General features: G+C 36.1%; 5 protein-coding genes across 10 annotated transcripts; 3 read left to right on the top strand and 2 right to left on the bottom strand.

Annotated features, from left to right (window-relative positions):
- The first annotated feature begins 414 nt into the window (after positions 1-414).
- LOC147868175 (uncharacterized) lies at positions 415-13,245 on the top strand. 5 transcript variants are annotated; one of them, XM_087316073.1, is made up of 16 exons: positions 415-617; positions 725-818; positions 905-1,103; positions 2,667-2,979; positions 3,155-3,280; positions 5,816-5,994; positions 6,110-6,206; positions 6,295-6,455; positions 6,643-6,874; positions 7,598-7,807; positions 10,552-10,698; positions 10,813-10,943; positions 11,265-11,324; positions 11,412-11,526; positions 12,318-12,438; positions 12,837-13,245. In XM_087316073.1, the coding sequence occupies exons 1-16, from the start codon at positions 468-470 to the stop codon at positions 12,965-12,967; spliced, it is 2,466 nt and encodes an 821-aa protein (XP_087172199.1). In that variant the 5' UTR covers positions 415-467; the 3' UTR covers positions 12,968-13,245. The 5 variants fall into 5 exon arrangements, 4 of the variants coding, with proteins under 4 accessions (XP_087172199.1, XP_087172191.1, XP_087172215.1 ...); XM_087316065.1 differs by having other exon boundaries at positions 10,810-10,943; XM_087316089.1 differs by lacking the exon at positions 11,265-11,324 and having other exon boundaries at positions 10,810-10,943.
- An 11,161-nt stretch (positions 13,246-24,406) lies between these two features.
- LOC147868174 (uncharacterized) lies at positions 24,407-32,554 on the top strand. The gene is made up of 9 exons (XM_087316041.1): positions 24,407-24,804; positions 26,884-27,093; positions 27,188-27,441; positions 27,680-27,950; positions 28,033-28,116; positions 28,765-28,896; positions 29,067-31,078; positions 31,240-31,330; positions 31,733-32,554. The coding sequence occupies exons 1-9, from the start codon at positions 24,463-24,465 to the stop codon at positions 32,135-32,137; spliced, it is 3,801 nt and encodes a 1,266-aa protein (XP_087172167.1). The 5' UTR covers positions 24,407-24,462; the 3' UTR covers positions 32,138-32,554.
- A 1,278-nt stretch (positions 32,555-33,832) lies between these two features.
- Positions 33,833-39,675, bottom strand: LOC147868173 (BRAP2 RING ZnF UBP domain-containing protein 2-like). Its single transcript, XM_087316054.1, has 12 exons — positions 39,327-39,675; positions 36,910-37,025; positions 36,720-36,828; positions 36,515-36,629; positions 35,662-35,759; positions 35,469-35,575; positions 35,134-35,386; positions 34,909-34,962; positions 34,686-34,829; positions 34,437-34,501; positions 34,247-34,301; positions 33,833-34,028 (listed from the first exon to the last, which is right to left on the bottom strand). The coding sequence occupies exons 1-12, from the start codon at positions 39,636-39,638 to the stop codon at positions 33,873-33,875; spliced, it is 1,584 nt and encodes a 527-aa protein (XP_087172180.1). The 5' UTR covers positions 39,639-39,675; the 3' UTR covers positions 33,833-33,872.
- A 4,425-nt stretch (positions 39,676-44,100) lies between these two features.
- LOC147868172 (putative polyol transporter 1) lies at positions 44,101-49,436 on the top strand. Its single transcript, XM_087316019.1, has 3 exons — positions 44,101-44,426; positions 47,817-49,308; positions 49,340-49,436. The coding sequence occupies exons 1-2, from the start codon at positions 44,330-44,332 to the stop codon at positions 49,283-49,285; spliced, it is 1,566 nt and encodes a 521-aa protein (XP_087172145.1). The 5' UTR covers positions 44,101-44,329; the 3' UTR covers positions 49,286-49,308; positions 49,340-49,436.
- Positions 49,437-49,618: 182 nt separating this feature from the next.
- Positions 49,619-54,225, bottom strand: LOC147868171 (uncharacterized). Of its 2 annotated transcripts, XM_087316021.1 has the most exons (9): positions 54,056-54,223; positions 52,318-52,398; positions 51,786-51,835; positions 51,577-51,654; positions 50,990-51,047; positions 50,860-50,909; positions 50,645-50,753; positions 50,464-50,525; positions 49,619-49,926 (listed from the first exon to the last, which is right to left on the bottom strand). In XM_087316021.1, exons 1-9 carry the CDS (start codon positions 54,185-54,187, stop codon positions 49,890-49,892), a joined length of 657 nt encoding a protein of 218 aa, XP_087172147.1. In that variant the 5' UTR covers positions 54,188-54,223; the 3' UTR covers positions 49,619-49,889. The 2 variants fall into 2 exon arrangements, with proteins under 2 accessions (XP_087172147.1, XP_087172154.1); XM_087316028.1 differs by lacking the exon at positions 52,318-52,398 and having other exon boundaries at positions 54,056-54,225.
- Between the last annotated feature and the right edge of the window lie 1,731 nt (positions 54,226-55,956).

The raw sequence follows: 55,956 nt of genomic DNA, 5'->3' as shown, positions 1-55,956 counted from the left end.
TAAACACAGGTATGTATCATTGCCTATGTTCCTCCTCATGCACTGGATTTTGTAAGTTCTCTCTTTATCATACACTGCTTTGTCGACGCTCCTTCGCATTCACTGGATTTAGTAAATTCGGTCCTCTCCATGGGCTTGGTCCCATCCTGTAGATTGTGATTGGTCTCCCATGGATGCTAAAAATATATTGATCTACGTATTTAACTTCTCCTCAACAACCATACATAGTGTTGTAGAACAAATGACATTGTTTCTTTGAAAAACAGGGATTTTGTTATCTTGTGTGCGAAAAAAATCCATCATATTTGATAAACTAAGCAGTTTTGCAAACATCCTCAAACGAGTTGTCGTGATTCACTATGTTTTGTTCTCATTATTTTAAAACTAATACTCTATAAGTCATGCACAGGTTGGTATGGCTGGATAGGGACGAGTAATTTCTGTAGCTTTTCAATCTTGTGGATGTCATGACGAGACACTCATCAAGGTATTTGAACACCGATGAGTCTGCAAGCTTGAATTGGCTCGAACAGTCTAACATTTTTGATACCTCCCAGAGTGGAGAGTATGAGGGTAATCACGGAGAGGTAGCGGATGATGAGTCCAAAGGAAGTCAGGTTAAAAAATACTGTCATTGTATTCTATGATCCTGAAAAATCATGGTTAGTCTTGACAAATATCCTTTCTCACTGAGATGAAGATGTATTTCTCTATACATTTTCAGGGTGGTGCTTCGCAGAGTCACAATTTTCCTTCTACTATTTTCCTACCATATTCAGAGCAGACTTCTCCATCTGAACATGGTTTTGGAGATAAATGTTTGTACATCTAGCCTTACATTTTTTCATTCTTAAACCTATAGAGTACTGAAAAAATATCTCAAAATGAAATTGATTGTCTCTAGCATTCCTGGATGATGAGGAGAGGCGAATACTTTTGGCTATCAGTGTGGAGGTTGAAGACGGACACTTAGATTACATTGAAATACGAGATGGTGATTGTGCGGAGTCTGCAGCCACTAAGTTTTGTGAAACTCATTTGTTACCAGAAAAATATGTTGCCCCACTTACTGAGCATATTGTCGAAGAGGTGCACAGGATAAGGTAAAACTCTACTCTCTCTTAATTTTGTTTGAAATGGTTTCCTCTTTCTGCTATGAAAATGTGAAGAGGTGCATATTCAGCATGAGTAGATCATATGTATAGATATGGATACGTATTCAAATGTCAGATATTCTCACCGAGACAAATTGGTTGCAATTGTGCATTAAATGTAGATGTTTAAAAAGCTATTTGTCGTTTTTATATGCATACTTATTGGTTGATTAATTAGAATATAAGTTTTTTCTGCGATATTCATATTGTGATTGCCTATCTCTTAAACCAATGCATATGCTGGTTTAAACAAAGTGCGTGGATATATATATCTCATGTAGACTCTCATACAAAGCTATATGAAAGGGATCTTATCATTTTGTCTTACTCTTTTTTACATGGTTGAGCGTCATGTCACTCTATGCGAGAAATCCATGCATTGATTTACATATAAAACTTATAGAGATTATATATTCATGTCAAAAAATAATGTCATTGTATTCAATGATCCTGAAACTCATGCATTGATTTACGTATATTTACTTTTTCTTGCCTCTCTCATAGAAACATTATATCATTTTGATTTCTTTTTCCTTATAGTTGAATAGTTTCTAGTGTTTCTCCTCTTTGTGTCTGTACTTTATTTGATTTCTTGGTTATGATAAGCTTTCATGTACATAATATATATGTATGTATGTATGTATGTAACTATGTGTAGTGTGTGTAGTGTGTGCACGAGCATTGTTTAGGCCCTGAAACTGCCCTAGGAAATTCAACGGGAATATGATGATAAAAGCCCAAATAGTAAAATTTAGATTAATTTCACCATCGAAATATTCATTAAAAAAACAAAGGATCTCCTTAAGATATTGGACGTTTTATGACTCAATCATACATTCAGGAATCTAGATTGGTCTTGAACAGTGAATTTGAGACCCTGTTGGCCAAACCAGCAGATGATTGGCCCTTTTTGTTTTACTTTTTTTTATTGATAGTTCATAGAAGATGATATAATACAGTAGAAGACTATAATACAATAGAAGACGACATAATACTGCAGAAGACAATATAGTATGAAATGAGTAGTTGTGATGCAAAAATGAGATGAATCTTGTTTGTGTGCTGTATTTTCTGAATGAGCAATCCTCCATGAATCATAGTTCATGAAACTTTGAGTAATTTCTGACATACGTGTGTGCCTGCTTTAAAAATGGGGCGTTTCAAGGGTGAGAAGTTGGTATTAAATTTGATGTTGGATTTGATTTTCATTTATCACAATAGATTTGTGTCAAGAAACAATATCTAAGACACTGATATCAGGATGGATGATGGTATTCCGTTGTTAACCATGAAGATATGGGACTATATTGATTTTAGTGTATGGTGGGCATGTGAGGTTTAAGAGGACGTTTACATATTACTGATTTTACTTGAAACTTTCTGAATCAGAGCCTTAAATACACACACACACACACACACACACACACACACATACATATAGATATATAAAACATCGCAAATCTGTAGTATGACTATAACCCAGTTTTGGTGTATCGATGGATATTCAAACAGTAAAGTCGACAAGAGTATCCGGTTTGCATCTCAGGATGGGATGGTGTATACAGATGAAGCAGCTTCAATGCAGGCCCAACAAAACACAGATAAAAATTGGGTTTCTCACACTGATGCTGAATATGTCACTGACACTGATAAAGGCCAAGAAGATGATAAAGACCACCTTAATCAAGAGAACCATGAAAGGAAGGTCAGTAGATCACTTTCAGAAAGTTTACTTTCACCCACTTTTACGAGCCGAGCAAAAAGTCAGAACAGTCATCAAGTAGACATGGAGCCACGTAAAACTAAGCAGCTCTCAGATCAAGCAGTAAGTGTGGCTAAACATTTTATTGAACGATTATAGATTGTTATTTGTTAAGGAAGTGCATAAAACTAAAAAGCTCTGTAAGCAAGCAGTATGTTTGGCTACACATATTGAAAGATCATAGCTTGTGTTTATAGACATTAGTTGTCATTGCATTGCCTTCACTTTTGTGAGCCAGAGAGCCGTCCATAAACGATTATATGGAGAGTTTTTGAGGCAGAAGCAAAGGATTGAAGAAGAAAAAAGATGGTGCCAAGAGCAGTATAAGCAGAGGATTGAGCGGAACAAGCCAGTTTATTCAAAGGTACATTTTTAGGTAAAAGTGTGTTTTCTTTTTTTATCTATGCGACAAGCAGCTTCCATGATTGCATTATTCTAATTGGACTAGATAATTAATGTTCTCTCAAAGAATGGGCAACTTTTAAGATGTGAACTCATTCTCGAGTGTATAAGCCATTTTGGTCTCTTAGTAGGTGTTAATATTTCTTTCTTTCTTTCTGAAGGAACTCCTTGATAAAGGTCTTTTCATTTTATAAGTGAAACTAATTGTAGATCTATCACAACAGCTATCAGCTGTTGGATCCATTAATGTCTATTGGGCTATTCCTATCTCATATGGACAAGTCTATTGCTTTATTCATTCATATCCATATTTTTTACTCTTTTTGTGTCTCTTCTTAAGCAAAGAAAAACTGTATTTGCCGAGTTTCTTTAACATTGTTTATATTTACTTTAAATTTACAATCTGCCTATCATCAGAGATCAAGGGAATCTATACAATTGTGAAAGATAACCAAAAAGTTAAGTTTCTCACTGATGAGCAAACTGTTAGGAATCGACCGGCCACAACTGGTTTCACGTTCATATTCGTGTGCAGAAACCAAGAACTAGTACACAGACAAGTAAAATGTGAAGACACAGAGACACCGATATTTTACATGGAAAATCCGAAATGGGAAAAACCACGGGGGTCCACAAACCCCGAGAAAACAGATCACTATAGTGGAGAGGAAATACAAATACGGAACTCGGAGGCAGCGACCTCAAGTTCTCCTTCATTTGACAGACGGGTACAGAGTTACACTTTCACTATCTCACTCACGGTTACAGAGGAAACTACCTCGTTCTAACTTTTCAATAATGATCAACTACCCTCTAACTATAAGATTTGCTCTAGTTGCTTATAAACCAAAGCAAATTTCTGGCTATTTACAAGTATAGCCCCTAGGAGGCATTTTTGACTATTTACAATTCCGAAACGATTTCGGTTTTCGATTTCGATTTCGGTTTCAGTTTCGGCCCTTCTCTTCCCATCCGAAACTATTTTGGTTTTCGGTTTTCAATTTCAATTTCGGTTTCAGTCCTTCTCTTTCCATCCAGAGAGGGACATGTTTCCCAACACAAACTTGATCATGACAAACAAAGATTAAATGACAGTGAATACCTGCTTTATTCAAGTCTACTCAATAGTTTTTAACTGGTCATTCAAGAGGGGGTATTTTCACGAGTAGTGTCCTCATGAATTTTGTGTTTGCAGTTCCTCTTCATGTGGGAACTTTATTTAGTTCACTTTTTGAGTTCATTCATACAAATTTCCAATTTCCTTTTTGTGTGGGAACTTTATTTAGTTCACTTTTTGAGTTCATTCATACAAAATTTCCATTTCCTTTTTGTGTGGGAACTTTATTTAGTTCACTTTTTGAGTTCATTCATACAAAATTTTCGTTTAAATCTGGTTTTGAATCACTTTCTGATGAGATATTTTTGAGAGAAAAATATGTTCTTTCAATATGTAGGGATTTTGATGGGAATGTAAATACAAGGATATGTTTTATCTAGGAATTTATTAGTATTGCCTGGAAATATTGATTGGATTTGGCAGCCATTAACCACAATAGAAAGAAGAAATTGGACATAGTATTCATCTTTAGTTATTTATTTGAAGCCTTGGCATATCTTTGCATGATTCTTTGTACTTGATCAATACCATTTGTCCTCGGTAGATTGGTATCATCATGGTTTGATTGCTAATATGGATTGCCAATTGCTTGATGGATAACCAGGGCAACTGAGGAAATATTATTTATTAATTTAATTTTAAACTTATGTATTTTTGTTCTGCAAGATGTATCACCATTTTCAGATGTATTTTTAGATCCATCACTCATGCTACAATTCAGTAAATGGCTACACAACCACAACATTCGAAAGGAGTTGCGATATACCACATCTAGATGGACCATGGCCCCATCACTCTTATTATCAGCAAATGAAGGCCATTATCATCCAACACTGACGGTGCTTCCCTTTCTTCAGAAACCTCCCCATCTTGGATTGGTTCATGTTGGAAACCTTTTGAAGCCAGAAATTTCAGTTCATCCAGGCTCAGATTGTTAAGTCCTAGGCTAACGAGATTATCCTGTACCCTAGGCAGTTTTACTAATTAAGATCTCAACAATGGGACAGCAGTTTAGGATGTAAACTCTTGTTCGATTATAATTCATCTTCCTTTCTTTGCTGAGCTTTCAGATCAATAAAGAAACAAGAAATATAATTTCTACCCTTGTGAAAATTTTGAGAACCCTAAATATTGCTACATTGAATATTGTTGGGATGACTATCCACATCATTCCGCAATTTAGCATGAATATGAAGACAATGGAGGTCATCATTGAGCTATGTTGGAAAACATCATGGTTTTATCCCATTTCCTTTTAGAGTAGGGGATGCTATCTAACTTGTCATTCTGATAAGATTATGGATACATAAAATATGGATTTCAACAATAGCCCATATGGAAGCCCAAAATATTCTTCTTATTCACTACTTTCTTCTTCAGAAAACTAGAAGAATTATGAAACTTAGGGGAAGAGCAGCAAAGCAATTTCGGAATTATGGAGAGTTGCTTTACCGAGAAGGCCTTAATAAAGAAGAAGAAAAACAAAAGCTAATACAGAAAAAGCTGCAAGAAGATGAAGATAAAGAAATGAGCTCCCTTACTCTGAAACCTGAAATAAGGTAGTTGGAAAGACATGATGTCAGTGGTATTATGAATTTAACACGATACGCTTTTTGTGTGAATTCCAGTCATTTTTGCCATATACTGCTTTTTACTCTAGTTTTCTTTGTCTAGCAAATTAGCAAAACAACTCAAACGGAATGAAGGACCAGTTTGGGATAGGCTTTTGAATGAGAAACCACGACACGATCTTCAAGAGTTACGGCAAGAGGTTGATAAACTATTCCAAATGTATATATAAATGTTTGTATGATTTGTTTTGGCTGTCATTCTAATGCACAATCAACATGTTTAATCAGGTTTGGGAGGCAAAATTTATGGAATGTACGTTCAGACCACGTGTGAATCAACGACCTCCAGAGGAAGATGATCTAACATATTCCCGTTTCGATCAGCTGTTCTGGGATGCAGAGAATCGCCGAAGGCGTCAAGCTGAATATGACCAGTGGTATCCAGAAGGGTTGGCCTATGGCTCTTTTATAACACACATTTCTCTACCCTTTTCTTGTTTCATGCATATTACATGTACAAATACACGGAGTGGAAAATTTTGAGGGTTGAATGCTAAGGCAATGATCTTTTTTCTTTTTTTTGCAATGACATACAATTTTTTCTTATGGAAGCTAACCTCTACTTAACGATCACAGAGTCACATTTCGTCCCATCATCAATGGATACAGTAAAGGTCCTGGGCTAATTGATGACCATGGGAAGTATAATCAAGGAAATGTTTTTGAAAGACTTATCCAATATGCAGCAAGACTAACTGAGAAAAAGAAAAATATGCTGAAGTCTCAAGAAAGGGGCTTAAAAGGTTTGGACACATCAACTGGGCAGCAATTGTTTAGACCAAAGATAGGTCGAAAACCATATGCTGAGGCAAGAATCTTGGCCTACCAATCTAAAGCTTTTGAATTGAGATTTAGACAGAGGAAATTTATTTTTAACTTTACCTGTAAGTGATGTAGTTCTACACTATAACATAGAATAATTCATTATATGTACTAAACATGAAACGCATTATACCATGTGTGGGTTGGGAACATTTCATCAGGTAAAACAGATCTCACCTTGTCATGACATTGAAAAAATCACAGTAGAACTATGATGTAGATAGTTGCAAAACTAAATGTGAACTGCGCAGTACACAGTCACTCATGAGACGAATCTAAATTTACTACGTGATATGATAGGCAGTATCTTCATCAGTACAAAAACTGAAAGTATGGAGTAATGTATTCTTAGAATATTATTCTCTCATAGAAAACTATTTTTATAAACTGAAGTGTGATCTGCCGTTAATAAATTTCTTATGTATCCTATATAAACCTGAGGAATGAAGTTAAAGCTCATATAAAGAAGAACGTATCATTCTGTGTATAGTAAGTGAAAAGGATTTGAAAGATCAAGTAGTGATTTTGGTTTCCCCACTGGCAAATATATTCAAATTTCTTTAATTCAATTTATGTTCGTCATGGCTGCTTTAGACATTGTAGAGTATGAAGTCATATTTTCAGTTTATGAAGAATTATATAATTGGAAAGATTAGAAATTTTATGTGTCTCCTTGTATTTGTGTATTTGATCTGGATTATTCATGCAGAGAAATACTTCAGCGTTGCCAATTGGTGAATTCTTATATCGGCAGAAGTTTGAAATTGAGAACAAGAAAAAGAAAATTGCAGCCAAGGACCGGAGAGAAAGACAGGAATTGGCTAGAGGGCATTATGTGGGTCCAAGATCCCAGCAATTACTTAACCGTGCAAAGCAGCGGAAGTTTCACAAAGTATTTCAATACCTTGACAAAGATAAGGTTTGTTTAAGCTCATGGAGACTTTTAACTGGAAAAGGAAACTCTTGAAATTGCATAGTGTCTCTTTTGAATACTGGCAAAGAATTTTTGGAGAAGCTGGTTAATAAATAGTGCAAAGGTACTACTTCTAGACAGTCAGAGTCTTTAAGAGCAGGAAATCCATAAATTTGACATTGCTGTTGGATTTGGTGAAGATGTTTAAAACAATTGGTATTTTCAGACAGAGGTGGCAGATAGTATTAGGAGAAATAACATTATCTTTCCTGCCTTAGCTCATTATCAAATGGCAAACATTTTTCTGTTTGTTCAGGATCCTTAAGTTGGTTGTACCAACAAGTAATCTTTGATGCTCTGAACCCTGTGTAGCTGAAAGGTCAGCCAAAATATCCTCATGGAAATCTCAACTTAGTACTTCTGTTGTACACACTTTCTAGATATGTCCTTTGTTCTGGGTGGCCTTGGAAAAGCAGGGGTGGAGGCCTAAGCAATTGCATCCACTGTGGGATCATCCAGGAATTGCAAAACACAGACGATGTAATTGGAATTGTCCTCTCACACAGAATATTATGAGACTGATAATACTGCTGATAGGCAGCAGGTTTAGAAAAATATGAGGTGGAGATCTGACCTGTAGATATGGGAATATGCGTCATAATATTAAATTAGATGGCGTCATGTTGAAAGCCAATGACCTAGAGTGACTGCCAAAGGTGAAGAAGGATCTATGGATGTTCGAGATTCCATGCTGATATACTGCCAACTGCATCTTACACCACCCCATTTCTATCCTGCACCTGTGATACCAGTAGAGAAATCCTGTGTCAAATTCTAACCCTTTGTAGCAGCATTCCATTAAGATTATTTCTATTAGGTTTGAATTCTCTACCACAGAGGTTAGTGGATAGACCAAATTTATGTGCACACATGATCTGTAATCGATTTTAACATTTTTTGAAGGCTGTTTTTATGGTTTCCTATATCTGTTCTTGGCCATCTTTCATTATGCGCTGATTTCCTCCAATTTAGCCTTCAACTATACCCAGATTATATTCAACGGGCAAAATTGTTTGTATAATAATAGATTGATCATCTCATTGAAACTGACCTACACTGATTTGTCATCACCCTGCGGCAGCAAATGCTATTGGGTAGAGGTGGACTAGTTTTCACAATATTTAAGACTTGTATGGTTGGTTTTGTTTAAAGAACTTCATTTATTGGTGGTTCCTATCTGTTGAGGACAATGCCTGCAGGAGGATATTTAGGGCTGATACGATTTATGGAGGCTAAATCTCATCTGAGAAATTGCTGTTTGCAGGTTTTTTCCTTTGGGAAAAATCTTCTATTCACCCACAACTCTAGGCAACTCTGTTACCTCATTTACTGAATTAATCGGGTTGGAGGGTTGGAGTGAAGATTTTCCTTTTTATCAAAATACACCATCAAGCTATCAGTTGTGCTTTTATATTTCCCATCCTTGCATTTAGATCCAAGGATCAGTAATGTCCAGGGACAGTCTTCAAATGGATTTATTCAATCTGTTCCAAATATACTAATTTGATGCAATATGCAATTAATTCACAAAGTATCTTTCTTTTGCATCCTTTATAGTAATTATATGATATAGTTATTTCATATAGTTGTGCATGGCACTTACCATATAGACTGAACAACATACCCATCATGCATCTTGTGCAGCCTAAACCCTATAAAATATGTTTTCAATATTTTATAGCTTTCCGTTCGAAAATTCCTCTGTTTCTGGGAAATCTTTGTCGAGTGTTTGTTCAGCTCATTTTAAGGACTACTGATTTCATCACCTTAACAAAGTAGGTTGAAATTTTGGAAGCTTTATCAAATAATTGAGCTCTTTAGTCCAAGTGACTTAGTTTCATTACCAAAACAAAGTGTTTTTCTCTTGCAACGATAAGAAATGATTCCACAAACTGGATCTTTGCGTTGCAATGTAGTTTCATTTTGTTTTGGCAATATCATCAGCTTTTTAGGAAAAGGGAAAGCAACAAGTCTTATCATGTAGATAGTCCAAGATACGTGAAGCGCCGTCATATATGCCAGGAGAGAATTAGTGGTCTCCTGATGCCAGGACTTTCGCATTTCTTCTGAAAATAGCAGTGAAAGGAAAATCTCGAAAAAACCTCACTTGTCAAAATCATGTCTAACTAATAATATTAATGAAAGTACACTTGAAAAAAACAGTAAAGAGTTTTTGAAGATTTGACTTGGTGTGCTGACTGGATTCCTTTGGCAGATTTGCTTTGTTTTAACATGTATTTTATAAGAAATTTGTTTTCTCCTACATTATGTAATGGTAAGGCTTATTGTAATTTCTACCTAATATTTTCTGTAGCTTTTGATGGTCTGTATTTTAGCCAATGAAGCTCAACTTTAACATCCTGTTGGAAACTAAAATATTTAAATATTTCTTTATATTCATATATTTAAGTTTTCAAATCTATAGATAAGGAAACCATAATAATGTATTTATTATGACTTAGGATGGTATGGTTTCTCTATCATAGAACCTATGTTGATAAACCTTCAGATTTATACCACTAATTAGTTTTCTAATCTCCTTTCAAGCTTCTCAAATCATCTAGATTTAAATCTCTGTATACTTCTCTTCACTTTAAGACGTAACTTCTCATCCATTTTGTCTCATAGTCATGTTGGTTCTTAAAAAACGCTAATCAATATATCTTACATTCTTTTTTTCTGATTTCTAGGATGGATTTATTGACATTGATCCAACAGAACTCAAGCAGCTACCAGAGGAGGTAGTTGCTGATGCTTTTGACTTGAGAAACTTGGAGAATTTGGATAAGAAGCACATCTCTTTCCAAGAGTTTCTGGATTTGTTGAGTCATATCCAGGTTAGAAATTGATTCTGCTTCCTGCAATATAAGATACTTCAGAAAATAATGCCAAACTTTTTTATTTTATATCTGGCATTTTCTTTTCAAATTATATATTTTCTTTTGTAGAAGGAGAAAAAGGGATCGTCATATTTGGACACACGAAGCACAAAGAAAACACAGCATGATGTCGAGAATTTTTCTTTTGAGTTCAAGATGGATCAGAACTCTCGTGACCTGGCAAACAAGAAAAGAAGATTCAGGTACTTGTCTCTGTTGCAATGTAAACTATAGAGGGGGAAACAGTTCTTGTTTTTTTTCCTACCGTGGCATTCTATTGTATTATAGTTTCCTTAGATGTTTTTGTCTCAAGTACTCATGACACATTGTACCCATGGAGCTTTTCCCATCAATACATCACATGTTTTTTCTTCACGAATCATTATACCAGTATACCAGTGAGGATTGGCACTTCATGCCATTCATCTTTGTTTTGTAGTTGTTGTTTCATTTCCTATCCCTAATTGCACAAATTTATGCTATTAGAGGTTCATTCATCTGCTCATATATCGTCTGTATTATAGATGGCCTATTGAGTTTTTTCTAGCTGAAATTGGGTTCTCATTGATGAATTTGTACATAATGTAAGCTTGAAGATCGAATATATATATATTATGTGTTATTTGCTGTAGTTCAAAGAATCAGTGGTATAAAATGATTTTAACGGACAGAGCAAAGTGGCAAACAAAAGTGGAAAATCTCCGGAAAGAAAAAGAAAAGGCAGAACTCGCAGAATGCACGTTCAGGCCATCTATTCAGCCCTTTACCCCAAGATCTCATATAGTGGTGAGATAATCTCGTGTCTGTGTGTGTGTTGGGGGAGGGGGGGGGGGGGAGGGGGGGGTGCATGCATCCATGAGTGAATGGAGATTATGTTATGTTGAATAATGTAATGTATTTTTTTATTCGATACACCATCTTTATAGAAACTTATCAATTGTCCTGCTGTAATAAGATACATAAATTCATTTTTTTTGAATTCGTTACACCATCTTTACGTTAAGGGGTGAACATTGTCATGCGATATGAAGACAATCCAGAAATCCATGCTTTCTGTTGGGTATGATCAGTGGTGTACAACTTCCATTCAATAGGAGTTGAAATTTTCCCTTATAAAAATCAATGTCTATGCCATTTGGCTTCTTAAAAGACCTTAATATAATATTTTATTTCAACCCTCTGAATCATCCCTCGAGTCTAGGATTGAGCCACATAGATTGGCCACACACTGTTCATTTTATGATTGTCATGTTTCCATGCATCTGATCTGTGATCTTAAAGACCATTTTATAATGGTATGTTCTGTCCACCTATTTAGGAAAACATCCATATGTAGCCCAATTAGGATGTGCACAAACAGAGAACTGGAGTGTCTTGTGCAGTATGCAAAATGTTAGTCTCCTTCTAATCCATCATAATCTAGCACTTTCAGATTGCAATACACAAAACTCATTGCTAGGCCTTCCATGTGTAACCGTGTCTTTTTTGTATGTCTTTTTGTATGTTCTTTTTCTGTCTTTTTAACAAGTAAAAATGTTTGATAGTGTGATGCAAATAGGTCCTTTTGTTTTTGACAGCTTTCTGATTCACACATGGAAAGCATTAGCAACAGGGACGAATCTCCGAATCTGAATGGCGAAAAAGATCTTAGAGAAGTTCATGCTTTTATCTTCCGAGAAGTGGCGATTCAGAAATCTGGTAAAGTTGAGCGTGATTTATACCATAATAATATCGCTAATCAAAACCCCACATAGTTTTGAAAGAAATGCTTTCAGTATGATTTCATCGAGACCATGATTTAGTTGAATGTGATGGTATAATATAGTTCAACGGTTGTGATCAAAAAAATCTTCGACATCTAGGTATCCCTTTCTTATATTTTTTAATAGAGAATTATTTTAGAAGTGATGCCAAACTCAACCATGTGTCCCCGATAAATGCCATAATTTCCATAATCATATTAATGTTTGCATATTAAAAATTAAGGTTAGCAAGACTTGAATTTTACATGCTCATAATTTTTGCTTCTAAGAAAAAAAAATCAAGGTTTCTATTTCTATTTCGTCAAAAATGGTTCATTTTTAACTTGCATACAGATTTGTTACAAGAATCTGGTGGGGCGACTTCTTTGGCATTGCACGAATCTTTCCACAATGTTGGCAAGTTTTCCGAACAAAGTAATGGGACACGTGAACTTGAGTTAGTTGCAAATGGGGAGACATTATAGTGTATATAGGATCTACATGTGTATGGGTATGTAATGCTTCCATTCAGTTTTGGCTAGGTTTGTGAATATTGGGGATGGTGGACACCTTTGATTTGTCATGCCTTAGGGTGTAGTACTCAATTTTTCTTCGATTCATGGAGTGTAACTCTCCACCATGTATCATTCTTGGATCTCGATATAATGATATGGTGAATTGATTCGGAACTATATCCATTTGTGTGATGTGTGTGGTCGCAAAATTTGATGTTTTGATTCAACTAAGAGAGTGTGGTTGCAAATTTTGGTGTATTGATTCAACTAAGAGTACAAATGTATTGTGTGGCAAGAAAAGTAGACTGCAACATTATTTACAACAAAGGTAAAGGTATTGTGCTTCTACGCGTGCCTAATACCTAACCTCTTGAAAGTTTAGGCAGGCAATCATGTTGTGTTAAGGTGTCGGCATGGAGTTTGAAGGAGCATGTTTTGCAATATATGAGATTATGTGGCTGTATAGGCTTTTTTTTAAAGTATGGATCTAGATTGATGGGGGATGCTACTATCTAAAGTATCATAATCAAGGCCAATTGATGATATGCAAAATTATATAGGAAAGTTGTTGGGTCATTTAAATGTCCATTTTGTTGAACTACAAAGGTTGTTAGTCACAATATTCACTCTCTAGGTATGCACGTGGCTCTAGAATTTTACTGTAACACCCCTTTATGTTGTGCATGATGAAACAAAAAAGTTGTCCTTTGTGGATATGTTTCATCCATCTTGGATTGGACATTTTCAATAGTGTCAATTGCCATATTCTCATTTGTAACATCTTTGTCGTGTAATCTAAAACATTTGTATACGTATGAATCTATCTTATCCCACATTCTCAACCAATATTCAAAGCTCTCATATTAGTTATGATACAGGACAAGTGTAAAATCTTTTTAACAAGTGTTTTGATTCTTGAACTAGTGAGAATACACAATTACGTACTAAATATATAAAATAATGTTACTTTGAAGTGGGACTTCTAACTACCTAGAGAAATAAAATGAGGTAAATAGACCAAAAGAGCTAGAGAGATGAGAAACCATTTTAGAGACAGAAAACTTTCAGCGATCAAATTATTTATCGACATGCAAATTGTTTTAGTGTGAGACTTAGTGAATACATTCAAAAGAGAATGATAAATGAAATGTGTTAACACATACTTAGAATTTCTTGATGACCAATTGGCTCTCCCAATAGTGTGCGCGACAATAGAAAACACATAGGTTCGTGATGAGGATATATTGTCCTATAACAAAACCCACATCCCGTTGTGAACTAGTATGGTGTGAGGGTGAAAGTTTGAAACCTCGTTTGGCATGCATTAAAGAGCAAGACAAAATGGTTGCCTTAAAATTCTTTCATAAAGATGACATAAAGGAAAGTCTAATTCACCCTAATCAATGGTTAGTTATGTTGTATATAGGAGGGAAACGGAAGCAACAAGAAGATGTGAGGAGATAGCCCCTTTGTTCTTTCTTTCTCTCTCCTTGGTGGAAAACACTACAATTGTAGCACAACTCTTTGGTGTCCCTGTTACATGACTAGCGAACATGTTGAAACACCAATAAGCAAGACAAACACTCCACCAAGGAAACAATTTTGACTTGTACGAATAAACAAAACTCCCTTCAACTTTCATAAACATGCGTTAATTCCATGTCTACATTAAAAACAAAAACGGTGCACATATCCTAATTATGGCATAATCCCTAATATCTCAAAAATAGGAAAATGGACTCCATCACTGATTTCGTGTCGACATGTGTGAATTCTACATACACCCATTACCAAATAGAAAGGTTACAAAACTTGCCCAAATTGGAGAAATGTAACCCCAAACCTAATGAGGAATCAGACATTGTACAAAACGATGAATGTGATCTTCCACTTGGACAAATCAAAAGAAACTACTCTTTGTTGCTAGTCTATGTCTATTTAGATGTAATCCCAAAGGCAAACCCCCAATCAAAATAGTCTCCAAATAAACACCTTTGTTAGAAGTGATAATTTAGATGCTAACTACATTTCAAGATCTTCCGCATAATCCAAGTTACATATTTTCTATTCATGTTCGAGCTTAGGTGATAGTAATAGAATAGCTCAACAAATCAATGTCCAATATATTAGTAATCACTTGTAGAAAAGGTAAACAAAACTTGTGAATGTCAATCAACCCACGATTCCTCTGTTGTTGTTTGTATATGTAAAGAACTTACATCCATGTTATATTATTTAATTACTTCCAAATAAACCCATAATTGGGTGGGATGTGTAATAATTTTCACGCTTCAACAAACTCCAAAATTATCTAAGGTCAAGCCTCAACTCTCTCTCTCTAGTATTATGTATCGAGCATATATGTATAACTTTATAAGATATGCAACGTAGAGGTGAGAGTACTACAAGAAATGAAAGCGACAAGTGAATGTGTATGACCCTATTTTGCGTGGTAAATTTCAAGTGGAAACCTTCCATCGAGAGAAGGAACTTGGTTAACCACCTCTTTAAGACTTATACGCGGTGATTAGCACTTATATGGTCAATTATAATCCTTCTTCTCAACTATATCAATTGTTTCTATATTTCTACAAATGTCTTGGTTAACCACCACTTTAACACTTATATGCAATGATTAACACTAATATGGTTAATTATGATTATTTCTTCACTATTATATCAATTGTTTGAGCATTCATTATGTTGCATTTGTGCCCCTTTCCTCTTATGAGCATTTTTTTCCCTTGAAACTTTCCTCTTATGAGCATTTTTTTCCCTTGAAACTTTCCTCTTATGAGCATTTGGGGATACGATGAGTAATTATGGCTACTTGAGGTAATTTGGTGTTTCAACTTTCATATATACCAAAACAGCTTATTGATCTTTTTAAGAATTTTCTTCAATTACTTAAAAAAACACCAAACTTTAATATGTCATAATCGCAATGAGTAATATTGTGATTAGCATTGTAATGAGAGTGATTAACCATGAACTTACTATCATTTGCATTGTAATTAGTGTTAATGTAGTAAGTGTACTAAATTTGAATGAGTTCCAATGATTCAAAGATTTGCTTGGAAGTTTTTCAATATGTTTTTAAAATATCAACTATTTAACATGAAGGGTTTTATTGGATAGGTCATGGAGAGAAAAAAACATTGTCTTACAAATTTGCATTCTTGAAAATATCATCTTCTAATTAAGAAACTTTTCAAAAGAAAACATGCATAAATTAGAGAGAGAAGTTTTATTATCCTTAGTCTTTAGATGTGAAGCATGGCATATGGGACGAAAGTGAAGCAATGTTTTCATGCATTGTATGTGTATTTAGTAATACATTATTTTCACCATTTTATTTTATGAACATTGCAATTGAGAGTGTCACCATGACTAAGAGAGTATGGCATATAGGTATAGGTCATGGCAAAAAATGTGGGAAAGTAACCTTAAATGTGATTAACGATGGAGCATTGTGGTAGAGTGTGATGCTTGGACTCATAAAGTTGTTTGGTGTAGACCATGCGCAATTGATGAGTGTCATGACTTGTCACCAATGCACTGAAACCTTGTGTCAACCCAAAGGTAATACGAGCTAACTTGTATGGAGTTGCTTCGTAGTATGTACGGTTGGCAATGAAGGAGATAGGTTGTCGCATGGATGAATGGATGCAAAGACTAGCTACTTACGAGTTCATATTGTGGTGTGCATGTGCATGTGTTTATGTGCATCTCACAATATGACTCTTTTTTAAAAGATTGTGATATTTTACTCCTCAAATGAGGCACGCCTAAAAATGTCAAGCGTGAGTTTGTGCGTGAGACATATTGATAAATGATCTTCATGGGGCTTATGGGATAAACTTTCTCCATGTACCTTCATACCCAAAAAAGGACAACAAAATGCATTAAAGTATGGTTGGGTATACACGTGACACCATGTGTGAAGGATACATGTGACACCATGTGCATGCAATTCCTACATTTAGGATGGGATCTCAAGTCAACGCCACAAAAATTGTGTGTTTTGAAAACATATATTTAAATCATTTTTCGAGGAGAACATTGCCTCCATACATGCATGTAAAAGGTGCTAATCAAACTTTTGTAGGAAATTTAGAGTTATTTAATAAACAATTATAATAAGAAATTTAAGAGTTGATATATGAAGAGTTGCATTGAACATTTGTAAGTGACAAGTCATTTCGTATAACAAATTTGAGGTTGTTTTCATCGATATTGCAACAAGTCTTGAGAACCCAAAGGTGTGTCAAATCACAATGAGCAAATCATGATTCATATCCATTCATCAGCAAACTCATCATGAATGTACAATAACAACAAGCCACTTACATTTGTTGAGACAATACCAACATTTCAAAAAAAGGTTGGTTGATGGAAGAATGTGTGAATCATTTGTTTAATATTACAAGAGAGGGGATGCAAATTCAGTGATTTAGAGGTAGTTATTTGAATTTCATACATTGTGCCAATTTGGAGAAAAGACAATAAGTGGAATTTCAAATAAAAACATGTGATGGATTTTTGTAACAAATGGCCAGCACTTCGTCTTCTTTCTAAGCACATATATTTATGCACAAATTCTTATGCTTTTTACGAGGTAAAACATAGATTGTTCATTTTGGGGAAATGTGGTGCATATGTTATGGGTCTAAAATAGTGAATATATAAACTTTGATGGATAAGAACTACACCTTTGGAAAGTACATGTGGTGGGTGCAAGATAGAGATGATGTGGTGAACGATTGACAGAAACAAATGAAGTGGAGAAGTGTGTTGAATGACGTTGTATCAAATCATCATAAAGCTATGAGCATTCAACATGTAGGATGTATCCTATCTTTATCATAGGTCTAATACTTCTCGTATGATGGACACTTTTACTTCATAATGTTCTATCGTGCACTAAATATGATGTTATGAATATTAATATGAAATACTTCCATGGTGAAAACCAAGGATGATCACATTTTATCTTGCACACAATAGGTGCTGCAAATCACATCGTCATTTTTTAGCACTTTCTCCTTGCTAATGGTAGTGGCCACCACAAGCCTATTGTTTGAACCTTCCTTCAAGTTGAACTATTAATGCTTTAAATCGCGATAAAGATAAATTTATCCCCGTTTCATGTAAGGAACATACACATGATCATTTTTGGAACTTTGGCAATAATGATAATTTACATTTGGGATGGATTATGTTGCGACATGTTTCATCTATCGACTATTTTTGTGATAAAGTTAGTGGGCTAATTATTGATTGGATATACATTAGGACGACAATAGTTCCAGGATGTGAATTGTAATTTTAGAATGTCAAACATGCATATTTTAGTAAAATAGGACATTATGTTAGTGGTCATTATTTTGTCGTGGTGGACTATGGACGACTACAAAGTTGGCAAGCTTAAGTGTGGTATCACCATGCATGGGCAGATCTAGGCCCTCGTATACAAACAACATAGGAATGGTTACATACCAGATATTGGGGCGGGAAAATCCTACTGCATCACTCTTGTGGGTTTACTATGTGTTGGTGGTTTTGTGGAATTTATTAGAGAACAACCATTACTTTATGAGGAGAAAGCAGTGATTGCACGCCACAAGACTTGTCACTTGTATAATATTTGCAAGGATAATTTCATTGTGTTGTTGCTATAATGTGGCACGACATCTATCTCCATTGAAATTAAGTAATACTTGAGAGTTAAGCAATTGTGTAAGGCCTTGAGTATTTGGAGTTATTGCATCATTGAGGGGACATATTTGGTTAGGTCGTATTGCATATGAAAGGGGCTTCTATGTACTCTCAATTCCATCATAAGCATTAGCTCCTTCCTCATCAACGACCATCATATTTGATTGCAATCTACCACTATCAAAAACCTCGCTTGCAACCAATTAGATATATGGTTTCTTGATGCCACGACACATGTATATGACCTTCAATTTCAAAAGGGCTGGAAAAGGGCATACAATTCAAAACTAGTTATTATCATAGTGCATATGCATGTCACATGCATATGCCCTTAGCAGAGAAAATGTAAAGAGGGTATTGTGAAAGACATATGGACGATTAAGTAGCATGTTTACAACAATACCCAATCAAAGATTGCATACATGAACAAAACAATCTCGTGAACAAAATGAATGGTTACTTTTAACATCTCCAAACTGACTCATGAGATATTGTAAAGAGTGGACTAAAGTCTACAAGCACTAAAATAAATGGAAGAATATATCAATTTGATAGATTAGTTGATGTGGAAAGTTATCATACTTTGTCATGTTCCGTAATCTTAACCATTTAAGCTTACACGGTCAATTATGGCAAATAACAATGGTATTTAAAACTATGCCAAAGAGACTTAAATTAATTTTTCCAAATAGATGTCTAGCATTTTATCGAACACAACATTAGAATGACTATTGAATTTCCCAATTATAGAATGCACTTTTCCTATTAGTTTTTTTTCTAAGTTTGCATTTTGGTTTTTTCTTGAAATATTGGTCACAAAAGCATCATTTTGCAAAAGTGGGATACCTAAGTTCAGAACTTTGTAATGGTGATTATATTTGTTGAGATGCGTTGGGGGAAGGGGGGATTGGTTGGTGTTGCTTGTTGGGACATCATAATTTAAGCTCCCATGCATGGACCTACCATAACCTTTATTTCATTTAATAATGTAACATGAACATCATTTTTAATGTGATTGTTGGTCAGTGGCCAAGGAGCTTCCACATTGTCATCTACATAAATGCATCCTCCATGCTTGATAACATCTCATATTGTAGCACAATGATGTTATTAGAAATTAGATATGGTTCTTCTATCCCATTGGGTATCTTGTTAATTACTTTGTTTTTTTTTCCAAAAAAGATACCACATTAGTATTAGAAAACGCCATAAGGCTAAACATATAAGATATACCACAAATCCCGTATTTAAAAAAAAATTCTAACCATAGACTTAAATAAATACTTTGGTGTTGAGTAAAACCACTCCACCTTATCAACAAGTCGTCTAAAAAATATGTATACCTATGTCCCAGATGGCATGAAACTCCAAACGCTTAGGCTCCGCTTGGTGAGTATTACCTTTTATACTATCCAACAACCCTATGAGTTTATGCACAATCTTTATCCAAATTCCCGAAATTATTTGGGCATGTTTTTCAGTCACATTTTGAAATACCTTCAAACATCGAGCCTTCCAAATATACCAATTTGTAATACTACTTACCAATTGCCATATTTGAGGTTTATCAATTTGTATTTGTGGATTCAAAGGGATCAATTTTTTTTCCATCAAACCATGTCTCATCACAAAAGCATCTGCAACCTCCTCCTGTTCATATACAATAGGTTTATCATGTACCACCGCCCATAATATTGCACCCCATGTATACACTACTCTAGGATATACTAGAGTTAATAATTTTATGATTCGTTTCCATATGTCCAGAGCAAAACCACAACTCCACAAACAATGTTTAGCAGTCTCTATTACATTTGTATAGAAAGGGCACATCTTGTCTACCATAGTATGAACCATACGCACCATACGTGCATTCGCATTCGCGCAAGGAAAACACCCTCAAAGAATGATAAATACCATACGTTTGGATTAACTATTTATTATGAGGTAAATAAGCCTAAAAAATAAATAAAAAACATTTAAAAATTGAGAAAAAAACAAAAAAAAATCACAAGAATGTTTGAATAACATTCGCATTCGTTTTCCAACGTAGGAAAATGAATGTTATGCTAGACGAACACGAATTTTACGTATTATGTCTACATTTCCTTTTTGCCATCCATTAACTGGTATAACATTATGAACCAACAACCATTGAAAACAAGCAATTTTCCTACTAATCTTTATACCCCATAGCCATTTCCAAAATTGTTTGTGATGTTGTGGAGAATGTTCATTTCGTCTCCAAACAACATTTGCAATGGGTTCTTTCCATGATCTAGCACCTAATATTTTCCTACCAATCTTCACAGAATATTGAAAGAAAGGCATGTGTTTTGATGTTAATTACTTTGTTATTATGATGGTCATACTCTTAACACCGTTTGGCTCTCCAGTATACTAGCATAACTCATAATTAGTACAAGTAATACAACATATGAATGGGACCAAATACATCATGTGACTAGCATATTAAATTTCTCGTTTTCTACTTCAACAATTGATGTGCATCTCTGTTGTAAATTGGGGTTTGAGATTGTCAAAAGAAATTACCATCATCGTGTGCTATGAATGTCGAATAACATGTCGAACCACACCTTAACAAAGCAACAAAGTTCTCTAAATGCTTAAGTTCTTGAAAGCAATGTCTCATAGAGAGTGAGAGAAGTATGTAATGTCTTACAGAATTACACCTCTAAGTTTTTATCCACTTTCATGATGGTTTTGTAAAGTGCCATCGGGTTTCGTGAGAATGTATATGCATTAAATATACCATATGGTCATTGTGCCAAATATACTCAGATTAGATCTTAAAAGTCCACCAATAAATAAAGGTTAACTAAGTCGTACTAGAAATATCATGAAAATGAGGCTAATAATATTAAAGGTACATCCTCATTAAAACTTACTTGCAATATAGATGTAGCATACTAGCATATGTCAAGCACGAATTAACATTTTGGCTTGTTATTCCCGATACAACACCAAATTAAAAAAATCTTGGAGTTATCAATGATCAAACTTTGATCTACAACAAATACCAAAACATACCTTTTGTTCCAAACATAATATGATATTGTTGTTAACAAATTGTAAGCATATGCATCATTGGTTATTCATATGAAACATATGGTAGAGAAAACTTTTGAAATCTAAATATGTAGATATAAAGCTAACTCCTCAATGAAACTCCCATATGACCACAAGCGAGAGGATTCTTTAGGACGCGTTAACGTTCACATGCATTCTTTGCTTGGGTTGGATTCACACTATATGATATCTAATTATTTATGATTATCACAATGAGAAAATACATGCATTCATGATATTGTTGTTGATGTAAGTAGTTACGAGCATCACATCACGTTAACACCACAAGTTGAATGCTAGGAAGTGAGAGTAGAAGCCAAAACTCGATCCCATGAAAATATGTTGCAATATTCTTTAAAAATCATGTGCCATTCATTTTCAGGAGGACAAACATCATCCAACATCTACCTTCAAGATGATTGGAAAACAATATTAGAAAATGTTTATAAAATGCAACCTTGCCAATATATACCTAAAATTACAAATTTAGGACAATATGCATAAAGACGTGATTTTTTGGAATCAAAATACTCTTCGTTTTTTCTTGAAAATGCTCGCGTTTGGAAGCTTTGACAACTCATCTTGTGTTAGGGATTATAAATGAAAATATAAGTGAAGAAGATGATTTCAATCAAGCCTTCTCTAAATAAGCTTTACGCACAATATTCGTAAGTGTATATGCACAAAACATATACAATGACATTACAATAATAAGTACAAGAATAGAGGTGTGGCAACAACAATCATCATATGGACTTTTGTTGATTGCTCACAACTAGACAATTGAACCACAAGAGGAATTGCACAAGATTTCATCGTTGATGTTTTGAAATGTTTAATAAAAATTGATTCTCACATAGGCAAAAGATATCTAGGACTTTATAATGTCAATAAACTCCATAAGTAAACATGAGATGTTTGAGGGTTACGTATACATACTCTCCATAAAAGCATACATGATTGTTCTCTCATTGCCTTGTTAACTCATATTGGTTTCCATTAAAACCATACATGCGTGGAGATGATCACATGCAAAATGAGATTTTGCATGTTGTTTACTGCGCGAATATGGCTAACCATTTCCTTGTCTAGATGGACACTTGATCAATGTGGAGGCGACGTAGAGGATTACCTATATGTGATTGATACATGAAGTGAATGTGTGATGCACTGGAACATACAAGTTACAACAATAGAGATTTAATTGAAATAATCAGCAAGGTTTACTTGACCCAACCGAGGGTTGTTGGCGATATTCATTTGACGGATTGATCGGTGTGAGTGTGAAATGAATGGTAATAAATGGGTTATATGTGGGCAGGATGTATAGCATGTATGCGAACGATGGCACATGCAAGATGGGTTGGTAAAATCATAATGAGTTTAGTTGTGTGTTCTCATGAACCCAATGATGATGAGAATCAGGAGGAATGTATGAGAAGATTTGCAAGTCGATCAACTCAAATTAAAAATATAAAAACAGACTTTTGATTTTGTTTAGCAAAGAAAAATAAATAAATAAATATATAAAACATAAAAAAGTAAAGCAGAAGCAAAAAGAAAAGAAAAAACAGCCACTTTATTTAGTTGAAATATTCTTTTGCATTAAAAAAGATCTGATTTGCTGATAATTTAAGGTGGATGAGGATTTAAAAAATAACAAACAGTCAAATTTGATAAAAAAGAAGGGGCAAAAGATGAAAAGGAAAAGGAAAAAGAAGGAAGGAAAAAGAAAGAGGAGGAGGAGGAGGAAGAAGAAGAAGAAGAAGAAGAATGTGTGTGTGTGTGTAATGTATGGATATGTATGTATATGTATATCATATATGTATGGTATGTATGTATGTATATGTCCGATCTCCTTTCCCTTCATTTAATCCTTCCCCCAATCATACATATGTACAAACCACATACATACACATACATACCACATATATATACATACATACCATACCATACCATACATAATAGGTAGATAAGATAGCTTTCCCTTCCCTTCCCTTGTCCCTGTTTGTTATTGCTTTTCTTGCTTTTCTACGCCCCTACTCCGTTGCTTTTTGCGTTTCGAGGAGGAGAGAGAAAGCGCGCCTAGAGAGAGGAGATAGAGAGAGAGAGCGATGGTGGGGGACCACGAGAGAAACAGGGCGTCTCCTCTCTCTCTCTCTCTCTCTCCTGTTCCTGTTTAATGCTCGGATCCTCTCTCTCTCTCTCTCTCTCTCTCTCTCTCTGTCTTTCCTGCTTTCTGCTTGTGATGATCCTCTCTTCCTTCTTCTGCTGCAAAGTTTCCTTCTTCTGAAATCTTGAACTTTACCCTTCTCCTCCTCCTCCTCCTCCTCTCTCTCTCTCTCTCTCTCTCTCTCTCTCTCTCTCTCTCTCCTGCGTTCTTTCTTTCTTTTGACAGTGTATTCTTTCTTTTTTCCTTTCTTTCCTTTGCCCTAAATTCTCCTCCCCCAAACAGGTCCAAAGGAAAGTGAGTACAGACAGATCTCTTTCTCACCCTGCTCGAAAGGCTCCCAAGCAGCAGTCACAACAAACACATACACACACAGAGGAAAGCACAGACGCAAACGGATACAGGCAGACACAGAAAGACCAGGGAACAAACGTAGAGGAAAACAGAGACAAACAGAGCGAAAGAAAGAAAAAAAACAGAGTCTTCCATGTTTTCTCCTCAGAAGATGGGATGGCCTGGTTGGTCCCCAGCCTCCTCAGAGAGGAAGGACAAAGAGAAAGACAAAGAAAGAGAAAGAGAGAGAGAGAAGGCGAATCTTTCCACACCGGAGCCTCTTTCTCTTGTTCCTCCCCCTTTCAGCCCCGTGAAAGGTCTGGTCGAGAATAGGACCACGCAGAGCCTGATGGCCATGGTTTCCTCCCCCGCCGACAATGACAACGAACCCGAGATCTGGCGGAGATTCAGAGAAGCTGGGGCGCTTGACGAAATGTCGATTGAGAAAAAAGATCGTGCAGCCCTCATATCCCGACTCTCTGTCTTAGAAACTGAGGTTAGTTCTCCCTTCTCATTCAATTTGTAATGGATCTTAACTCCTTAGGCTAGCCTATGTTCGTTTATGTCTGGTTGGGTTCTCCATCTCTTCGAAGAAAACAAATATGACTTAGTGACATCCAATTGGATGCAAAGCTTTTCAGTTTTTCGTTGTGATTGTTGCTGTAAGACTGTAGGCGGTGTAAGATGTGAAACTAAAGCCTTGCACCAGTTTCTTCTGTGAAGAACAATGATTTAGAGACCATTTTTGATTTAACTTCAATTTTTCGTTTTTGTTGTAAGGTTCAACATTTCGATTCTAATCAACAAGCAAATCCATTCCTTACGTTAGTTTTATTCAGTTAACATATTAATCAATGTTGTGAGGCAATGTTTTCTTTGCTAATTGGTCTCAAATCACCTTTCCCTGCATGCAACCAGAGGAAGTTCTGAGGAACACACTACAATGTGTATATGAATTTAATGGAAAACCTACGAAACTGGCACTGTTCACTTGGCAAGTTGAACTATGGATCAGTGTTTTTTGTGAATGCGTGCACCTCTTTCCTGGAAATTTGGTAGCATCATTTGAATTTTTCACACTGGGTTGATGTTTCTTGGATCACATGTGAATAGGGTGATTGTAAAGTTCAGAGGATACTACTGTGAGATTTCCCTTGATGTCGAAGCAATAGGTTGGTTCATTCTCTTTCACAGCAAGTAATATGCATTGCAAGTTAGCACGAACTACTGTTGCATCTGCTCCTCCAAATTTATTTGATTCGTAACAGGGCCGTAGATATTTCAGAGTCCATAGAAATGGCTCTCTTGAATAAGACTCTCAAGCTAGAGGATCCCTTACAGAATCCTATGTTTCTCAGACTCATTGCTCATATAAATTCTGTATATCCGGATGATTGGTTAAAAGGTCAATTGTAGCTAGGAATCGGCAATGGTTTGGTTTAGGCTTTACCAGTTTGGCTTTGATAAGCCAAACCAGTTAAGTCTAAACTGTTTTGGGGTTCTCAAACCTGAACCAAACCAAACCAAAATGATCCCTAAACCGGTTTGGGACAAAAAAAGCTTTAGAGGTGTGAAGAAACCCAAAAAACAGAACTAACTCTTCCTCCTACTCTTCTTCTCCTCCTCATAACTCCCACCCCCTCGGCCTTACCACTGATGAGTCGGAATTCAACTCCAAGTCCCACCTCCACGACTCCCTGGCGGTAGACTACTACGATTGGTCTGCTGACATCCACGAATCCCTTGCCTCCCACCACCCGAACCATGAGCCCCGAGGCTATGACGACCGCAAACAATGTCATAGCCTCCAAAGTTGACATGCTCCCCCACCCCCACCCCCATCCTCCTCATCTTCCTTTGTAGATTGCTACCGCCTGACCCTTGAGCACCTCCAATATAGTGAGCTCACAATGAGAGGATTGATGTAACCCTTCCCGGACCTCGATATGGCCATTCTCGATTGCGTGCCCTAGGTCCTGGTTCCAACTTGGAGAGAATTGGAACTAAGTTTTCACCTATATGTACAGAAAGAATGTATATAACAGCAAGGGGGTCCTTGTCATCGTTCACTAGGCAGGCTCCCTCTCCCTCTCTCCCTCCCTCCCTCGCTCAAGTCTGTGTGGAGACTCGTCACTCAAGTCGTTGCCTATGGCTTCCTGTCAATCTCTCGCTCAAGGTCTAACTTCTAACTTCTAACTGTCTAATTTCTAACTTTCTAAACCCTAATTATTAAATCACATAAAAGGCTTGAGCCGGTCTGGCAAGGCTCAGGCCAAGCCGAGCCGAGCTCAAACCGGTTACGTAGGCTCAGGCCTAAACCGAGTCGCTAAGCCACTAAACCATTTTAAACTGGTTTAGCTAAACAGTTTAGGCTTGAGCCGAGCTGTTGCCGATCCCTAATTGTAGATGGAGATTGTGAAGAGAATACTATGTTTGCATATTAATCGAGGGGTTCTCCATATTTCCCATAGAAGACCATTGGTCAGCAGTAGTTTAAGGCTTGCTGTTTAACTGTTGACCTTTTAAGGCTTGGAGAAAATCTGGATTGATATCTTAATGGTTTTTGGTGTCACAGCTTTATGACTATCAGTATAACATGGGACTTCTACTCATGGAGCGCAAGGAGTGGAATTTAAAAACTGAGAAGCTGAAGGCAGCAGCTCAGGAGGCTGAAGAAAATTGGAGGAAAGACTTGTCATTGCACATTCAAGCGGTTGCAGACTCTGAGAAACGAGAAGAGGGTTTAAAGAAAGCTCTTGCCATTGAAAAGCAATGTGTTTCTGATGTAAGCACTGTTACATTCTCATCTGGCCTCGTGTTTATTCTGTTGACATTTTGGATTATATATGTTTAATATATGTGGCAAATAAATAATGCAGCTGGAAAAAGCGTTGAAAGATATGAGGGCCGAATTGGCAGAGATGAAGGTCTCTTCAGAGAATAAGTTGAGTCAGGCGAGAGATATGGTTGCAGGGACAGAAGAGAAGACTTTACTTGCAGAATCAAAATTGCATGCAGCTGAGGCAGCACAGGCAGAGGCGAGAAGGCAAAATGGAGTTGCTGAGAGGAAGCTACAGGAAGTTGAAGCTCGAGAAGATGCCTTAAGGAGAGAGCGCATGGCCATACGCGCAGAGTAAGTAGTCGGTCTCTATTTTTAGTTTGGGAGGTTTGACCAAAATATCCCTCTGTGTTCAGAGAGAGAATGAGAGAAAAACGTGGAAAGAGAGAGGCTATTATGCAGGACCATTAGTGGTGTTTTGGGGAATTCGTAAAACAAGGGGGGTATTCAGTTAATTTCCCTTTTGAGTAAATTGAGTGTTGGGTGACTCTATACTATGAACGACTACATAAACTCTGTACACGATATTCAGGCAGGATGCGCATGAAGCAGAGCTCAACCGACAGAGGGCAACCTTACTTGATTGGGAGAAGAAACTCCAGGAAGGCCAAGATAGGTTGCTCATTGGTGAGAAGCTTCTCAATCAGAGAGAGGAGTTTGTCAACCAGAAAGACGAATCTTTTAAGAAGATAGATATGGATCTTCAAGATGCCAAAAAGCAGCTTGAGAAAGAAAAGTTGTCATTACAACAGGCTGAAACTGATTTAAGCGCTAAGCTTTCAAGCTTGACAATGAGGGAAGAGGTGATTCACATCTGATATATTTATTCCAGTATCAAACAAGGTTATCAACCTATTTATTTCTTTGTTCTTTTTTTGTGATTAGACTGCTATCAAGAGGGAGATCATAATTACTAAAAGGGAGCAAGAACTCCTGCTACTTCAGGAAAAGATTTCTAACAGAGAACGAGTAAGTCCATGTAGCTTTAACTTCTTCACCTTAACTTTCAACATGTTGGATTTTTTCTTCTCTCTAATGTCTCTAAAGACCTACCATTCTAGAAGCTACAGCAACCAACCTATCAAACCAAGATTTACTGAATCATATGTTGTGAACAATAGAATAATTGTGTGCTAGTTATATATTAAGTTGAGATTGGACATCAGTACCATGTATACCTAAGGGTTAGGGCTCTCTGTTGTGGCCACAAAAAGTCAGTATGGGCTGAAGGATAATAGCAGAGGATGTAAGTTGAAATTGTTTTATAAGATCGTAGCACTTGGTGAAGTAAGCATGCTATCTTAATAGGCAAATGATCCTTTTGCTTCTTTCATTATATATCTGGAGACTTGATGTACTATGGCCATCTTGGCACTACCCGAAGCACTGCTGTGAGAAATTGTAATTCAAAATCCTATTAAGATTAGTGGTGATAACAGTTATCCTATGTTTGAGGTAACTTCTCTTGGAAAAAAGGAAAACGGCCAATTAAGTGATCAAGAATTAAGAATATATGTTGATACCATCTTTGAGGAGCGTTTTCTGTTAATGTGTTCAAAATTCACGAACACAGTATTTGTCTTATCTTTATATGTAACACACTCTTCTTATTACCAGCTCCTTGAGCAACGTGAAGAGAATGTCAAGCAAACAGAAGCTCTTGTTTCAAGTGAAAGAGAAAGGGTCGAAGCTTTGGAGAACGCTCTGATTCTGAAAGAGGAAGCGTTGCCTCAACAACAAAAGGATCTGGTATTTTCTTCATCTTGGATTACTACACATTTGACCATACATGCATAAGCTAAATAGCATCTGGGAATCTATGGTGATGAACCTGCTCAAAATATATGCTAGAAAGTTCCTGGGGATTCTGAATTCACTCAATCATAATGGAAACTTTCTGATTGTCCTATCTTATGCAGATCGATTTGCAAAAGGCAGTGGATGAAGAAAAATTGAACCTTGTGGCTTTAAAAGAAGAGTGCAATGTATCTATGGAAGAGCTTGAGAGGCAGAAAGAGTTGTTTGCAAAGGAACATGCAGATCTTGATCAAAGAAAGGCAGCACTTCAGGAGCTAGAGAATGAGTTTCGGGTGAAAGAAGAGAAGCTCATGAAAAAAGAGCAGCAGTTGGAAAAGAAAGCAGAGAAGCAGAAGGAGAAAGATAAGGACCTAGAAGTGAGGACGAAGGCACTTAAAGACAGAGAACGTGTTTTAAAAGCTGAGGAGAAACAGCTTGAGGATGGGAAGAAGTTGTATGAGGAGGAGAAGGAAAGTTTGAACCAAGTTTTGTTGGAGATACAGAATGCAAAGACCCTTATGGAAGCAGAGAAACAGAAACTTGCTGCGGAAGAAGAGAAGCTGAGAGTGACAGAGGAGGAGAGGGAAGATCTACTTAAACTGCAGAAGTGCCTGAAGGAGGAAATTGATGATTGCAGGGCACAGAAGAAGTCCTTGGCATTGGAGGCAGAGGAATTGAAGAGGGAGAAAGAAAGGTTTGAGAAGGAGTGGGATATTCTTGATGAGAAGCGTGAGGAAGTGAACAAGGAGCTTTCCAAGACTGATGAAGAGGCACGGCGAGTTGCCAAATGGTTGCGTGATGAAGAATCAAGATTAAAAGAAGAGAAACAGAGTTTGAGGGAACAGATTCAAAGAGATTCTGAGGCTCTTCGTCTTGAGAAAGAAGATTTCACCCAAACCATGGAGAATGAGAGGGTTCAATGGTTTTCTTCAATAGAGAAAGAAAGGGAGATTCTTGTGAAGGACCTGAATTTAAAGAGAGAGGAGCTGGAAAGCAGCATTGAGAAGCGTGCAATGGAGGTTGAAAGGCAACGGAAGGAACTTGAAGTGAAGATGAAGAAAGAATCAGAGCGGGAGAAAGAGAAAATAGAGGAGATAAGGGCATTGGCTGAGAGAAAAATGGAGGAAGTCGAGCAAGAGAAAGTCAAGCTTGAGAAAGAAAGGGAAGAGGTTTCAAAGCTTCGGGAGGAGTGTGGTAGAGAGTGGTTGGAAATCAAGAAAGATATTGAAGAGTTGCAGGTGCAAAGGGAAAAACTCAAAGATCAGAGGGAGTCTTTGATCAAAGAGAGAGATGAAACTGTTCAGGAAGCCGAAAAACTAAGAAAGCTGAAAGAAGAGCAGAAACGAGGGGATAATTCAGTGGAAGCTTCACCGCTGACTGAAGTGATGGTTTCGACACCAAAGGTCAAGCAACTGGTGTCAACCTCAAAGCAAGAAGTTACCATTCCTCAAGATATTTCTACCCCAGTGGCAATTAATAATCAATCAACTCCAGAAAAGGCTACCCCTAGTCGCTTGTTGTGGTTACGAAAATGTGTATCAGGCCTATTTTCATCACCCGAAGGAAAGTCTGAACCATTTATCTTCAGAGCATCGGCTAAAGGAAAAGGTAGGGAGGGCAAAGTTACTCCTGATACTCCACCTGCAGCTGATGCAGGTAATATTCAACCACATGCTACACATTCAGGAGAGCAAGAATCTTCAAGCATGTCAAAATCAAGTCATGGCTTTATGGAGCATGATGATGATGGTAGGAGGAAGGTGAAAGCTAAAGGAAGTAAGAAAACTCATTCTACTCATGCTGTTGTGGAGGATGCAAAGGCTATACTGGAGTCCTTCTCTGATGAAAGAGGGGTAAGTGAGGGTGGTGGTGATGAAGAACTTTTGAAGACCATTGAAGATAGGGATGGGGAATTAGTAGGTCAAGCTGAGGAGCAAGAAATATATTCTAGGTCAAACAAGAAAAGTCGGAAACGCCATCATGAAAGTGAGATTGAGGACATAGAAACTGAATCTGATACCATAGTGAATGGAAAGAGGAAACGTCGTCAGAAGATTTCTGAAAGCAGTTTTGATACTGATGTTGGAAATGGGAAATCTGCAGCTAAGAGATACAATTTTAGGCGTTCTACCATGTAAGTTCCACATCTGTCATCTAGTTCTATGCTGCATGTTCGTTGGTAGTCTTTTCAAACAAAACATTATGATTTTCTGTTGAGGTTTCAAAGGAGAAGATGAATCCCTTCTTTCTTCCTAGGGACACATATTAACTAGTTGATTTATTGCTGTATTTCAGAACTAAATTGGGAGTGCCCAAGTCTTTAGGTGATCATCGCACACAAGCTGCAGCTTCCATGAAAGATGTTACTCTGCCAGAGTCTGATAATGTAAGTAATAGAAAACAGCACCACTATTCTAAAGGCTAATCTACACTCTTATGCTTTTATTCATTAGATTTAGATGAGTGATCTTGTATAATTGTTTATAAAAGCTCTTGCCAAAGAAGGAACTCTACCTACCAAGGAGTTAATGAGGGTTGTGTAATGTATGTTGGGTCTGTCAATTTATATGCTTGCATAAAGTTCGTTTGACCAAATTGAAATCCCAAGTGTCTTAGGTTTGTGTCTGTCAATCTGTATGCTTGCAGAAAGTCCTTTGAACAAATTAAAATTCCAAGTATAGCTTTCCTATTGTACACAAGTAGGTTAGAACAGTAAAATCAGTGCTCATTCCCATTTAAATGAAGGTTGGAAATCCATCTAAACGCAGCCTTTGGAATGTGCTATCAGGCTATGACGGTTGAGACACTTGTTCGATCTGCAAACTTCGAGAATCATGAAGGAGATTCACTTGAATTCGTGTTGGAAGAGCAAATGGTGGGTATGGTCATGATGAAAAGTGATAGGAATGGCGTCTTGCGTGGGGAAGATTCGGAGGGAGGAGAAACCTTCGATCAAGCTGAAGGTGAGGAAGGAGAGGTAAGTGAGGGCGAGGTGGTAGTTCTAGAGAATGTGGAAGAGGTGGTTGAAGAAGCAGAAGCAGAAGACACTACCTTCACAGACCAAGCTGCAGATTCAAATGAAGGAAATGTGAGCAACGCAGGGAGTGAAGAGGATGAAGATGATGGAGAGGATGACGGAGATGATGAGAATCGCACCTTGAAACAGAAGTGGTGGGATTACTTGGTAACATGATTAGTTAACTATATATATAATGAAGGCATGCTTCCAGATGTGTAGTCTTATTTGTTGCAGCTTCATTCATATAGCCAACAGTATTTAGTAAGTAGTGTATTTGTTTACTTCACAATTCCATACACATGGCCGACCAATTTGTTAATCATAGATGAGAGGCTTGTAAAGTATTGATTCCCTTTCAATGATAGGTAGGTAGTAGCTGTCTTTTTTTTGTTTGTAAAATGGTCTGCAATTTGAGGTGGCTTCTGTCTGTGCCCAATTCATTTCTTACCCAAGAATACTACTACAGCTACTATTTGTGGTGTTTCTGGAATCTCTCGTGCTCTCATATGTCAATTACTTGATGTGTTGTATTGTAAAACCGCCATTCTGAAATCTGTAGTTCTGGATGTGATTTGTCCATGGATTTCGTTATTCTTTGTTTCATTTTATTTCTTCTTCTGAATATCATATATTTGTCAATGAATGTTTCAAAAAGTCTTACTGAAATCGTTATGAAACAACTTGTTGTAATTCATTGTTTATGGAACGGTTGTAAACTTGACCAGCAACTATCAGATGCTAAAATACTGGATCCCAATATTATTGTAGGACTAAGCATTCAGTATTGGTGAAAATATTCATATTAAAAATTTTCACATGGTTGTTATGCATTAACATTTTGTCCCACTCATATTTATTGTTTAAATGCTGAAACTGAAGGCTGATATGGTATGGGTAGAAGTATGTTATCAGTTAGTTTTTGCTCAGCTCATCATGTGTAAGATATGGTATATTTATTTGAAGGAGCAGGTTTAGCAAAAGCAATTTGACTTTATTACTCTTTACCATGGTGCCATGAGAATGTTGGTGGAAAAAGAACACATCAGTGATCTGTGATCAAGATAATCGGTTCAATCTTAAATAGAATGAAGCATTAACTGAATGTCATCGGGTCTCTGATCACAATGTGTAAGCAGAAATTGAGAAGATGGATTGTGGCACCATGTATATCCATATGGGCCAGATGGATTTTGTTGGAACCTAAAAATGTGATAAATAGTCTGATAATAATTATTTGCAAGTGGTGTTCATACTTGCAGAATATGATAAATTTTAGAGCTATACTGAGTGACGTGCTACTTTATATGAAAGAAAATCACATCTACATACACTCCTAGACAGTGACATTTAATTCATATCCCTATCAGCAATGTATCTTGTGTTAGTTTCAGAAACTTCCACGTATGTGATCAGAAAGAACATCTTGAGCTCTTGCCCTTTCAACACAGGCAGTATATCATTGCATAAGATTGATTATGCAACCATGATTTATAATACAAGATAATCTGAGTACTTGTGGTGGTGCAACCTAATCGTCAAACAGTGCAAATGATGACCTCTTTCCATGTATACGTCCAATAATGATGGAGATCCAACTTATTTTCGCCTTATTTTTGTAGAACCCATTCAAAACTTCTCTTTTTAATTGTGGTTGTCAAAATTGGTTATGTTCTACATCAAAACCCTTGACATTTTGTTAGTAAATGACCACGTCAATACAACACACAAACTCTTGAGCACATCTGGCTATGCTCCAATGACATTCACTATTATTAACCAGTTTGCTTTAGCTACTATATTCAGTAAACCAATTTATATAAAAGAATGTATGACATTGATTCCTTTTTGGCTTCTACGAAAACGCCCTTTAATGGGTATGCTGTATATATCATATTTACAAAATGATGAATCATTTCTTTTTCCTCCCACTAGTCTTTGAAGAGCGACTGTTCTGTTTTGGTGTTGGCGGTGCGGCTACTCTTAGAACAGTCCCATCCCGTATGTCTGAAGTATCAGTAGTTGCCAACATCCTTTGAGCTTCAATGCAAACCATGAAATCCCTAACCTGTATCAATTAGAGAAAAGTCCGTAGAAACATAAAATCTCTCTTTATAAAAATAAACCGTTGACCCATTCATCCAAATCTACCCACTTCTAATTAACATTTGTGTGCAATGATCGAAAGGTACTATGGCAACATCATTTTTTCTACTTTTTGCCATTTATACCAAGGTCGTATAGAGTTTAAACATAGTCTTCAAGCAATTATTTAAAAGTAATAACCTGTTCCTCCAGATCAGCAATGCGATTATCTCGCTCTTCAATAGCAGCTCTCTCACTGAAAAAAAACAGAATGGTATTTGTTTGCTTGGAGTAAACATCAACCAACCTGATAATAACCAAGCCTCAAGTAAAACTTAAAAACCATAATTGAGCCTCCCATATTTATACAGTGGACAGTTGAGACTCAAACCTTTCTTCAGCTTTTAATATTGTCAACTTCCAAGACTCCTGGTTTGCCTTCATGGATTCATTCAACTATTTGATTTGATACATCCATAAAAAGAAAATTTGAAGTTTTAGAAATTGAAGCAACCTACACATTTGGAATGGATCAACTCTCCCCAGAGCAAATATAAAAATTAATAACATCTTTCTTTATATGCCCAGGAGTGATGATCCTAATTATGATCATATAAGTACAGAGTGTGGTGATTTTCACTTGCTCAAGGATTTTCTTTTCTTTCTCAGCTTTCTCCAGTCTAGATTGCAGCTTCTGTAATTTAAGGCTCACAGCCTTTTCTACAGCCTGTGCAATGACAGTTTCTTTCTTCTGTTTTGCCTCTGATAGGATACCTTCATAATACTAAAGAAAAACTTACATTAACAACTGAAATGAATACTTTTTCAAATTGCACAAAAAATGAGTTCGGAATTCAACTTACCTCTCTTTGCTTTTCTAGCTGACTAGTAAGCAGTTGATTATATTCAGAAAAAATCTGGCACAAAGATCAAACTTTTAAGCTGGCTATTTATTTTCATACTTGACAATATATGTAGCAAAGAATCTATCTTTTAATGCTTTTAGAAATCAGAACTATGACATAAACACAGTTCTCAAGTAGAACATTCATTGAATAAACACAGTTTTTTGCATACATTCTACATACCCCATCTAGCTTGCTGTTCATTAAAGCTTCAGTCATTCCAGATACATCATGGCTGCATCCATAAATCCCACATTCATTCGTCCCTTCACCACAAGGTGCATTCAGTTCTACAAGTTTCCCATCAGTTTTAGATTGAATTAAGCGATGTACGTATCCATCACCAACATAATCCCACACTCTTTGGGTTTCTACTTCAAGGGAGTAGCAATGGTGACTTTCCTTCCAGTGTTTTATTGCATGACCTTGTTGATATCTGAAGGAATAATTTCCTTATTATTGTCATTTATGTGTATATGAGGGAGACCATTAAAGGGTAACAGTTAAGAAGTGTATACCTTCCACATCCGACAAAGCTACAAATAACACAGATCCACAAATTCTCAGATGTAGCGCAAACTGTACACATGGATTCTTTAGACTGCTCCTGGCAATAATGGCATACCTACGCACGAAACAAGAAGACATTGGTAAAATCATGACTTGCTCAATTGGTTTATATTTACGATGGTAAAACGTGTGTATCTTTACAGGGCAAGATGAATCTTTCCACTTTATGATGCTTGGAGTATAAAATAAATAATTGCATGCTGGAGTCGAGATCCCACTTATATGCTGATCAAGTCGTTCTGCATCAATCATCATAAGTTTATCAATGGAAGTTTGTTGGTTAGTCTATTACATTTAGAACCCATCATTTATCCCTACTCATAAAGATATCTGTATACCAAACTAGAGTATTACAGGATTAATCTTTTTTATTTGTCTGTGAGAAAATGAGGAAGAAACAAACAGAAGAGTAATTCATGAATAAGTTAAAAAAGAGAGGAAAACTTCAAGCGAAATTAAAAAGAGAGAAAAAGGAAAGAAAGACGTATTTAACACTTTTTAAGATGTCAAAAAGGCCTATGAAACCAAACAAAAGTTTCCATCTGTTATCTTTGACACCAAACTGAAATTTATATAACTAAATTATTATAACTCCCAAATGTGCCAGAGAATATCACCAGCTAAGCATTTCCCCAGTCTAGGCTTAGATTGATGGAAAGTTCTGCCTTGGAAAGATCTTCAACATGGGCTGACCATTATGAAGGTTTTGATTCAAGCAATTAAGACATAAAAATATAAATGTAATGTTCAAAATGAAATCACACAAAATTGAAAACATATAAAAAAAACAGACAATAGAAAGTCATTAATTTTTTTATAATGTAAAAGGATAAATATGATTGAGAAGAAAATGAATTCAAAAAGTTGTTAAAAAATAAACACCACATAAAAAATAACCAAGTTGTTAAAAATGTATTTGTAATGCCTAGGAGCTAGCTCTGCCATTCCTAATACTGGAGATTAGCACTGTGAGGCATCTTTTTCGATTTCATACCCAGACAAAGTGGACATGTAGGAAGCTCAGTTAAACCAACAGGGGGAGAGGAGGCTTCTTCTCCTGAGTTAGTGAACTGCACATCTGCAATAAAAAGCACATGGCATGACTCCTCCTGCAGTTGAGGGAAGAGACTGTTTCATCATATAAAAGCTTCATCCACAAGAACATTACAAGAAGTTTCTGCATTTTATAAGATACAAACCTTAAAGGAAGAGAATGGCTTCCCATTATAGTGTTTAACGAAATTATCAGCTGAGCTCTGGCTGTCAAATTTCATTATAGTGCTGTATCTGTCATTTGAGACATCATTTCTAAGGCAATAAAGAATATCAATCAGAATTTGTTTTTCGATATTTCAAATCTCATTGAAAAGGTTGGGATCAGTGATTCACCTAACAAATCTTATTTCCTTAACATTCTGCAGAAATGTCCCCATAAATTGGTAGAACTCCACATTCGTCATATAACTTGGAATGGCAAGTATGTATAAAAGCTCACTACGTTCAGGCTGCACTAGTATCAAAACAGTTAATTGTAAATCAAGTGACGCGGCCATCGTTATAGAAGCAATGGCTCTTCCAAATAAAACATGATTAGCTCAAGGCATCAAGCCGAAGAAAAATATATAAAATCTACTCCTTGATATTATATGCATCCACAAGGGCAGTTAATATCGTAGTCATAATTTTGGAGACAATTGCATTAAGTTCATGTAAAGCAATGGTAAACATAGATGGAGGTTGGTAGCAGCCAAAAACCCATCTAATATAACAGATAAAACATACCAGAACCAAAGAAGAACATTTGAAGATAAAATAACATCTTTCTTAATTTTTTTCATTCATCACTAACACATGTCTTCAGTGTAAGTGTTAGTCATGTGTGCCTTTGCTTAAAGGGTTCATGCACAGTTTCTTAGCCTTGTGCAGAATATTGTCTGATATAGTACTTGAGAGTACATTCTATGTTCTTTTTCTGCAAAAAAAAACAGTGCTTATATATATAACCTGTACATAGAGTCCATTAGAATCAGTCCATCAAGCTACAGTTATTACAGCCACCTGTTTATGTATAAAACTGTAAAAGAAATGGCTTTGCACACTCAGTTTCAGGAGGTTACAAGTCAGTATCAGTACTAGAATGAAGTCCTTCCTAGAGACATAATTGTCTAGGAATGATACCACCATTACTCCCTTGACCTTGTGTGCAGGAGGGATGAAAAAGTTTCTGTAATAAAGCAGGGGATTGACATAGAGTCAAGTCAGGGAACTGGCTGAACGCATGGTTCATTCATTTATCTTTCTTAAGATATATTGCTCAACGTGGGAGCTGTCTACAAGAGGATGATTCTCATGAAGAAAATGTTAATTGAGATTATTATGCTCTGCCGAGCTGATTTGTCCTCAACAAAATAGGATGATTCTCATGAAGAATATGTTGATTTGGCAAAGATATGCTGCCAAATGGGAAGCTGCTCTCATCCAGGGACATGGCCACCATGTTATATCTCACGTTTCCGTTGACTTTTTACTTTCATGCACTTAATCATCAGTTATAAAATTTCTCAAACCCTGCTTAAGTGCTTCCTTAAACTTGCACCCCAAATTCACAATTTGAGTTTCAAATGAAGCTTAGATTCTTTAAAAAATGGAACTTGATGAAATGTCCAATGTTGTGAAAACTATAAACACAAATATTAATGACATCCAAATTCGAAATTGCATTATTTAAGACAGTTTCTTGGTGAAACCTTGTCTTTGGCTTCAAATTTAAGGCATGCCTTGAGTACATCTTTCATCCAACACACCACCTCACAGAACAAAGTAGTGTGAAAATTGCATGGCAAGCACATCAATCTCTTACTACATACTTAAAAGAATGTCATGTTTCAGTCTTTCTAGTGGCCAAATTCAGAGTCCCTTATCAAAGAAAGATGTGGGTTTCGACTCAATTTGCATACTTCTTTATTATGTGACCAAATTTACATATCAGCCAATCATTTCAAAATGTTGTCATGCAAGAAATAATGTAATGACAAACATATTTACTGTTCAATATTACTTTAACCACTCTGCTTGAATCATGTATCTATATATAATTGGATTTAATGGCTAATACGTCTTATTGGAGAAAGGATTTCATACAAGACATCAATATAGTTTGCATACTTCTTTATTATGTGACCAAATTTACATATCAGCCAATCATTTCAAAATGTTGTCATGCAAGAAATAATGTAATGACAAACATATTTACTGTTCAATATTACTTTAACCACTCTGCTTGAATCATGTATCTATATATAATTGGATTTAATGGCTAATACGTCTTATTGGAGAAAGGATTTCATACAAGACATCAATGTAGTTTGATGAGAAATCTGAGAAAAATCACCATGTTACGATTAAAAAGTGGAATGAGGATACTCTGTGGAAGCACGTCGCACAAAATATGTATCCCAAAGTTAGTTTGAGGAAAATTCTGGGGTTAATCAGCATATAAGATGCTCAATTGGATAAATTAAGCAAATCACGGATATTCAGAATGTCCTGAACTGTAGTTCGAGGAAAATTATAAATACAAAGTCATTTGAAGCGCATCGTCATGCGAAAGAAAGGATGCGGAAATTGTATATATCTCAAAAATCTGGTAGGAGTAATAAGAGTACAAATGAACCCAAGTTGGATTGATGAAGGGAAAAAACGTGTACAAAAGTCATGATGCACACATGGATGCAAGAAATCTCCAGTAAAAATGAAAAGAGAATTGAATGGAAAAAAATAAAAAGTGGAGAAGGAGAAATACCTACCGGTAATAGGCCAACTGCGTGGGGCGATGCCGAGACATTGCGGAAGAGATGTGTGATGCCACAAGTAGTCTCGGACACAAAGAGCGGATTTGTTTCGCCTTCGATTCTCGCATCCTCATCGCCATCAACATGGCCCTTGCAATCACCACGGCCATCGCCATCATCTGGACTACTTTGTAACACCTCCTTCATCTTCCCTCCATCTCCTCCTCCTCCTCCATCTCTGGTCTCCAGCACATGAATCTTAAGCACGAACATTTGTAAGTCTGACTGTGGGTCTCTTCCTCCTTCCTCTTCGTGGTTCTTGAACATACAGCAGAGCGGAGAAGTATGAAAGACGACTAAACATACACACGCACGTACATATATGTATACAGTATACTATACATGTACATATGTATATGTATGTATACATATTGTATGTACATATATGCAATTCACAATGCTTTGTGTGCAAGAATTAACAATCGACAACAGTTTGGTTCGGTTTGAGAGGGTCCAAACCGAACCGTTTAAATTTTTTGAAACCTGAACCGAACCATGAAACCGTTAAACATTTTTCAAACCGTAAAAACCGCAGTGACTTTGACAACTATCCATGTTGTTGTGGCAATCTCCAATGTGTAGAAAAGAAGTCGTTTGGGCAATTTCTAGTTGGTAGGAGAAATGAAGTATATACTAGAAACAAAAGGTTCTTGCTAACGTCAAAGGTTCTCAATGGCGTAGACAAAAGGTACATACTTGTGGAAATCCATATAGATGCAGCAGGGTCTCATTTTGGCACAATAAACCCTAAGGTAATGAGAAATACGTACATGTTCTTATTGGGTACAAGAAGTGGGTTAGACAATGTTTTTGTTTAGCCTTGTCAAAAATCATTAAAGCAAAAACCCACCAAACATTTTTTTGTTGTCCTTGGAAAGGATGGGCAAACTTCCACATATACGTATATATATTCCTTAAACTAGAACGAAAAGGAAGTACAAGATAGCGTGTGATGCAATATGATTGAGAAATATTCTAGCAAAAATCAAGATGCCAATTTGAAGGGGAGCGGGGAGTTAATGTAGATAGGATATGAGAGCCAATGCTTCAACCCTGTTGCAAAGAATTTGGTGTTCTCCAAGTAGGCCAAGCATATTGATATTCAATACCATTTCGTATGCACTAGAGCTCCTTTGGGATGAGAAGGTGAAGTTGGAATATTATTTGATGGAAGACAATTATGTGAAGATATGTACAAAGGCTTTGGTTCATGACCAAATTAAGAAGCTATTGACTCGTAATTCAAGTATTGTGTGAGGTCAAAAAGCAACCAAACGATTTGGGATTTCGTAAATGATACGAGAGCCAAACAATTGGAAGAGAAGAAGTTTGTTGTATAAAAAGATGAATTGGTTTTCAAATCGGATTAGATGACACAGTTGATGTGGTTTTTCAAAGCGATATATGTGAATATGCTCCAAGAACACTCACACGTGGACTACAAGGAAGAGCAACACATTGAATATAGTTGATGGGTTAATAGTGTGGTATAATATCATATTATATATAATTGAACCTTGGATTTTATTCTAAGGTTAGTTTTCATATCACTTCTTGAGCTCTATTTGTATTTGTATTTACTCACTTAGGAGCACACAAGGAATTGCTCCTGTTGTACCAAACCTAGTTCTTGCAATCACGCTTTACTACTCCACTAACCTTGTTCTTGTTCTTGTACTTGTGTGTGTGTGTGTGTGTGTGTGTGTAGTAGTAAAAAATAAAAATAAAATTTAAGAAATAAAAAACTTGTATATATATATATACACACACACAAACACACAATAATAAATAAGAAATAAAAAAACTTGAACATATATAAAAATACATATATACACACACAACCTTTTATTAGTTGTTTTTTATTGTTTTTTTTTCACAAATTTCTTAATTTTATAGGAAAATTATAAAAATAAAAAACTTGTGAAATATTAAAAATTGACAATAAAAATAAGAAACTTGTCGATAAATAAACAAACAATTAAAACTCAAACAAAAAATAAAAAACGTGTAAACAAATAGAATAATAAAATTAAAATACTTGTAAATTAAAGAAATAATGAAATATGGAAATAAGTAGTATTATGATTTGGTATATTTGGAGGACCAAGTGCTTGGCGGTATTCCAAAATGTTATGGAAAGGACCGCTTTGACAATATGGGAATTTGAATAGAGATTGAGCATAACTCTCAAAGGTTATTTGGATAACATTAAAATTGACACTCAACATGCAGAATTACAACGTTTCAAGTTTCATTATAAATGGAACAAAGCTCTATTTCATAGGCAAGTTCTTGATAAGGTGGAGTCATTTTACTTTGTACTGATATATTTATTTAAGCCAATGGCTAGAACTTAACTTTGGTTTAGAATGCCAGGGTAATTACTTGTATGTATGTAATTTCTTGTGCTAATGTAGTGTCTTTTCCAAAAATTTAAAAAGATAGATAGATAGATAATAAATAAATAAACACTATAATACAAATAAATAACTCGAAAGAATTAATGAAAAATTACTATGTCATTCCAAGGTCAAAGTATTTCTATATATACCTAGTTGTAGAGGGTTCACATGAGGCCAACTCTACTAGTCTTTCTCTATATGGCATCTTATTTGTATCGCGATTGTCACTAAATAAACCATCTTTGTGAATCTTCCCCCAAAATATGGTCTCCCCCCCAAAAACCCTCGTACATATTGAATGTTATAAGTGGAATTATTTCTTTGAGTTTTAAGGGTTATGCAAATTTTATTTATAATACAATTAAGGGAAATTTATGACCGTGTTCATTTCCCTTTGATTCTTGAGATGCATCAAGAGTTTACCATTATCTATTATTTTGAAAGAGGGATTTGTGTATGATTATGTTAATCAATGTTTACATAAACATGATTCTTTCATTCATACATTTAAAATTAATAGTTGTGTGTATATATACTCATATGCTTTCATTCAAAAGTTTATGTGAAGTAGTGTCTCATCGTTAATCATGATATCACATGTGCACAAAGTTGTATGTGGGATAGTGTATACATGGACGTGAATGAATCACCTATTTGCGTTGATTATTGATCGTTCAATTACTGTAAATAAGATGGTCATGTTCATGTAGTTAAAAGAAATGAGTGTGTGGTTACTTGCTAAGTTGTAAATGTTGCGTGAAGCTTAGTAGAATTGAACAAGACATGTCTAGCATAACCTCAGTGGTAGTTTGGCAATAATATTAAAGGATATAATGTGAATACCCACAATTATTGGAAAAATTTATGAAGTACTCGTGATAAAGGAATCTGGGCACAAAGCAATATTATAAAGTTGCACGAAAGGCATCATTGTCAATTGCGCATAGTACATTGACCTTTGTACTTCTACAAATATGTATCATGAACATAATGAAAGCATAGTACGTAAAATTTGTGTTCGTCTAGCATAACATTCGTTTTCCTACGTTGGAAAACGAATGCGAATGTTATTCAAACATTCTTGTGTTTTTTTCCATTTTTTAGGCTTATTTACCTCATAATAAATAGATAATCCAAAGTATGGTATTTATCATTCTTTGAGGGTGTTTTTATTACACGAATGGTTAAAATCGTCCGCGAATGCGAATGTGAATGCGCGTATGGTACGTATGGTTCATACTATGAATGAAAGTAATATGCTTTTTTCAAAAGGTAACCTGAATACAAGCTCATGCTATAATTTGCTATACATATATATAACATACACTAACAATAATGTATTTCAACTATCCATTCATTTTACTAACCTCTCATTTCCTATGTATGGTGTTATACATTATGCCGATTTCACATACAACAAAGTGAAAACACGATACAATTGAGAGTGGCAAAGAAAATTCTTGCATGATGATGGTTGAACATAACGTGGCAATTTTGTTAGCTTGTCCACGATTGTCGTTTATATGAAAAAATATATTGTAACATATGCTTGAGACCAAAAAGGTGATTTTCTGTAATAATAAGTTGTATTTGTAATTTACATAAACCAAAACTAACAATCATATATATGCAAGTTCCAACTACCCCTTCATTTTACTCATTTACTACACATCTCGTCTTATACATCATGTTGATTTCACGTACAACCAAATGAAAACATATTGTTTAAAGTACCGAAGAAATTTATTGCATTATGATGGTTGAACATCATGTGGCAAATTTGTCAGCCTGTCTAGGATTGTCGTTTATATGAAAAATATGCATATATTGTAGCGGTCACATTCACACGGAAATTTAAATAAAGTTTGAGGAGATTGGGAAAGTGGTACCTTAAGACATCTGTCCTCTTTGTCTCAAATGTATTGGCAAGTCGTGTTGTTACATAATTCCATACGAGGGTGACTAATTAATTACAATTGAGCAATTAAGAACATAAAAATCACCCTAACCATTTGTTTAGCATTGTAATAAAGTTCTAAAACAAATGTGTGTTCAAGAAAATCAATACAAATATTTTATTTGTGGGCAAAGTAGCATATTGCTTTAAATGATTCATAACGTAAATTGAATAATTGTTTTGACCGAAAAAGACAAGGCAACTGCAATAGTCTTCAAGAAGTCAAGAGTGGGCCCACCGCCCAATCCTTTGAAGTCATGTACATCAAATTGTCTAGTAAAGCATAAGAAAACAGTTATATATTATACAAAAAGAAGGGGGGGGGGGGATTAAAAGAAGTGATCCAGGTATTCGAAGAGTGAGTGAGTGTGTTTTGTTTACCAAATTTGAGACCCATCCATATAAGGATAAACATTTATGTGATTATCATCGCAATCATCATAGCCAATATAAACTCTTATCCAATTATCAAATACCAAAATGTAATAACTATACCCATGTTATCGCCACTATCATCTTCATCTTCATCTTCATCATAATTGTGAGCATCATAAGTAATTAAGCTTGGTGATATATATAGCACAAATCAAAAGATCGATATGGATGTCGAGTTGGAGAAACCCATTAGAGTAGTTGGGAAGTATGTGATACTTTGCACCATAGTTGCCACCCTTAGCTCCACCCTTCTTGGATATGGTAAGTGATACTATTTTTTCTAGCTATTTACTTTGTCATCTATGATTGTAGATTATTATATAAATTTATTGTGCCATTGTCGCTTACAATCATTGTCTTATACATTTGTACTGTAGAGAAGAATTGGAAAATAGAATAGTGATATGGTGTTGTTTCATGCAATGCATTACATTTACAAATTGATGAATTAGAAATGTTTAGTGTCCACAAAGTCACCAATATTGTCCCAAAGAGACAGAGGAGGCTAGGAGTGCAAAACAAGACATACTCGAGGTGATTCTGACTTAATTGTTTGGAGATTGTGAGGTCATTTGTTTGATACATTAATGTGGCAACTTATAGTTTAAGACAAGCCATATATTATGTAACAAGGATGTGTGTGTGTATTAAGGATTTGAACTCACAACCATATGTTGTTATCCTGAATATATTTCCACTCGAGTAAGCCCATTTAAAAGTAAAACTACAATTAGCATTCATCATTCATTTATATACTCTTCAACTACTTAATCTTCATATCTTTTAAGTGATTATCAATGATCATTTTATAAACCATGATAATGTATCTTTCTTCAATCCTCTCCCACACTTTGCCTCAAACCCGAAAAAAATAATTTGTCCACCAAAAAGGTGTGGCACATTTATTGGGATCGATTTTCTTTGTGGGTATTAAATGAGATCCAATAAGTGGCTATTGTTATAGTGCCTATCTTAAAAGTTAAATGTGAGTCTTAATTGGGTTCAAATTGATGCGATTTTACCAATAATTTGTAAACAAATACACAATTAAGTCTTGACCATCTCAAGCCACCCTGCTTTGATTTTTATATGTTTGTATCTCCTTCGAGCATGCATGTATCCTTTTCCCATCGCTGTAACTAAATATGGACATATCACAAACTTAGTGAAATTGAATCAAAATATTGATGTACTTGCTTGCCATCAATGCATTTGTAGTTGTGATGTATGTGTACACATTTTTCTTCTGTCACGACTTCATGGCTTTCACATGGTGTAAGATCATCAAGTATAGTACCATTGATTAGACTATTAGAAGTATGATTCTAAATGTACATGTGTGAATATTACTGCAAGATTATGTAACTTTTGATACCAAATGGTTTCAAAAGTTTACTTGAGACCCCCTTAACCATATGTATGCATTAAAACCATAAATATGAGATACTCATGTTACCATGTTTGTAAAGCTTGAGGCTCTAGCCACACCTTTTGCCTTTGGTGAAACACAATGATAACATGATATTTCACCAAGCTTACATACCTCTTCAATTTGAAACATCTTTATTTGCAAATACTTTATTCAGACATTCAATTCCAAATACTTTATTTGCTTTTCTATAGTCACATTGGAGCGATTTGGGATTGAATGCAAGTAAACTCTTAAAATTTTACTTGTTGAGTTTGAAAAGCAAAATATTATTCTATTATTTACTTCTTATTTCCTAAACCATTGGGTCATGACTCTTACATATGTAGTTTGGGCCCACCATTTGCGTAATGGTAAAGTACAAAAAGAAATATAGACGTTGTCACACAACCATCCATGTCGGATTTAACTAGATAGAAGCATATGTATGGCTGCAATGACATCAAAGGAAGACAAGGTTAGGAGCTACTAGATTATTGATTATGATTACGTCAACTATAGAACACTTGAAAACTACAATTATTATAATTGTTACTTAGAGGTGACATATGTTGATACCAAGTTGATAGCTAGGGAGTCCACGCCACTTGCAACAATTTTGGAATATTAACATCTTTCCAAGTAAGCCAATGCTTTAGGTACAAAAACAAGAAATAGAGGATCACATAATTTGAGTGTTTAAGTTTGTTGTTTATAACCCATTTTATAATTTACTAATTACTAGGATTTGAAGTTCCTTGACCATAACCTTGTACCAATCTCATTTTCCATTGGAACTACTCTTTTGTACCAATTTGATCATTTGATAGATGCCTAATTAACATTAGCATTGTTAGTGAGCATTTAGATGTATTTATATAGACAGGTGAATCCATGCATGTCATGCGACATGCTACCACCATCATGTTAGATACACAAGTCGTTGCACTAGGACTCCCTCCCATTTTAGCCATACAAGGATTCACACCTTGTACCTTGGATTAATTTGTATGCCCTTAGATTAGAAATACCGTTACTATTATGGCTGATAAAAAATTAAGTATTCGTTGATAAAGTAGCGCAACCATCACACATAAGAAAACACCAAGAAAACATCAAAATACTCTTAACTTGTCGAGTATTTTCCAGAATACCTGTAAGTTAATTTTGAAAACATAGGGATATTAATAAATTCAACATATGGACATTTTTGGTATCTTTTAAATTAAAGATGAATTACAATATAACTATGAAGCTTCATATGTTCCTCTCTAGTTGCTGCTTGCTGGTTTACACTGCAGCATCAAAGTCATAAAATTGAGAGACCCAAGTTTGATCCTCACCATAGGCTAGACCTTGTCTCATAGATCACTACCGGTCTCTTGTGGACGTTAAAAAGAAATATCAACATACCTTTCTTTCCCTCTCTTCTTGAATCCATACGCCACTCAAGATATGGAAGGTTTGCATGTCGTAAGCTACATGAGCACATAACACACAACATGCTTCTTTGTTGTGGACTTAATTTATAAGCAATGTCATTTGAGTGCAAAGATTCTCATTGTTTGTCATTAGCCACAGTCTATTCAAAATGAGGTGTCGTATTGTCCCCACATCAAAGACAAAGGCAAGGATAAGATGTTTCAATTTCACTGCTTAATAAGCTTACCTAGGAGAGATATAATTATTTCGGTATATTATTTGAAAATTTCCCTAATAAAATAAAATGATCAAATCATGTATTTTTATCATTTCCAGATTATCAAACCCAAATATACAAATGATTTGCTTAATCTTTCATGTTTATTCACAAATTCAAACATTTGATCCCCAACATCTTAAAAAAACAAGGAAAGCATTCTGTCGAGATAGATAGTCAATTATAAACACCCCATAACACAACATTTCTTCCTTAGCAGTAAGACCATAATTGAGTGATAAAATAGTCGTAGCACTTCTTATCAATCGTCACTGGCATGGTTTCACACCCTCAAGGAATATGCTCCTTGCACACAATCGTGGTCACATCCTGAAACCACACCAACTTGTTCAGGCCTCACAAAACAGCAAGTATCCAAGAGTTCATAGGCAAACAGGCACCCCACAAAGATACCAACGACCAGTGGGTGTATTGTTGGGTTGCAGAAAAGAAGCTTAGTGCCAGTTATCATGTATAGAGCTTATATGAGTGATAAATACCTTTCGGACAATTGGAGGTGTGAGTTGGTCTCTTGTTGTTGCAGACATTGGAGTGATGAGTGGAGCTCTATTGTTTGTAAGCCAAGAGCTAAAGCTAGGACTGGTACAACAGGAGGTGGTAGTGGGTTCATTGAACCTGATCTCACTTGTGGGAGGAGCCATGGCAGGGAGGCTTTCCGACATTATCGGGAGGAGGCTAACCATGGCTGTTGCAGCAGCTATCTTCTTCGTTGGAGCTGCAATCATGGCCGGTGCCAACTCCTTTGGCATACTTTTGCTAGGACGGCTCATTGAAGGCATCGGTGTTGGGTTTGCTATGATGATAGCACCAGTGTACTCTGCAGAGCTCGCCCCGGCCAGCATCCGCGGAACACTTGTTTCGCTTACCGAGGTCTTCATCAATTTTGGCATCCTGCTTGGCTACATCGTAAACTTTGCCCTCGAAGGTTTACCGCCATCTTACAACTGGCGGGTCATGCTGGGCATCGGAATGGTTCCCGCCATCCTACTTGCATCTGGGGTCCTCTTCATGCCGGAGTCACCACGTTGGCTTGTAACACAAAAACGCATTGCTGAAGCTCGCCAGATCCTCATCAAAACTTCAAATGGAAGCCTCAAAGAAGCGCTAGCTCGGCTTGGCGATATCATGGAGACAGTTGGCTTCTCGCCATTGGTCGACCCTTCTGTTGATCCCACACCTGAAGAGTATGATCGTGCATTTGGCGAGGCCAAAAAGCAAGGTGCGGGAGTGTGGCGGGAGCTTCTATGGAACCCAACTCCAGCTGTGAAACGAATGCTGATATGTTCATTGGGCTTACATTTTTTCCAACAAGCATGTGGGATCGACGCAGTTGTATATTACAGCCCAGTGGTATTCGGGGAGGCTGGGGTGAGAAGCAAAGTTGGGAAGCTTGGCGCCACTGTCGGAGTCGGGTTTTGCAAGTTCATATTCATATTTGTAGCCACAGCCATTCTAGATCGGGTGGGGAGGAAGCCATTACTGCTTGCAAGTGCAGGAGGGGTTACCTTAAGCCTATTCTCTGTAGGAACAGCCTTTATACTATTAGGAATCAACACAGCCAAAGGGGACACATTGGTATCAGCGGCTGCATCACACTTCATGAAGAGTACCTCAACAATTGGAGCGTCGATAACTATAGTGGCCATATGTGCCTATGTTTCATTGTTTTCTATAGGATTCGGACCAGTTGCCTGGGTGTTTATTTCAGAGATCTTTCCTCTTCGTTTGAGGGCTCAAGCCACAGGATTGTGTGTGGCCGTAAACCGTTTTGTGAGTGGTACTGTGGCTCTCACATTCCTTAGCATCTCCAAGGCCATCACCCCTGCCGGGGCATTCTTCCTTTATGGTGGCATTGTTTTCTTTTCCATCATCTTCTTCTCCATCTTCATGCCAGAGACGAAAGGTAAGACACTTGAGGAGCTCACTCTCATTTTCCAAGGCTCGCCTAACAATAACAGTCAACAAGTAGCTGAAAAAGAGCTCCCCCATTAAGCCTCTGCTATTTACATATATGTGTATTGTATATATCTTGGGTTCAATACATAGATATATAGCTTGGTCTCTATGGAAGACATGTTGGTAGGTATATTAGATAATGCTGCATCAGCTCACTTTCTTTGACAAGTTGAATGATATATCATATAGTTATGTCATGATTTATCAAAACATTAGATAGGAAACTCGTATAAGTTTTTATACATCATGAAACCAGCATACATACACTCAATATTTTTATGTTCATTGTTTTACTACATGGTATGTACACACAATATTTGTATTCCCGTTACAGGGAAATGCATACATAGAAAACAAGACAACGAGAAATACAACTTAATATGACATGCACGATGTTATTGTAGAAATAGAGCTTGGTTACATAGTGGCACGAAAATCTGTACAGAAGCAGAATACAAAAAGGATGCTTGGGAATGAAAGTTTACAACCCATTCCTAAATCAAAATCGAAAATACAAACTCCTGGAAGTAAAGTTCATTCTGTTTTTTTTTCTCGAGTATGAAATATCAAAACCTACATATATATGTAAATAGCCAAAGGTGGCAAGAGCAGTTTATGCACTTCAAGAAACATCAACCTCTTAAAGTATGCTTGGTACATTACTCCCTGATGGCAATCTGCACCAATTCAAAAACCAAAGGATAAAGAAACATAATGAACCAAGCATGCGTACAATAACTTTCACCAAAACTAGCTTCACATAGCATTGAATAAGGAATAAAGAGAATATAAAGATAATTGCAAGTACATAATTGCAACAATACTTGATTTCATACAAAATTGAAAAAGGCTATCGTCAACAATTTCAAGGTGAAGTAAAAATAAATTGATTCCAATCAAGCCCTAAAGAGAGTAAAACAAAGCTCAATGTGTGTGTGTGTGTGTGTGTGTGTGTGTGTGTGTGTGTGTGTGTAACTCCCAAGTCTTTTGGTAGAATTATAATTGTTACTAAACCTCAGAATAGAAATCTTATCTTGACTATCTAGCACTTCTATCTAATGGTCTTTGTGGATATTATCAAACAAAATTACATCTCATGAAACAGAATGCAAGAACTGAGGCCATGCAGACAAAACAACCTTAACAGATCAATAAAACAGAAAATGAACCATTGACATAGCATAAAATTTTATAGAGATTAATTAACCCCTTACTTGTGGTCAGCTGGATTAGCATAAGCCTCATATACTATGTTGGTAACTGCATCTCTTCTTATCTATGATTCATAGAAAATAAATTTGATTCTCGGTAACCAACGAAGGGGAAAACATTTAGACCGAAGTAAAACCTGATTCTGTGTTAACCACAACTTCTATATAGGGTCGTAAGTATTACCTGTGTTGCTTCGCCTCTCAATCCAATAAAGGAAATTTGGGTAGTATCTCCACCAAAGTTTTCGGGAAAATGCAAAACAAGGCTTGCAACTCCCTGGAACTTCGCATACCTAAGGATAGTTTTGAATAAATCAAATATATAACTTGGTTTACTGACTTTTGGGAAAATGAATCAAGTTTAGTGACGTTCTTTGAAACTCTGTCAAGAACTCTAACCTAGTTGGATATTCCAGCTCTCCTCGGTAGTTTTCTGCAAGCTCCCATTCCTTATGTTGCAAAATCTCAGAAACGTCTCACAAAACTTGTAGCAATTAAAACCTAATAGCACCATATGAACAGCAAATACCTGGATAGGATTCATGTCTCCAACAACTGAGAAATCAATATCCTCTCGGTTAATGAATCTGAAAACCAGTTTTAAAGACCCGGAAAATCTTATTATCCATTTCCACACCAAACACCACTTTCAAGATGGAACAAGTAAAATCAGCAATCAAAGAATAGCACTTCCGAGAAAAATTGCAAAGTCCCACGGCAAAAGACGTGGGTAGCATTCAGGGTTTTCACAGGGCATGGCATTTTAAGTAGTGTTTTGTAGCTGTTATAGGGTTCCAAGCGTTGTCCTATGCTTCCAAGAGGTGAGTATTTTCGACAACATAATCTCGCAACTGGATCAGCTCAACCATTGTAGAACAAGTTTTGATGTGCTAGTTAATCTAAGTAACATATGCATATGCACCGCTTTAATAAATTCAACATTTGCATTCATAAATTGATATTAGTTGTTTTTATCATGCTTGAGATATGTCCTAAAATTGTTTGATGGAGAAACCAGCTTCAACTTTATTTTCCCAAGCAACAAACAATACATTCTTATGTCCATGGTTTAATAAGATAAAACCCTGGCATATAATCTGAGTTTGAGAATCATACGCACGCATTTTCGAAGGACTCCGTCCTTCATCTCCACCAATGACTGAAATGCTTTTGATTTTCACATCACACGTAAATCTACAGCAAATATCCCAATTTAAGGGTTTAAATCCACATGTTGAATGTCAAAGAACTTCAGAACATATTTTAGACAAACAGACTGAAGGCTACAGCCATCTACAATGATGTGAATGTATATGTTTGATTACGGGATAAAAAGCAAAAGCTCGGGATCATCGTCATTGCTCTCCAGAAAATCCTGTACAGAAACAGAGATGCATTAAATTGTTCACAAAATAAATTTGACTAGAAGATTGATTTGAGAATATACACAAGATTTATCCCATCAGATAATATACAGAAAACAACATAAAGATGATGTTCTTTTGAATACAATGACAGTTCACATTTTCGTACGCATCTACAATGGGTCACAAATCATCAACTATCGTGTCCTCTTTAAAGTTAAATTTTGTAGCCCAATGTAGTTGTACACAAATCTCATATTCTCATTATTATAAATCCAATGAAACAAAGCTGGGATCTAGAAAGCACAAATGGTCAAGGAAGCCAGCACAAGGTGCCTATACATATAAAGATGAATTTGAACTATTTCACAAATATTCAGCCAACAATGAGCACCAATTGATTTCTAGTTTAAATTTTGATCCATGAACAAACAGAATGCAGTATATTTTACTGAAACAGATCTCTCAAAGTCAGCAAATGATCCATCCATACATTCGAATTTTCAAGTCTGACATCCCAGCTTTTAAAAACCTTCTTGCCACTCCCTTCTACCGATTCATTTAAGGCCCATACCTGCAGTTGACCATAAGATTCTAATGAAATACAATATAAAACCCAAATGTGTAGCTCAAAATATGGTTTTGAATTGAAACTGAATAAGGATGCTGCTAGACTTATCAGATATTTAATTCTGATAGTTATTTGATTATAGATATATTTGGGAGAAACCATGTTTTTGACTATGTGATCACAATTGTCACCCTTAGCAACAATACAAGTTTGTTTATCTTAGTACTTATGTTTGCTTTCACAATATATTAAGCTTCAACTATTACAACCATGATCTATTCTCGGCAATCTTAAGCTTCAACATAAATTTTGAGCATGCTGTTCCTCCAATCTCAAACCTTACAATGTGAGGATCCCATTTATGAAACCCACTCACCAGGCAAAACAACAAGAGTGGTTTCAGCTGTGTTTTGCACAATGCAAGTAATCCTAGAAGCTAAACTTTTCTGAACATTAGATCAGATATTCAGCTATTATCCAAGCTTCAATCAATAGCTGAAGTCAGCAATACAGTGGATAATCAGTGAAAATCCATAAGTGGCAGGTAGAGTGCAAAGGGAACACAGTAAGTTGTGATCATTATGTTTCTTCCATGCAAGAAACAGGCACAGAAACTGCTGGCTCCTAGTGTTATCATCAACCAAAATGTTCGTAGTGATAGTGGCAAACCATAATTCTAAACAAAAAAATTGCAAACATCACTTCAAGTATCTCAAAGAACCTTTTGAGTATTCACAAAAATATTGGATGGCTCTGGAATGATTAATCTCTCGTATAGGTATAGGCCATTTTGTTGAAGAATATTACATTGTCGGAACTCTTGTGTGGGGCATCATCTTGATGATTCTTGAATCTCAAATGATGAATCTCTTCTTTAGGACACCAGCTTGAAGAACTTTTAATACTTATGCCAAATCTTGAATATCAAATTATGAAAATTATAACGCATTATATTGTAGTCTCCTCTGAGAAAAAACTTGTTTTCTTATTTGGCATAGTTTCGGTACTTGTTTTCCATGTAGGAAACTATGAGAAAATGTCGCCAATTCATCAGAATAGGTACAAAAAGTATATGATGATCCTGAATTTGCATTTTTTCAAAACACTCACTTTGCAAGTTTAAAAATTTGAGTAATTTTCCTATCCATCTTAGGAAATCTAACTCCAAATCATCCGATTACGGGACATGTTAAAAAGGTACCCACATATTAATCGACAGCACATTTTTCACGAATTTCAGAACTCTGACTCCCGTAACGTTTCCGAATTATTTTGTACGCCCAAATAGGAGGAATACAAAGGTACCGAGGAGGACATGATTGCTTTAATCAATGCTGAGGAGTTGAATTAAAGTAGGTTCGGCATTTATTGTGTGGATACATAATGCGTACACACATCTGCATTATGTGTCCACACAATTGTCCAACCTACTTTAATTCAACTGCTCAGCATCGATTAAAGCAATCATGTCTGTGGTATAGTGACTGGTCTGTTTACAATGCATGTGGTATAGTCTGTTTATGTTATTTGAACAAATTTTGACGTTTGTGATTTCTTCACGATTCCCCCAAAGATTCTTTAAGTCAACATACGTATTACCTGTATAGCGACAATCACATAGAGATTCAAAAAGAGACGCAGATATTGTAAGATAGATTACCCTTGGCATGTCGATTTGTTTGTAGAGAGACCAAGAAGATTCGCATTCGTGCTCTGAGCAGTCGTGGCTGTGTGTACGGCTCGCCATGTCCAAAATCTCTGGAAGAAGAAGAGAGGGGAGGAGGAAGACCATGAGCTACATGTGTATGTGCGAGCGTGCGTGCGTGTGTATGTATGTATGTATGTATGTATGTATGTATGTATGTAGAGTGGGAGGGAGGATATGTTACATAGATGTGGGCAAGTTATGAGAACCACAATTTTGTGAGAAGAGTATGGCTCGCCCATTCTAGGCACTTCCCAGCTTTGGTTATGGCGCCTTCCTCATTTTTACTACACACATGTCGGTCTCTGGTAGCATGTTAACCCCTATTCTGGCACCTAGATCATGGAGGTGGCATGTTTGGGGAAACTTGAACTGTTGTCATACGCATCTTGACAGTTTTGTGGTAGTGCTATGTTACAATGATCTATTGCCTTAGATCACTTGACAAATATGATAAGTGTTGTGTTCAAACAATCTAATATCGTACTAGGTAGGATCGAACCTCAGGGATTCGCACTCATTATAAAAACATTTTTGTGTCTCTAATTAGAGATAACATAGACCGAATAAATGGTTGCTTCGTCTTCAGAACCGAAATGTAGAGGCATGTAATACATTGTTATCTACCTTGAAAGCTTGTGGTAGCATTCGTTTTTTATTTGGATAAAGGTAGATTGATTGGAATTGGATTGGTGCGTATAGCATGCTGAAAAAGCATTGTAATGGTTCCAATCGATGAGTTGCAAGGGCTTATCTCCGAATGCAACTACTTTTGTTGTTGTCTGTTTAATAGCTAAAAATGTGTCTATGGAATAGCTTGCAAATTAGTTGATTGTTTTCCTCTGCTTTGGAGTACATAGATTTGTTTCCTCAACGGTTGTCATACACAAGATGGGTTGGGGGAAAAATTTTGTATATTGGAGCTATTATGACTTCTTTAAAACTAATGGAAGGGTATTTTGTTTTGGAAAAAAAAAATGTTGCTTTGCATGAGCCTTTAGACTTTCACTAATCACCACATGGGTCTTGCATTTGTAGTGCGAGAAAAGGGCCCTTCTTCTAATAGGCGATAAATTTGAAGAGTTGCAACATTGCAACATCTATCTCACCTTGAATTTCATCATACCACCCTTTCAAGGTATGCACCATCTACATCTAGACGTTCCATATACTTCCCACTAGATGCACAATAGTATTATCAAACACCTTAGAATATCTAATAGTCCAAATAAAGCACATTGTGGTGGTGCATAGCAGCACCCATACCTCTTACACTACCTTTGACATATAAGGAATTTCCATATGACTTCGTTGCACCACCCTTATCCTTCCTCCTTGAATTCTAATAATTGTGGAGTTTGACAATGGGTAGCACTTCCACAAGACTACCAAAGTTGTTTTCTCATCGAGTTCATACTCATCTCCATCCCCAAGCTCCAAGGGTGGAGTTTGCTCAAGTTGGTGATAGAGAATTAATAAGTTGTTCAAACATATGTTTGTTGAGTAAGGATAGACAAACATTGTTTTATGCATAGGATGCCAAGACTCACCATGAGTTGTTAGTAATCCATGTATTGAAGTCTTAATGTGATCTCATATAAAGGTGAAACATTCACATTGCGCTTTGACACATAATGTGTCGTCTACTTTTATGCTTTAAATATCCATCGTGATCGAATGGCTTGTTCTTGCTTTGTATAATCACATCTAGCATACAATGCAGTTCATGGGATCGATATTGCCAGATATACATACGTAGCATAGTATCTCATATGCACCATAACCTAGATGTGTATTTATGTGTTTCACTTGGCAAATTTATCTCTCAATACATTATTGCATGGAAATATTTTATG

This window comes from Azolla caroliniana, unplaced genomic scaffold (genome assembly GCF_043228905.1).
Source record: "Azolla caroliniana isolate FFs.n. ecotype wild unplaced genomic scaffold, voAzoCaro1.0.p SCAF_1, whole genome shotgun sequence".
NCBI lineage: Eukaryota > Viridiplantae > Streptophyta > Polypodiopsida > Salviniales > Salviniaceae > Azolla > Azolla caroliniana.
This window is presented reverse-complemented; position numbering and strand designations above follow the sequence as displayed.

Coding starts and splice junctions, on each gene's coding strand:
- LOC147868174 (XM_087316041.1), top strand. CDS start 24,463: ATGTTTTCTCCTCAGAAGATGGGATGGCCTGGTTGGTCCCCAGCCTCC. Junction 27,442..27,679: donor CGCATGGCCATACGCGCAGA/GTAAGTAGTCGG, acceptor CACGATATTCAG/GCAGGATGCGCATGAAGCAG. Junction 31,079..31,239: donor AATTTTAGGCGTTCTACCAT/GTAAGTTCCACA, acceptor GCTGTATTTCAG/AACTAAATTGGGAGTGCCCA.
- LOC147868175 (XM_087316065.1), top strand. CDS start 468: ATGACGAGACACTCATCAAGGTATTTGAACACCGATGAGTCTGCAAGC. Junction 10,699..10,809: donor ATTTGTTGAGTCATATCCAG/GTTAGAAATTGA, acceptor TTTCTTTTGTAG/AAGGAGAAAAAGGGATCGTC. Junction 12,439..12,836: donor AGTGGCGATTCAGAAATCTG/GTAAAGTTGAGC, acceptor ACTTGCATACAG/ATTTGTTACAAGAATCTGGT.
- LOC147868172 (XM_087316019.1), top strand. CDS start 44,330: ATGGATGTCGAGTTGGAGAAACCCATTAGAGTAGTTGGGAAGTATGTG. Junction 44,427..47,816: donor CTCCACCCTTCTTGGATATG/GTAAGTGATACT, acceptor TTGTTGTTGCAG/ACATTGGAGTGATGAGTGGA.
- LOC147868173 (XM_087316054.1), bottom strand. CDS start 39,638: ATGTTCAAGAACCACGAAGAGGAAGGAGGAAGAGACCCACAGTCAGAC. Junction 34,302..34,436: donor ATATTAAAAGCTGAAGAAAG/GTTTGAGTCTCA, acceptor GTTTTTTTTCAG/TGAGAGAGCTGCTATTGAAG. Junction 34,029..34,246: donor TTGCTGATCTGGAGGAACAG/GTTATTACTTTT, acceptor TAATTGATACAG/GTTAGGGATTTCATGGTTTG.
- LOC147868171 (XM_087316021.1), bottom strand. CDS start 54,187: ATGGTCTTCCTCCTCCCCTCTCTTCTTCTTCCAGAGATTTTGGACATG. Junction 50,754..50,859: donor GAGCTGGAATATCCAACTAG/GTTAGAGTTCTT, acceptor AACTATCCTTAG/GTATGCGAAGTTCCAGGGAG. Junction 49,927..50,463: donor GCTAATCCAGCTGACCACAA/GTAAGGGGTTAA, acceptor GAATTGGTGCAG/ATTGCCATCAGGGAGTAATG.